The following is a 72,089-nucleotide window of genomic DNA, read 5'->3' as shown; positions in this document are numbered from 1 at the left end:
CGCTATCAAGTTTCTGGGTGACCACATTTCACAGCAGGGTGTGCAACCTGACGCTGACAAGGTGCTGGCAATCAATGCCATGAAGGCACAGAGGACAAAAAGGCGGTGCTCCGTTTCCTCGGGATGGTGAATTTTCTCGGGAAATTCTTTCCCAACATGGCATCCCACACCACAGCCCTCCGGCATCTCGTAAAAAAGTCGACAGTGTTCCAGTGGCTTCCCACACATCAAGCGGAGTGGCTTGAGCTGAAGGTGAAGCTCACTACAGCCCCAGTACTGGCATTCTTTGACCCAACCAAGGATACCAAGATATCCACAGACACAAGCCAGGACCGCATTGGGGCGGTGCTCCTCCAGCGAGACGACTCCTCGTCCTGGGCTCCAGTGGCATACGCCTCCAGGGCCATGACTCCAAACAAACAACGGTATGCCCAGATCGAAAAGGAGTACTTGGGTCTCCCGACAGGAATAGTCATCCCGCCTGTCCAGGTGCCGGCGTCCCCCCTCCACCTCTGCGGCGATCGACAAAACATTTGTTGCCCACCACAAAGAATGAATCTATAATCTTGTAAATTTTGTTCAGTTTGCTCTGTATCTGCACGATAGACACCTTCCCATGTACATATGTTCATTCATTCCCCACTTGTACATAGTTATGCATGCATATACAGCCACGTTCCAAAATTTATTTTAAAAAGGGGAGATGTCATAACATCCACTCGTGTATATCATGAGATAGAGACAGGCAGTGATTGACACACAGGATAACCAATGAACAAACACGACACAGAACAACCAATCACCAGACAGGACACCACCACTATAAAGCCCACAGGGCATTAAGACTCTCCCTCTTTCACAAGACACGGCCAGGGAGATAGTCACAGTGCACAGGCCAATGAACATCATCACCATGTGGTAGAGCTAGTCTGGTCAAGCCAGTAGGAGGTTATCAGTTAGCTTAATCGAATGTCAACCCACAGCAGCTTATGTACAGCAATAAACGGGTTCAATAAAACAGTGTTGGAACATCTCCTGTGTTGGAAGGCTGTTTCTCGTTTTACTGCATTCAGTTGCAGTCGATGTTAGACCAACACAGATAACACATCACCCACCATTTATAAGCCAGAAAAATCAAATAAGCCCCTATCAAATACAAAAAACCCTCCATAAGCAATAACACAATCCCTATCCCTCAAACCAAGTCCAAGTCCCAACTCTCATTTCAGTCCCAGTCCTTCAGTCTTCACAAACGCCTCCACCATCTCAAAATAGAAACCCCTCAAATTGTGCGTCACTCTCAATTTTGCAGGGTAGACCACTCTGAAACTCACGCCGTTGCTTTACAATGCCACCTTCACCCGTCCAAAGGCCACCCGCCTTCTCGTCAGCTCCGCCGTCAAGTCTTGGTATATTTGTATACCAATGTCTTCCCACTTCACCTCTTGCCTCCACTATGCCCAAGTCAAGACCTTCTCCTTCATGTGGAACTTATGAAAGCACATTATGATCGCCCTTGGTGGCTCATTTACTTTGGGCTTTGACCTGAGCCCTGTCCAACTCGTGGGGGGATTCTTCCCCCTCCCCCATCAACTCCACCAGCATCTTTGCGAAGTACTCGGTTGTCCTTGGGCTGTCCGCCCCTTCAGGCAGGCACACAATCCACTGATTTTGCCTCCTTGACCTGTTCTCCAGGTCCTCCACTTTAACTCTGAGCCCTGTGTTGACCTCCGCCACCTTCCGCAGCTCCTCACTCATCAAGGTGAACTAGTCACTGTGCTGCAACAGAGCCTTCTCCGCCCCCTTCAACTGCTCTACTTGCTCCTGCACCTTGACCAATGCTTTCATCACTGCCGCCTTTACTGGGCAATCGCCTCCTCCACTCACTCTTTCATCACACTCACTTGACGACGGACGTTCACTCGCTCCCTTCTGCCCAGTGCCCATCTTCTGGGTCTTCGACATCTCAAACCTTTCTTACAACTTCCCACACCAACTCGTTCACAAACTACCCCTGACACCAGGCATAAAAGTCCAAAACCCAGAAACTCCAGCAGGAGCCACTCTGTGTGCAACCTCCACCTACATGCCGCCACCGGAGGTCTTGTTTTAATTTGGCTGTAGCAGGTACAGTAATCCTGGGTGAGATTGCTGCAGAACTTGGAGTCAATATCAAAACTCCTAAGAGAAGCCTTCAGAGCATCCTTGTTGCACTTCATGTGACCACCATGTAAATGCAAGCCAGTCTCAATCTCTCCATAGAAAACTTGCTTTGGTAAGTGAGTGTCAGACATTCTGGCGACATTACCAGCCCAACTTAATTGTATTCAATATGTTGTGGATGCTTGGCATCTCAACTCAGTGTCTGGTAATTTGTTCTCCCATCTGATCTTCTGAAGCTTCCAAAGGCAGCGCAAGTGAAAGTGGTTGATGATGGTACACAGTTCAAGTCTCACATGCATAGAACAGGGTGGGCAGAACTATTACTTGAGACTTTCAGTTTGTGGGCAGACTTCTCCTGTCATTCCCAGGTTGATGTTTGAAATCTGCCAAAGGCTACACTTGCTTTGGCAATAATGGCATGTATCTCATCACCACTATAGACAGCTCCAGAGATTGGGGTACTGAGATAAACTTATTCTCTGTTGACAGGCTTTGGACATGGATCGAAACATTGGATAGGGCTTTCCTGGTACAAGCTGGTATGTTTTCTTCATGCTGATCAAGTGATTATATTACATTTGGAAGGGATAGAGCACATTCTTAAACCCAGATTTTAAAGCAAAACAAAGGAAACTATGAAGATATTAGCACTGCTGCCTCACAGCTCCAGGACCCCGGGTTCAATTCCCACCTCCGGTTATTGTCTGTGTGGGGTTTATACTTTCTCCCCATGTCTGCGTGAGTTTCCTTCGGGTGCTCCGGTTTCCTCCCAAAGTGCAGGTTAGGTGGAATGGATATGCTAAATTACACCTTAGTGTCCAAAAGGTTGGATGGGGTTGCTGGGTTACAAGGATGGGGTGGAGGCTGGGCTTAAGTGGGGTGCTCTTTCCAAGGGCTGGTGCAGACACGATGGGCTGATTAGCCTCCTTCTGCACTGTAAATTCTATTCTATCCTATTCTACTCTATTCTATTCTATTTTATTTTATTCTATCCTGTTCTATTCTAAGTGGCTTATAAGGTTGCAGAAAATGTTGGCAAGCCTGATGATCAGGAGCAATTTGGAATCCGGCATAAGAGGACCAAGAAACTGATAAATGGAGGGAAAAGACAATGTGAATGCAAGCTAGAATAAGCATAAAAGCCATACAAGCTTATTTTGGTATGTGAGAATGAACAGATTAGCAAGGACAAACATGGGTCCATTGCAGGTGGAGACAGCACAATACATAACTGAGAATAGGGAAATGGAAGGGAAACTAAACAATCAGTTTGCGTCAATCTTCATGGAGCAAGATACACAAAAACTCCCAGAAATGCAAGGGAACCAAGGAGCTCATGAAAATAAGGAATTTTTAAAAATTGTATTAATAAAGAAGTAGTGCTCAAAAATTATTTGGATTGGGGGTTGATAAATCCGCTGGAGCAGATGAGTTACACCACTGAGTGTTGAAGGAGGTGGCTATAGAGCTGGTGGATGCATTAGTCATGACGTTTCAAAATTCTATAGATTCTGAAAAGGTTCCTGTATTTTTAAGGCAGAGGTAGGCAGATTCTTCCAGCTCTGATGAAGTGTCATCCAGACTCGAAAAGTTAGCTCTGTTTTCTCTCCACAGATTCTGTCAGACCTGCTGAGATTTTCCAACATTTTCTGTCTTTGTTGCAGGTAGATTCTTGTTAGGCAAGTCAATCAAAGGTTATCAGGGTTAGATGGGATTATAAAATTCGAAACACAAACAGATCAGCCATGATCTTATTGAATGGCCGATGAGGCTCAAGGGGTCAAATGGCCTCCTTCTGCTCCTAGTTCATCAGTTTGTGTGGCTGGAACATAGCAAATGTAGCCTCAATATTTAAGAAGGGAGAGAGAGAGAGGAAACAGTGAACTAGAGACCTGTTAGTTTGATGTCAGTGGTAGGGAAAATTTAGAATCTGTTATAAAGGATGCGATAACTGGACACTTAGAAAATACTGGTAGGATTGGGCAAAGCCCGCATGAATTTATGAAAGGGAAATTATGTTTGACAAACCTGTTGGAGTGTTTGGATTATATCACTTGTAGCATAAATAAAGGAGAACCAGTGGATGTGATGTATTTGGATTTTGAGAAGACTTTAAAAAAGGTTCCACACAGGAGATTAGTAAACAAAATTAGAGAACATTGCATGAGGGATAATTTACTGTTATCAATTGAGAATTGGTTAACACAGAGGAAACAGGGAGTTGCAATAAACGGTTCATTCTCAGGATGGCAGGTTGTTTACCAGTGAGGTACCCGCAAGCTTCACTGTTGGGGCCACATCTGTTCACAATCTACATAAATGATTTGGATGGAGGGACAAAAAACAATATTTCCAAATTTGCTGATGACACAAAACGAGGTGAGAATGTAAGTCCTGAGGCTAAATGAATGGGCAAGAAAATTATGTGAATAAGAGTGAAGTAGAAAAATATTTTGCAGAAAAAACAGAAATGTACAACTCAAAGTTGGTGTAGGTTTTTCTGTCATGAACCATCATGCCAGAACGTTCACTTGTCTTCCCAAGGGTCTTAATCATCGTCTGATTGTGTTTAAACTCCCCTTGCATGTCATTAAGCAAGCAACTCTCATCATAGAATATACAGTGCAGAAGGAGGCCATTTGGCACATTGAGTCTGCACTGGCCCTTGGAAAGAGCACCCTACCTGAGCCCAAACCTCTACTCTATCCCTGTAACCCAGTACCACGACCCAAACTTTTTGGACATGAAGGGCAATTTAGCATGGCCAATCCACCTAACCTGCACGTCTTTGGACTGTGGGAGGAAACCGGAGCACTCGGAGGAAACCCACGCAAACACGGGAGAAAGTGCAAACTCCGCCCAGACAGTGACCCAGGCCGGGAATCGAACCTGGGACTTTGGAGCTGTGAAGCAACTGTGCTAACCACTGTGCTTCCATGCCACCTCATCCAAGCCTAATGAATCAAGGATAAATTCTATGATGACTTCAACTCCTGCTGTACCAAAGTCATACAAGCTAATTATCCTTGGTAATTTCAATGCAAGATTTGGTCAAAAGTGGGATGGTGTCATCAGGGAAAAAACAGTGTTGCTAGTTGTACCAATGGTCTCCTCTTGCTGAAAATGTGTGCTCAGCATGAGCTCTTCATCACCAACATAGTTTACTGTTTCTTTGATCACATCTTAGATGCATTGGAATCTTATCGACTATGTCATCAGAGGAATGGGGAGAATGGGTGTGTATCAAAAGCTTTCAGACAGCTGAATGGACTAATGTATTGTCATTTCAAAATTAATCATCAGGGTCTATCCCCCTAGATATCCCAGGACATGAGGTCCAGATGTATCTCAATGTCTCAAGCTGGTAGTTATGAAAGAACCTCTCTCAGAGGAACTCAAGAGTTGCCTGTCGACAGTGAAAAGGGTAACCCACTGAATTGAAGATGACTGGGTGACTAAGGATATAGTGTAATCCATAGGATACAGATGCCCTTTGCTCAACCTCTCATAAGCATCGAGATTGGCTTGATGAAAACAATAAAGTAATCTAGAAACTCACTGACCTACATTGGTTCCAGGTCCATGATGTCTTGATTTTACAACACTCCCTCTCATATTCAAATCCCTTCATGGTGTTTCCCCTCCCTATCTCTCCAACCTTCTCCAGTCCAGCTAATTCCAAGATCTTTCAAATATGGTCTCTTGTGCATCCTCAATTTTAATTGTTCCTCCATAAGTGATCATGCCTTCAGCTGCATCGGCAATAAGCTCTGGAATTAATTCCCTCAGACTTTTGGTCTCTCTACCTCTCTTTTGTGCCTAGAGGTCCACCTGAAAAACTACCCTTTGACAAAGCTTTTGATCACCTGTCCTCACCTCTTCTAATGAGCTTTGATTTTGTTGACAATATTCTTGTAAAGGGCCTTCATCGTCTCACTAAATTAAAAGCACCATATAAATAGCAGTTATGATTAATGTAGTTTTGATATGCATCCCATTTTCTGTTATTTGCATTGAGTTACAGAAACATGAAAATAAAATACATCCAACATTTGCTGGGCATGACCTAGAAATAAGAATATGTATGGGCAGCACGGGTGGCGCAGTGGATTAGCCCTGCTGCCTCACGGTGCCGAGGTCCCAGGTTCGATCCCGGCTCTGCGTCACTGTCCGTGTGGAGCTTGCACATTCTCCCCGTGTTGCATGGGTTTCGGTTCCACCCCAAAGATGTGCAGGCTAGGTGGATTGGCCACGTTAAATTGCTCCTTAATTGGAAAAATTAATTGGGCACTCTAAATTTAAAAAAGAATTGAGAATATGTTTAAAAGGATAATCTAATATCATTTAAGATGTTAAAAACTATTATTGTGTTTTTGTCCTTTAAAGTTTCCTCCAAATTTAAGAATGATGTTAGAATCACCAAAGAAATTCCAATTTCCCATAATATACTCCCTGTACACACACGACAGCATGGCAAAATTTGGTTCCAACTCCATCCTCAAGTTTGCTGATGATATGCCAAAGTGGGCCAGATCTCGAATAACGACAAGTCCGAGTACAGGAGGGAGATAGAGAACCCAGTGGAGTGGTGCAGCGACAACAATCTATCCCTCAATGCCAGCAAAACTAAAGAGCTGGACATTGACGTCAGGAAGCAAAGTCCCTACACGCCCCTTTCAGCATCAATGGGGCTGAGGTGGAAATGGTTAACAGCTTCAAATTCCTAGGGATACATATCACCAAAGATCTGTCCTGGTCCACCCACGTCGATGCTACCACCAATAAAGTACAACAGCGCAGGTACTAAGGAAATTCAGCATTTCCACATTAACTCGTAGCAACTTTTACAGATGCACCATAGAAAGTATCCTATCGGGCTGCATCACAGCCTGGTATGGCAACTGCTCAGCACAAGACCACAAGAAACTTCAGAGAGTCGTGAACACAGCCCAGTCCATCACACAAACCTGGCTCCCATCCATTGACTCCATCTACACCTCTCGCTGCCTGAGGAAAGCGGGCAGCATAATCAAAGACCCCCTCCCACCCGGCTTACGCACTCTTCCAACTTCTTCCATCGGGCAAGAGGTACAGAAGTCTGAGAAAACGCTGCCCGTGTCTATGTAGTTACATTGTGTATCTTGTGTTGCAAAATTAAGTATTTTCTTTTATTTTATTTTCTTTTCATGTACTTAATGATCTGTTGAGCTGCCCGCAGAAAAATACTGTTCACTGTACCATGGTGACAATAAACAAATCCAAATCCAAATCTGATTCAACCTATTTTGGTTAAGGCAAATTATAAACTGGCCTTCATTGCAAGAGGATTGAGTAGAGGAGCAAGGATGTCTTACTGCAGCTTTGTGAGACCACATCTGGTAGATTGTGAGATATCTTGCCATAGAGGGAGTGCAGTGAAAGGCCACGAGACTGTTTCCTGGGATGGAAGGATTGTTATATAAGGAGAAATGAGGTCATCTAGGCGTGAATTGACTGGAGTTCATAAGAATGAAAGGGGATGTCAGTGAAACATTTGAAACACTGACGGGTCTCGACAGATAGGGTTTAGGGTTGATGTTTCCCCTGGCTGATGTGCCTAGAACAAGGAGTCATGATCTCAGAATACGGGGTGGGCCTTTTAAGACTAAGATGAGGAGAAACGTCTTCACTCAGAGGGTGGTGAACCTGTGGAATTCTGTACCACATAATGCTGTGAAGGCCAAATCACTGAATATAGTTGAGAAAGAAGTGGATAGATTTCTGGACACTAAACATGTTAAGGAGTATGGGGAGAGAACAGGAGTACGGTGTTGAGATAGAGGATCAGCCATGATCATATTAAATGGCAGAGGAGGCTCTATGGGCTGAATAACGGACTCCTGCTCCTATTTTCTATGTTCATATGTTTCAAACATGTTGTAAACAGTTGGAAGGAAAATGTCAGCAGGAAATATAAATAAATAAAGCCTAAACAGCAACAAACGTTAATAAATCATAAAAATGCGTCTAGATTCATGTAAGTAACTTTAAGTTAAAATTTGATGCTTATTTTTCCTGCAAATGAAGAAGAAGCACTGCCCGTGACATTGTTTCCTATGTGGCCATTTATTTTCTTCTATCCCATTCTTTCATTCCAGACATAATGCTTTCGTTTTTTCTCATGTTAAAGTTTTCAGAGTTTTCTTACCCCTTAAGCAGGTTCATTTCAGCATGTTTTCTTACAATTCTGCAGTCCTGCTTTCAGAAAAATGAATCTTTTACAAAGTTAACTGGTTGGTCTGCACAAAAAGGTAGTGGATTATATTAATGTTGTACCTCAGATACCTTCGAACAGTTCATTTACTTAAAGGTTTTGCCAAGGTGTCTTTAATAACGAGCACAGTAAGAAGTCTTACAACACCAGGTTAAAGTCCAACAGGTTTGTTTCAAACACGAGCTTTCGGAGCACGGCTCCTTCTTCAGGATTCACCTGAAGAAGGAGCCGTGCTCCGAAAGCTCGTGTTTGAAACAAACCTGTTGGACTTTAACCTGGTGTTGTAAGACTTCTTACTGTGCTCACCCCAGTCCAACGCCGGCATCTCCACATCATGGCTTTAATAACGAGAACAAACCACAAACACAAACTCAACGTCAACAATATTTATTTAACACACAATTTACCTGTATACTACCCAGAAATATAACTTAGAGGTGCCCAAGATTGGTTTAAGCTACCCGTAAGGATGGCTTGGTAGGTCCTGGATCTGATCCATGAGCCCTCTGGTTCGTCATCACGAAGGTGGTTCTCATTGGCAGTCTCTTCCTTCCTTCCTTCTTGGGTCTGGTCTGGTTGGTCAAGGTCACCTCCCACATCACTCCTGAGCTGTCCGGAGTGCCTATTTTTTATCCCCCTGTGCTTCGCGCCCTTTTGCTTCTTCCCTCTGCTCTCTGCCAATGGGGTATCCGGAGGGGTCTCAGTGTCCAATGATCTGATTGATGCCCGATTGACAGGGACTCTGACCAAATAAGGTGACAGTGGGAGTCTAGTTTGCTCTGGAATTTTAACAATAGATTGGTGCATATCAATCGGACCGACTATCTCTTTTTTTTAAATTTAGATTACCCAATTATTTTTTCCAATTAAGGGGCAATTTAGTGTGGCCAATCCACCTAGTCTGCACATTTTTGGGTTGTGGGGGTGAAACCCACGCAGACACGGGGAGAATGTACAAACTCCACATGGACAGTGACCCAGAGCCAGGATCAAACCTGGGACCTCAGCGCCGTGAGGCAGCTGTGCTAACCACTAGGCCACCGTGCTGCCCTGGACCGACTATCTCTTAATAGCCGATTGACAGGACAGGTCCGGATATGTCTTGGAAGCCTGTCTAGTGTTAGTGTATTCAAACTTGGCCAGTTCAAATTCCCATGATGCTGTGTCCTGGAGTGTCAATGGCTTGATTTAAAGTGCCCAATTCTTTCATTTAAAATACCCAATTTTAATCGGGCCTAAAACTAGGCCTCGCTAGTTACTACAGTCCCTCCTCTTCATCCAGTGAGCGTCAGCGATCCGGATCACACAACCCCAACCGAACCATCCTAAGCACGTCCCGAATTCTTTTCCATGCAACTGCCCGGCCATCCATTATCCGTAAATACTGCATAGGTTGTGAGAAAGTTGCAAAGAGGCTTCAAGGGGATTTTGACAGGCTCAGTGAGCGGGCAAGGACGTGGCTGATGGAATATAACGTGAAAAAATCAGGACTTATCCACTTCAGTAGAAAAAAACAAAATGCGGAGTATTTCTTTCATGGGAAGAGATTATGAAGTGTTGATCTCCAAGGGGACCTGGATGTTCTTGTTCATAAGTTACTGAAACCTAAATGCAGGTGCAACAAGCAATTAGGAAGGCAATAGGTATGTTAGCCTTTGTTGCAAGGGGCCTTGCGTACAAGTGTAAGGAAGTCTTGCTGCAATTGTGTCGAGCCATGGTGAGACCTGTAGCCACCTGAGTTGGCCACTTCCCGACTTTAAAATGGAGATCCGCTAAGAATGCAGGGAGAAATGGCCAAACGCAGGAAAACAAGCAGGTGCAAAATCTCCTGTATATTAGAACTTGCAGAAACCCAGACAGCACTGAAACTAACAACCATCTACTTATTGATGAGCGATCCCCGGGAACAATTGGAAACATTTAAGATAATCGAGGCCAAGCCAGACTCCTCGGCGCCAGCGGGAGCCAAGACAAAGGAACGTCAACAGACACTTAGGAACCGTCCAGCGATCAGGGAACAGCCCCAATATTGGGGAAATCAAATCAATTGATTGGAACATGGTCCAATCAATTGGAAACAGGTACGGGGTCCCCCCAAAAAGGCGCAGAGCCCCTGGGGACTATAAAATAGAGTCCCCAAGTTCAATTTGTTCTTCTTGGCACTTGGCTCTCAGCGAGGAGAGACTGGCCTAACAGCTTCTCGGCAGCTCTCAAAGAACTTGACCGTGACTCTCAACTCGGAGAGACTTGCCTAGCAGCTGCACCAACCAAGTAAGTGTCCAGTTAATGCACGCTATGAGATAGGCGCTTGTAACCATTAGTCCATACCAGCTGGAAGCCTGCAGACTCAGAATCGAATGAAAGGCCATTTGTTCCCCTGACCTTGTGGGGTGGGCCAGTTTCCAAAGCTAAGTATTGGCCTTTTAGTGTTAGAGATAGTCTAGTGAGTAGTATTTTATGCATGAGTAGCGATTGACTGTGTATATAATAAATGTGTTTTGATTTGAACCTTACTAACTGGTGTATTGAGTTATTGATCAGCACTTGAACTTGAACCTCGTGGTGGTATCATAAAGATACCTGGCGACTCTTGAGCAAGGTGATTAAACAGAGCAAATTAAGTATAAAGCACACTTAGCACATTTAGCAATGTTTAGTGGCGACCTCTGATGGGACTCGACTTAGAAGTGCCCCCCCCCCCCCCCCCACTCCGACAGAACCCAAAAATTTGAAATTAGAATCCAATTTGGAACAGAGATAACCACAAGTGTTCAAGCAGTTCTGATCAATCCTCATAATTCGGAAGTGTGTTTTTGCATGCGTAACTAACAGGGATATAAGGTAAAACTGAAAGATTTTGTTGCTAAAAACTGTCGGGAGTTTGTATTCCGGAAATTAGCGAAAGCCGTACCCGTGTTCACAGCACCGCCTTAATACCCCTCGTTCCAAATTTTAAAAGAGAGCACTGATAGGAAAAATGGCAATGAAGGCAATGGAATGCCTCATGAACCCTCAAGAATTCGTGGTCGCAGCGACCAGCAGTAGAGTAGGTCAGTGTCCCGTTTGGGAAGTTGAGATTAGAAGGTACCTCAAGGGGAAGGGATGGCCCCTTTGGAGTGACTTTTGTTCAAATGAGGAAACAGGTCCCTGGAGTATAGGACAGACTTGGTGGGAGAACCTGAGCGAAATACATAAGAAGAGCTTAGGGAAAGCTCGTAATCCGATGGCAATCGTGTCCTGTCTGGCACAATTGCGAGGCACAGAGAAGGTCGTTCAGACGCTCCACAAGGAGTTAGAAGAGAGGAATCGAATGAGCAAGGTTGATGTTAGTAAGATAGAGAGAGAGAATGTAGAGTTAAGAAGGAAGTTAGCAGCAAAGGACGGAGAGGTGGATGATGCCAAGAGAGCACAACAGTCTTGTCTAGCACACCTGAGCATTTTCCAGACCCAATATGATAAGGCCTATCAGGACACACAACGTGCAGTCCTGGTAAGAGAAGAGACAGAGAAACAGGTAAAGGCATTGCAAAGGCAGTGCAGCAATCTAAAAGCAGCGTTAAGAGCACTCCATGCTGCCACCACGGAGCAGAGACAAAGCTCAGTGGATCATGCAAAATGCCGGAAGCAGATTGCAGAACAGCAGTCTTTGCTTTCAGTTCAAAATGGGTTTCAAAGCACCTTTGGATCCCAGTTAGATGAAGAAGACGGCCCTGATTGGCAAGAACTAAATTAAACCGCGCATAGATATGTACAGGGCACATGTGCGCAAGGAAAGCCCCAAAAGAGAAAAGCACCCCAAACCCCCACAGAGCAGATAGATCAGGCACCCATGAATCCAGTCACCACCCACTGCACAGCCACATCAGACGGAGAAGCGCAATTCCTGTACACGACCCCCTTAACCGTGACCCAATTACGGGACGCGTGCGACAAGATCACACCGTTCCTCCCCACCTCAGACCCCCACCAATTCTTTGCTAGAGTGAAGCAGCAGGTGACCATGTATGGCCTGGATGAGCGTGAGCAAGTGAAGCTCACCGTTTTAAGTTTAGACCCTTCTGTTGTAGCAGCCCTTCTCAAGCCACAGAATGTAGAAGGAGGCACCCGAGCAGAGATGCACACGGCGATCCTAGATGCGATCGGTTACAATAGAGGAGACCCAGTAGAAGGCCTGAATAAGTGCAGGCAGAAGAAAACTGAACACCCCACAGCGTTTGCTGGACGCCTGTGGATCCATTTCACCGCCGTTTTTGAAAACTTAGACCGCACCCATTTGACCCCAGACAACATGGCCAAATGGACCCACACCCTTATCTCCCATGCCACAGAGGCAGGACAAAGAGATGGTACTAATTATGACCCCTCAGAAGAAGCGCACAACGAAAAATGGGTTTTAAAAAGGTTGTCCCGCGCTTGGGAGCAATCTGTACACAGTAAACCCGCGTTTACAAAGCCCGAGGAAGCACAGGCAGAGGCAGATATCCAAACAGTTACAGTGCACCAGAACCCCGCATGGGTGAATGAAGGTAGAAACAGCCCCCACAGAAACCACAGGAGTGTTACAACTGTGGACAATTAAGTCACTTTGCACGAGAATGCAATGCCCCACAAAAGCCACAGAGAGCCCAGCAGACAGGCACTCTAAATAGGAACAGGACAAAGCCCATTCATAGTGTAAGCGCCCATTCAGACCAGACAGACATGAACGGAACAGACTGACGGTGTTCGGGCTCCCCCACTTGGGTCTGTGACACCCTTTGGGACAGGTCCGGCCGACCAGTCGTTGCAGCGAAAATACGGGGACAGCCCATTGAATTTCTCTGGGACACAGGAGGGTCCTACACGACAATTAATTCCTCCAACGTGTTCCAAAAAGACACGTGGCCCACTACAGCCACAATCACCCTCGGCGGCTTTACAGGCCACTCACAGCAGGGACACATCACAGCCCCTGTACCCATTCAAATTGGCAACATTACGACAAAACACCCCATCGTTTTAGTCAACCTGCCCCACACAGCAGAACACATTTTAGGCATCGATTTCATGAACTCGCACAACCTGTCATTTGACCCAGTAAATCAATGTGTCTGGAAAATGGCAAAGTCAGCAAGAGCCCCCGCAATGCTCACAGTATGCTAATAAGATTAGCACAGTCAGCGATTTTTGGTTTGACCCGACCACGATTAGCGCAGACAAACAGGTTAGGGCAGTTCTGCAGAAAAACAGGACAGCATTTGCAAGTCATAAACATGACTGTGGCAGGATGGCTGGTTCGGTTCAAGTTACAGGACCTGACCCTAGACCCCAAAAGCAATATGGATTTCCCCAAGAGGCAGAGGGAGAAATCTCAAAAGTAATTGAAAGCTTATTAGAGCAGGGTGTGCTTAGATCAGTAGCCTCTACTAATAATGCCCCGATTTGGCCAGTAAGAAAACCCGATGGATCATGGCGACTGACCATCGATTACCGGGATCTCAAAAAAATCACCCCTGCAGCAGCCCCCACGGTAGCCACAAGTGCCGAGACCATGCTCAAACAGGGACTCAACTCACGATATTTTACGGTTTTGGACATCAGTAATGGATTCTGGTCCATTCCATTGACAAAGGCGTGCCAGTACAAATTTGCCTTCACTTTTAAAGGTCAGCAGTATACATGGACATGCCTTTCACAAGGGTTCCACAACTTCCCCTCCATTTTCCACCGACAGCTAGCAAATGGTTTATCTAAATTTGCTCACCCCGAATGTCTGGTCCAGTATGTAGACAACCTATTACAGGCAGAGCACATCACGCTTCTGTCAGAACTCCTAGAACTCCTACAGCAAATTGGATGCAAAGTAAACCCCAAGAAGGCCCAAATTTTGGAAAACAAAGTGATATAATTGGGCACGATTATCACACATGGTAAACGCGAGATCGAGCACAAAAGGATTGACTCGATTGTCAAATTGCCCCTTCCCCAGAATGTATCAGCCCTCCGGTCATTTTTAGGACTGGTTGGCTACTGCCGAAACCACATTGATGGTTTTGCCACCAAAGCAGCAGCCCTCTCCGACCTCCTAAAGAAAGGAGCCCCTTGGGATTGGCTTCCACAGCATACAGATGCTGTGGATGCTTTGAAAAGATCCCTCATCGCAATCCCCGCACTACAGGTTCCAGACCCACTTTCCCCCTACGCTATAGAGGTAGCTAGCACAGATCGCACCCTATCGGCTGTGCTCCTCCAGGAACGGCACGAACAGTTAAGACCCGTGGCTTCCGCCTCCAGAGTTTTAGATCCTGTGGAGCAGGGATTTTCAGCCTGTGAAAGGCACCTGCTCGCAGTTTTCTGGGCAGTTCAATATTTTTCTTATATAACTGAACTAAACCCCATCACAATCCTCACGGAGCACACCCCCACACACCTTTTATTAGACGGACGACTTAAAGACAGCACAGTAAGCCAGATCAGAGCAGCCAGATGGACCCTTCTTTTACAGGGATGGGACATCACTGTTAAAAGGACTAAGACCCACGCTTTTTTAGCCGACAACCTACAGTACTCAGGCACCCCCCATGAATGTGAAATCATCTCACCACAACACAGGCCTCTTTATCGCGAAAACACCCCCCAGGAAGATAGGTAGTTCACCCCAGAGCCCCCAGCACACAGACACGTGCGCACCCCTAAGAGTATATGTGAATGGTTCTTCCCCTATATTAAACGGGAAACGCATTACAGGATGCAGCATTTATGTAGAGGACGTGCAGGGACGTGCCCTGGAAGAAATTTCATTAAAGCTACCAGGACACTTAGGCACGCAGGCGGCAGAACTGTCGGCCATTGAATATATCGTAGATCACCCAGATTCGTTCCTCAGCCCAGCAGACATATACTCGGACAGCCTCTATGTCTGCAACAGCCTTACAGAATTCCTACCCCTGTGGAAAGCAAGAGGATTTGTTTCCGTGGACGGGAAGCCCCTCCCATCAGCCCCATTGCTCTGCCACATTTTAGACAAAGCACAGGACAGGATATTTGGTATTATTAAAGTACGAAGTCACCACCGTTCTTCCCCACCTGGGAATGTGAAAGCCGACGCATTGGCTAAAGCAGGTTCCAGGCATGGATATTTTTGGCACCCCCCCCCCCCCCCCCCCCCCCCCCGACAGCGCCCCAGTGAATGCAGTTCAGGTCTCGCAGCCAAATATCGAAGATATAGTGCAGGCCCAGAAGCAAGATAGTAATCTCAGGGAGATTTTAGAAGGAAAATTTCCAGCCCCACACGATAAGTTTAAAAACGTACTGACCACACATGACGGTGTGGTCCTAAAAGACACCCTTTATGTGGTTCCTGAACAGGACAGGAATCAGCTTATTTGTTTGTTCCATGATAGCCATGGGCATGAGGGAATTGATCCCACTACAGCCCACCTCAGGCAGCTCTGTTGGTGGCCGAATTTAAAGGAAGACGTCACACACTATGTAGAAAATTGCCTTATCTGTGCCCAAAACAATCCGAACAATCCGGACAGATATGCGAAGAAAGCTCAGCTTAGCCACACCCGCCCCGTTAATGGCCCCTGGACTAACCTCCAGATTGATTTTATAGGATCATTGCCCCCTTGCAGGAATGGTTACAGGAATGTGTTAGTTGTTATAGACACGTTTACGAAATGGGTTGAAGCATTCCCATCCAGGACAAACACAGCAAAGACCACAGCCAAGATTTTCACCCACCACATCTTTACAAGATGGGGACTCCCCCGCAGCATTGAATCCGACCAAGGTTCCCATTTTACGGGACGTGTAATGAAAAACGTCCTCACAATATTTGGCATTACCCAAAAATTCCATATCGCGTACCACCCCCAGTCAAGTGGTATCGTGGAGCGAATGAATCAGACCCTAAAAGCAACTCTCAGGAAAATGGTCCAACAAAACAACACCACTTGGGATTCAGTCCTCCCTTTTGCATTAATGTTTTTGCGTAACACTGTTTCCACATCCACAGGTTTCACCCCACACACTCTCATGACCGGACGCCCCATGAAAGGCACAGAATTTTTATTAGGACTTGAGTTGACCAGCCCCGAAGTGACGGCCCTCACCCACGGGAACACAGTTGAACAGTTAGTAGAGAATGTAAAAACGGCTCAGATAGCAGCCACGGTAAAATTAGGCTCAAGGAAGAAACAGAGCAAGGCCTGTTTCGATAAGACAATCTGCACTAAATATAAAAATTAAACATTGTTAAACTAATTAAACATAGTTAATTAGTTACTTAATCATAATTAAGAGGGGTATTTACGCCAGAGACCAGAGAGTACTGTATTTAGCACTTACATTTATAGTATATATCTAGTACATGGAAACTTGCAGTTAACAGTAACTTTTTTAAAAAATTATTTTTTAATTTAATTTACTAATTAATTAACGCAATGTCAATTAGAGGGGTGCAGTGCTCTGACTGTGAGATGTGGCAGGTCCGGGAGGCTTCCAGCGTCCCGGATGGCTTCACCTGCAGAAAGTGCACCCAACTGGAGCTCCTCACAGACCGCATGGTTCGGTTAGAGCAGCAGTTGGATGCACTTAGGAGCATGCAGGTGGCGGAAAGCGTCATAGATAGCAGTTATATAAATATGATCACACCCAAGGTGCAGGCAGAGAGATGGGTGGCCACCAGAAGGGGCAGGCAGTCAGTGCAGGAATCCCATGTGGTTGTCCCCCTCTTGAACAGGTATACCCCTTTGGATACTGTCGGGGGGAATAGCCTATTAGGGGAAAACAGCAGCATCCAGAGCAGTGGCACCACAGCTGGTTCTGATGTTCAGCAGGGAGGGTCAAAGCGCAGAAGAGCAATAGTGACAGGGTACTCCATAGTCAGCGGCACAAATAGACGCTTCTGTGGACGTGAAAGAAACTCCAGGATGGTATGTTGCCTCCCTGATGCCAGGGTCCAGGATGTCTTAGAACAGGTAGCGAGCATCCTGAAGGGGGAGGGCAAACAGGCAGAGGTTGTGGTAGATATTGGTACTAACGACATAGGCAGGAAGGGGGATGAGGTCCTGCAGCAGGGTTTCAGGGAGCTAGGCAGAAAGTTAAAAGACAGGACCTCAAGGGTTATAATTTCGGGATTACTCCCTGTGCCATGTCCCAGTGAGGCTAGAAATAGGAAGATAAAATAGAATTATAGAATTATAGAACAGTACAGCACAGAACAGGCCCTTCGGCCCTCGATGTTGTGCCGAGCAATGATCACCCTACTCAAACCCACGTATCCACCCTATACCTGTAACCCAACAACCCCCCCTTTAACCTTACTTTTTAGGACACCACGGGCAATTTAGCATGGCCAATCCACCTAACCCGCACATCTTTGGACTGTGGGAGGAAACCGGAGCACCCGGAGGAAACCCACGCACACACGGGGAGGACGTGCAGACTCCGCACAGACAGTGACCCAGCCGGGAATCGAACCTGGGACCCTGGAGCTGTGAAGCATTTATGCTAACCATCATGCTACCGTGCTGCCCCAAGTAGCGAAACACGTGGCTAAACCGCTGGTGTAGGAAGGAGGGTTTCAGTTATCTGGACCACTGGGAGCTCTTCTGCGGCAGGTATGACCTGTATAAGAAGGATGGGTTGCATCTAAACTGGAGAGGCAAAAATATCCTGGCCGCGAGGTTTGCTAGTGTCACATGGGAGTGTTTAAACTAGTGTACCAGGGGGGTGGGTACCGGAGCAATAGGTCAGAAGGTGAAAAAAGTGAGGGAGAACTGGGTAATAGGGCCAGTATGGCTCTGAGGAAGAGCAGACAGGGAGATGTTGCTGAAAACAGCAGGACTGGTGGCCTGAAGTGCATATGTTTCAATGCAAGAAGTATAACACGTAAGGCAGGTGAACTTGGGAGCTTGGATTAGTACTTGAAACTATGATGTTGTTGCCATTACAGAGACCTGGTTGAGGGAAGGACAGGATTGGCATCTAAACATTCCAGGATTTAGATGTTTCAGGCAGGATAGAGGGGCATGTAGAAGGGGTGGAGGAGTTGCACTACCGGTTAGGGAGAATATCATAGCTGTACTGCGGGAAGACATCTCAGAGGGCCGCGAGGCTATATGAGTAAAGATCAGGAATAAGAAGGGTGCAGTCACAATGTTGGGGGTTTACTACAGGCCTCCTAACAGCCAGCGGGAGATAGAGGAGCAGTTGGTAGACAGATTTTGGAAAGGAGTAAAAGCAACAGGGTTGTTGTGATGGGAGACTTTAACTTCCCCAATATTGACTGGGACTTAGTTAGTGTTAGGGGCTTGGACGGGGCAGAGTTTGTAAGGAGCATCCAGGAGGGATTCTTAAAACAATATGTAGATAGTCCAACTAGGGAAGGGGCTGTACTGGACCTGATATTGGGGAATGAGCCCGGCCAGGTGGTAGAAGTTTCAGTAGGGGCGCATTTCGGGAACAGTGACCACAGTTCAGTAAGTTTTAAAGTGCTGGTGGACAAGGATAAAAGTGGTCCTAGGGTGAATGTGCTAAATTGGGGGAAGGCTAATTATAACAATATTAGGCGGGAACTGAAGAATATAGATTGGGGGCGGATGTTTGAGGGTAAATCAACATCTGACATGTGGGAGGCTTTCAAATGTCAGTTGAAAGGAATTCAGGGCCGGCATGTTCCTGTGAGGAAGAAGGCTAAATATGGCAAATTTCGGGATCCTTGGATAATAAGAGATATTGTAGGCCTCATCAAAAAGAAAAATAAGGCAAATGTCAGGGCTAGAAGGCTGGGAACAAACAAAGCCTGTGTGGAATATAAGGAAAGTAGGAAGGAACTTAAGCAAGGAGTCAGGAGGCTAAAAGGGGTCATGAAAAGTCATTGGCAAATAGGGTTAAGGAAAATCCCAAGGCTTTTTACATGTACATAAAAAGCAAGGAGGTAGCCAGGGAAAGGGTTGGCCCACTGAAGGACAGGGAAGGGAATCTATGTGTGGAGCCAGAGGAAATGGGCAAGGTACTAAATGAATACTTTGCATCAGTATTCACCAAAAAGAAGGAATTGGTGGATGTTGAGTCAGTCAGGAGAAGGGTGTGTGGATAGCCTGGGTCACATTGAGATCCAAAAAGACGAGGTGTTGGGCATTTTGAAAAATGTTAAGGTGGATAAGTCCCCAGGGCCTGATGGGATCTACCCCAGAATACTGAAGGAGGCAAGAGAGGAAATTGCTGAGGCCTTGACAGAAATCTTTGGATCCTCACTGTCTTCAGGTGATATCCCGGAGGACTGGAGAATAGCCAATGTTGTTCCTTTCTTTAAGAAGGGTAGCAAGGATAATCCAGGGAACTACAGGCCGGTGAGCCTTACGTCAGTGGTAGGGAAATTACTGGAGAGAATTCTTCGAGACAGGATCTACTCCCATTTGGAAGCAAGTGGTCATATTGGCGAGAGGCAGCACGGTTTTGTGAAGGGGAGGTTGTGTCTCACTAACTTGAGAGAGTTTTTTGAGGTCACAAAGATGATTGATGCAGGAAGGGCAGTGGATGTTGTCTATATGGACTTCAGTAAGGCCTTTGACAAGGTCCCTCATGGCAGTCTGGTACAAAAGGTGAAGTCACACGGGATTAGAGATGAGCTGGGAAGATGGAAACAGAACTGGATAGGTCATAGAAGGCAGAGAGTAGCAATGGAGGGGTGCTTTTCTGATTGGAGGGCTGTGACTAGAGGTGTTCCACAGGGATTAGTGCTGGGACCTTTGCTGTTCATAGTTTGTATAAATGATTTGGAGTAAAATGTAACTGGTCTGATTAATAAGTTTGCAGACGACACAAAGGCTGGTGGAATTGCGGATAGCGATGAGGACTGTCAGAGGATACAGCAGGATTTAGATTGTTTGGAGACTTGGGCGGCGAAATGGCAGATGGAGTTTAATCCAGACAAATGTGAGGTGATGCATTTTGGAAGATCTAATATAGGTCAGGAATATACAGTGAATGGTAGAACCCTCAAGAGTATTGACAGTCAGAGAGATCTAGGTGTACAGGTCCACAGGTCCACGTGGCAACACTGGTGGAGAAGGTAGTCAAGAAGGCATACGGCATGCTTGCTTTCATTGGCCGGGGTATTGAGTATAAAAATTGGCAAGTCATGTTGCAGCTGTATAGAACTTTAGTTAGGCCACACTTGGAATATGGTGTTCAATTCTGGTCGCCACACTACCAGAAGTATGTGGAGGCTTTAGAGAGGGTGCAGAAGAGATTTACCAGGATGTTGCCTGGTATGGAGGGCATTAGCTATGAGGAGAGGTTGAATAAACTCGGTTTGTTCTCATTGGAACAAAGAAGGATGAAGGGCGACATTATAGAGGTCTTCAAAATAATGAGGGGTATAGACAGAGTGGATAGTCAGAGGCTTTTTCCCAGGGTAGAGGGGTCAATTACTAAGGGGCATAGGATTAAGGTTTGAGGGGCAAGGTTTAGAAGAGATGTACGAGGCAAGTTTTTGGTAGTGGGTGCCTGGAACTCGCTGCCGGAGGAGGTGGTGGAAGCAGGAACAATAGTGATGGTTTATGGGGCAACTTGACAAATACATGAATAGAATCGGAATAGAGGGATACGGACCCCGGAAGTGTAGACGATTTTAGTTTGGACGGGCAGCATGTTCGGCGGAGGTCTGGAGGGCCGAAGGGCCTGTTCCTGTGCTGTACGTTTCTTTGTTCTTTGTTCTTTGTTCTTGCTCAACCGGAGTCTTTGACAGCATGCCCAGTCCGGCAGGTCCTCGAATGACAGGCACTACTGGCACACGCAAGGCCTCATGCGGCGCCTCCTCTGCACCCCCTCCTCCTCGGCCTATTTGCCAGCCGGCTCTCCAGCCTCAGCAGCTGTTTCCTGTGTCTCTGGGGCACACTCCACTGCTGCACGCTCCACTGCTGCTGCATCGTCCTCCTCCTTCAGCAGCTCCAGCTCCGACAACCTCAGTGCACCCCCAGGGCTGTGGCGACCAGCAGGAAGGCTACCGTTGCTGGTTGTATCCCAATGTCCATTGGCTGCAGGGGGTGAAAGGCTGATATGCTAACATGGTGCATGTCCCCATGCCCAACCAGGTCCAATGGGATACATGGTTGACACTGCGGACTCTGCCCCCGCACGTCCCCCTCCCCATCCCCACATCCATGGCCGAGTAGGTGCCATACTGCCAGGGGTACCATTGGCTGCTGCTGCCTTTGCCAGTGGTATGCTCTGCGCCTCCTTTCCGGTGCTTCCCTGTAGGGGGTATGTGGGTGTTACACTTGGGCAGGTTGCGTGATGCTCCGCCGGCCGATGTGGGGGGGGAGTTACTGCAGAGGGTGGGGTGCGGGGTGCTGGGGTGGAAGTGTGGGAGCTGGGGTGTGAGGGTGGGGGCACCCATGTGGCTGGTGTAACTCTGCAGAACCAGGGGACAAGTTGGGAATTCAGTGGGGTGCATAGCAAGATGGCTGCCTTGCAGGCTGTAGCAATGGTTGTCCATGCTGGGACACCGCCCCAGTCCTGTGGGGATCATCCCGGCCCGACGCTTGTCCCCTGCTTCCCCCCCCTTCCGCTCCCGGCCCTGCCAGGCCCTCCCACCCCCCACCCCCCACCCCCACCCCTCCACAGCCAGCCCAGCCAGTGTCAGGATCAGCAGCCCAAGCCTCTCCGTGTGTTACCTCCTCACTCTTCCTCATCAGCCACGGTGCCTGTTCCTCAATTTTCAAAAGCACAAATGAACCTCGCTGTCAGGAATTCACCCCAGTGGAGGCGGAGAATCGCAGAGGCCCCCGAGAATACTGGGTTGGACCTGCTAATGATATGCCAACAGTTTTTATTGAACGATTGACGCTACTGTTGAGGCGACAGAGAATTGTAATTTGGCATGAAACCGGCGCCCGCCACGATTTTGGTGTCAAAACCGATTCTCTGCCCAATTGCGTCTCCCGATTCCGGTGTCAGCCGAAGGAGAATACCGCACTTTACCTCTGCAAAATATGCCTCCTGCAATGATTTGTGTTGTGTTTGGTCTTTTTCCCTTAAGAAGGAATCCACCAAACACCTTGAGTTGTCCAAACCAGAATCTGTTATTGAGTCTCCTGTGGTAAGATAGTATTCTGATACAGACCATGTTAACATGGAGTGCTAACGACTCCTTTCAAACTTGCACCTAGCACTTTATGTTTTATAACTCTCAATCTTCTCCTGTCGATGGCCGATGTGTCTCCCCTTATATGGGAGTCACTATCACATGACCTTGGTCCAGAGACCTCATGGTATGCCTGCACTGCCACCTGCTGGTTGGCGGTCATACATCATCCATCTATGATATAGCCTATAGGGATATCACCATGTGGTAGTCACCACTAGTAGTATATTACATGTATTATGGCACTGCCTGGGCAGCACGGTGGCCTAGTGGTTAGCACAACCGCCTCACGGCGCTGAGGTCCCAGGTTCGATCCCGGCTCTGGGTCACTGTCCGTGTGGAGTTTGCACATTCTCCCCGTGTCTGCGTGGGTTTCGCCCCCACAACCCAAAAATGTGCAGAGTAGGTGGATTGGCCACGCTAAATTGCCCCTTAATAGAAAAAATAATTGGGTAATCTAAATTTATAAAAAAAAAATTATGGCACTGCCCGTATAGTAGAGGTACATGGGTAAATCCCTGCCTGCTGGCTCCGCCCAATAGGCGGCGTATAAATGTGTGCTCGCCGGTGCTGCAGCCATTCTGGTGGCAGCTACAGGAGGCACCACAACTTTGCTCAATAAAGCCTCGATTATTCCACTACTCTCGTCTTTCTGGTAATTGATAGTGCATCAATTTATTGAGCATAGATTTTTTTTTAAACGATGGATCTCCGCATCAAGCCTGATTGCCTGCAGCTGAGCCCTCAAGCAGCCAACGCTACATCTGCCTTTGACCACTGGCTAGCCTGCTTCGAAAGCTACCTCCAAACATCCGCTGAGGAACCCTCGGACTCGCAGAAGCTCCAAGTCCTCTATTCACGGGTGAGCCCTGACATTTTTCCCCTCATCCGGGATGCGCCCACCTACTCTGAAGCAATGGAGCTTCTGAAGGGACATTACGTTCGACCAGTCAATCAAGTATACGCCAGGCACCTCCTGGCCACAGGACAGCAACTCCCCTGGGAATCACTGGACGATTTCTGGCGTGCCTGCACATCCTTGGTAGGAACTGTGAAAGGCAGTTTCGGCAGTCCAGCACACCAAACTTTTAATTCGAGACACTTACGTTACGGGCATAAAGTCTGAGTACGTCCGCCAGCGACTACTGGAAGGGGGTACGCTTGATCTTGCGGAAACTAGGCAGCTCGCTAATTCGTTAGAAGTGGCCTCCTGTAACGTCCAGTCCTACACCCCCGACCGCACGGCACCCTCGTGGGCATCGTGAGCCCCACTAGCTGCCGACTCCAGCTCACCCCAAGCCTGCGCCGCATGGCAGCCAGCCAACTCTGGGGGATTCAAGTGCTATTTCTGCTGGCAAAACAAACATCCCAGGCAGTGCTGCCCGGTGCGGAGTGCGACCTGCAACGGCTGTGGGAAGAAAGGACACTTGCTGTTTGCCAGGCCCGGTCGGTTGCCGTTGTTTCCAGGCCCGGCGTTCCTGCACCCCCCACGTGCGACTCATGTGCTCTGCCATTTTCCCCTTCGCAAGCCATGTGCGGCCCGTGGGCACCGCCATCTTCGGCGCCATTTTTGACGACATCTCAGGACCCCTGCTCGTCTGGCCGTTCATCACCTGCCACTACCTTCACCACCACTAACCAGCCCGGCACCCCGCAGCATCTGCTGCAGCTCGCCTCTATCACCCTGGATCAGTCCCGGCCGTGCAACCTCGCGACCACGACAACGACGGTGAAGATCGATGGGCATGAGACGACCTGCCTTTTTGACTCCGGGAGCACAGAGCTTCATCCACCCCACTACAGTAAGGCGCTGTTCCCTCCCGGTACACCCCATCACCCAGAAAACCTCCCTGGTCTCCGGATCCCATTCCGTGGCAATCCGGGGTACTGCATCGCGACTAACGAGACCCCTCGTGAACGTGTGTTTGCCTTCCCCAGGAAGTCCACCTCCGGGGTCTCGCTCCCAACATGGCTGACAGTTCCTGGACCCGTCCTCCTTCGGAAGCATGTGTTGACCCATAAGTCGGACCCCTTGGTCGAAAAAGTCCACCTCCAACATGCGAACACGCAGTACACCTACATGGCACACCCCGACGGGCGCCAGGACACAGTCTCCCTCCGGGATCTGGCACCCGCTGGATCCTGACCCACGACCTGACACCGCCCCCCCTCCCCCTTCCTGGTTGCCCCATTCACCCCTGCGCCACCCACCCTCCCTCCGCAGCCTCTACCTCAGTAGGATCCATTCTCCCACTGGTTCCACTCAGGGGTGACAAAGACGAGGACAAAACGCTCCCGGAGTTGCAGGTGACCAAGTCGGCTCCCACATCACCACCAGGACTGAGGCGATCACAGAGGAGGGTCAAGGCCCCCCGACTGACTTAACTTGTAATGTTTTCCACCACAACCGCTGGACTTGTTTTTTAACAGGGGGTGAATGTGGTAGTCACCACGAGTAGTATATCACACGTATTACGGCATTGGCCGTATAGTAGAGGTACATGGGTAAATCCCTTGCCTGCTGGCTCCGCCCAGTAGGTGGCGTATAAATGTGTGTGCTTGCCGGTGCTGCAGCCATTCTGGTGGCAGCTACAGGAGGCACAATATCTTTGCTCAATAAAGCCTCGATTATCCCACTATTCTCGTCTTTGTGGTAATTGATAGTGCATCACACTACAACCCCCTTTCTCACAAAACATTAAGATCATTTTACAAGCAATATTGATCGTTAAACTTTATACAGTCATAATATTTGGCTAACAAAGTGAACAGGTTTTACTAAGGTGTCAATAAACATGCTGTGCCTGACAAGTGTTTGTTTCCTTTGCACAGATCAGGTCCCTCCCTCACAGGATCACCTCTGTGCTCATTCGAGCTGTTGGCAGCCTCTTCGAAAACTGGTTTATGTGCCAGCCTCTTGTTTCTCTTGCTCTTCACTCTGTGCCTTTGGTAGCCCTGTGTCCATGACTGCCATACTTGTGTTACTAGTCGCTTTCTCTTTCACTTCCTTGCATGATGCTGTTTGCTGCTTGCGATTGTTTTCGATGCTGGTTTGTTGGTAGGATCAGCTCGCTCTCCCAGTCTTCTTTCTCCTCTATTTCTTCTTTTCTTTGGGAACACAGTGATGGATATTGGTGTGTCTCTTGCTTTTGTTTTTCGTCGTAGCAACCTCTGGCATGGTGCTGGTTGTTGCTGTGTGCTGAGAGGCTGCAGAGGTTTAGGCCTCACGTTATCTTTGGGTGGTGTGACCACGCCCACTTTGGTCACGGACTAACCAAGATTTCAGGTTGTTGACGTTGCATGACTGGGCCTTCAGCCTCAAGTCCGTGACAAAACTGTCAAATGACTCGGCAGGTCTTCGGGTAGGTAAACGGAACACGTGGTGCTCAAACGTTTCATTCTTCTTAGGGGAACAATGTTTATCAAAGTGCTTCATTACTTCATCAAATTTGTTCTGATCCTCCTCATTATCAAACACAAACAAGTTATACAGTTTGAGCACTTGTGGACCTGCTAACATTAGCATCAAAGCGATTTGCCTTTCATCAGGCACCGACACCACAAGGATTGCAGCAGTTCAAGAAGGCAGCTCACAACCATCTTCTCATGGGCATTTCATTTTTTCCAATTAAGGGGCAATTTAGCGTGGCCAATCCACCTACTCTGCACATCTTTGGGTTGTGGGGGCGAAACCCACGCAAAAAACAGGGAGAATGTGCAAGCTCCACACGGACAGTTAACCAGAGCCGTGATCGAACTCTGGGACCTTGGCACTTTGAGGCAGCAATGCTAACCACTGCACCACTGAAAATTGTCCCGCTATCAAACAGGACTCTTGTTTTTTTTTGGCCTTGGTCCGGAATGCCCTGTCAAGGCCACACTTACCTCATTTGCTGCACTGGCAAGCTCAGTGGCAGTGGGAGTGCTGGGGTACCAGCCTGCCAAGAGCCCGACCACCCGGAGGCCTCTGAGGGCTTGGGAGATCCCCCAGGTGCCGTTATGCCTGGTCTACGTTTGTGTGGACCAGTGGTAAATGGTGCAATGATGAGGTCTCCCAGGTGCGGACCTTTATTCCCAGCCTCAGGAGAATTGGGCTCCGACTTGTTTAAATGAGGCTAGTGACTCACTGAAACATGTAAATCTAGATCTCGCCCAGCGAGGGTGAGATCAAGTTCATGGTGTCTCGCAAGGTCTTGCTAGGTCCAAGTGGGGAGTGACGAGGCCGTTCGATTGCACCGATAGCCTCTGATTGGTTCCAGACCATGCTGCTCTAAGAACATAGGGCGCGATTCTCCGCAAATGCGGCAAGTCGTAAAGGCTACCGTGAAACTGCCCGTGTTTCACGGCAGCCTCCGCGCCCCCTCCCAGGACCCGATTCTCCCCCCGGGCGGGGCTAGCAGCGGGGCCCCGTGAAGCACGCCAAGCGTCACGACGGCTGACGCGCACGATGACGTCAGCCGCGCATGCGCGGATGACATCATCACGCAGACGCGTCAAACCCGCGCATGCGCGGGCCGTCATGCCCCTCAGCCACCCCGCGGACTGATCCTGCGGGGCGGCGGAAGAACAAATAGTGCGCGGGTATCAGACCCGCTGCCCGCGATCGGTGCCCACCGATCGCAGGCCCATGCCACCCTTGGCACTGCCAATCGGTGCCATGGTTGTTTGGGACGGCACTTTGCGGCCGTTTTCACAAAAGCTGAAAGCAGGTGTGATCGCGGCCGTGAAAACGGCCGTAAACTCCGCGGTATTCGGCCCATCGGTCTGCGGAGAATCGCTGTTCGCCGTAAAAAACGGCGAGCAGCGATTCGTGTTGGAGAGCGGCCGGAGGTGGGGGGGGGGGAGAATAGCGGGAGGCCGTGAAAATTGTCGGGAAGGCCCTCCCGCTATTCTCCGACCCGTCTTGGGGAGCGGAGAATCGCGCCCCTAAACTATCTTGATAACATTCTGTGAACTAACAACTGCCACTATGCATCAGTGGATGATTAAGGTGGTGGATAGGGTACCAATCAAATGGGCTGATTTGCTCTGGATGTCGTCAAGATTCATCAGTGTTGTTGGGGCTGCATTCATCCAGGCAAGTGGAGAATATTCCATCACACACCTGGCTTGTGGCTTATAGATGGTGGACAGGCTTTGGGGAGTCACCCGCTATAGAATCCTCAGTCTCTGACCTGCTCTTGCAGCCAGAGTATTTATATGGCTAGTCCAGTTCAGTTTCTGGTCAATGGTGACTCCCAGGATGTTAAAAGTGGAATTCCCCAATATAAACACTTCCCTGCCTTATCCTTGTAACGCTGTACATTGATCATGGCCAATCCACCTAACCTGCACATCTTTGTACAATAAGGGGCAATTTAGCATGGCCAATTCACCTAACCTGTGAGAGGAAACTGGAGGACCCAGAGGAAACCCACGTAGACATGGGAGAACATGCAAACTGCATACAGACAGTCACCCAAGGTCGGAATCGAAACCAGGGGCTGGATTCTCCGCCGCTGGGATGCTCTGATTTGCCGGCAGCCCACGGCTTTCCCGATAACAGGGCTATCCCACAATGGGAAACCCCATTGACCAGCCGGCATAAGGGAGTATCCCTCCAGTGGAGTGAAACAGAAATTTGGCGCATGAGGCGGAGACCCCAGCTCCAGGTCTCTGATGCTGTGAGGCATAAGTGCTAACCACTGTGCCACCGTGCCACATTCAGTCATATTGAAAAAATGTAGTCAGGCCCCATAACCGTTGCAGCATCCAGTGCCTTCAACCATTTATTGATACCATGCGGAATGAATCAAATTGGTTGTAGGCTAGCATCTGTGATGCTGAACACCTCAGGAGGAGACTGAGATGGATCATCCACTCGGCATTTCTGGCTGAAGATTGATGCAGATACTTCAACCTTGTATTTTGCACAGATGTGTTGGGCTCCCCCATCATTTAGGAAGGGAATATTTTTGGAGCCTCCAAATTAGGACGGTTGATTCATAGTCCATCACCATTCACACCTTCTTTCTGGCTACTCCAGGGCCGACATAGAGGCCCACTGGTGGTTATGTTCATTCCCATGCCAACAGCGCCACCTCTGGCAGGTAGACCCCACCCCTGCCCCTGATTGTCTCGCCCTGGCAGTGTAAGAAACAAAACTTACGTCAGCTTCATGTGCGCTTCAGCATGGGGCTTCATCTCTTTCTTCCTGAAGCCTCTGCTGTGTCACCTCTAATTGTGGCACTGGCATTGCTGCCAAGCTGTTAGCCTCTTAACTCATTGGGAGGATTGTGTGGTGAGCCTCTTATTTGGCCACCGCCAATAAATTGCCACCCAAGGTTCTGTCGCCACCCTTGTGGACTCGTGTCTCGCTACTCATTCATCCCAACTATACATTCACCCATATATACAGATTTTTAAGGATAACACAAGCTACAATCTGATACTCTAATGTTAACAGTAAGTACACAGTCCATGTAAACCAATAGGCGAACTGTGGTCAGACAGACCACACTCTGAAATCAAGTGACGAATGCCAGCTAAAACAACGTCTCTGGATTTTTCATCAACTCCCGACAGACGATTGGCACAGGGAGGATTTCTGCACCCCTGTACACAGGGTGGGTTGCAATGGTGTGTCCAGACAGCAGACATAGGCGAGGAAGCGGAAGGTTTGCAACAGCAGACTGTACAGGAAAAGTCTCCACACAGAGTGGAATTACGTGGGGGTGGGGGGGGTTCTGAGACTGTGGCTCCGAGACTCCCATGGGAGGTTTCAGGGTCTGGCATCAATGAGGAATTCCATTTGAACAGGGGTTAGTTCAGACAGAAGTGCTGTACATACCTTAGACATCTCAACACCTTTATTGCAGTCAGAGACAGGCATTGCTTTATAAATATATTTGATGGCTTTGAGGGTGAGCTGGATCCTGCCCAAAATGCATGTCGTGCTCGCTCTTCCACTGCACCAGCCCATTCCTCCGTCATGTAGGACACCCTGACATTGGTCACGTTGGCAGCAAGAATTCTCCCTCCCCACCAGTCACACAGACCCATACTGATGGAAGTATCAAATCTTGAGCAGTGGTTCCTGGAGGATAGCCACTACTCCTGACAGGAGAATGCTCAATTTGGAACTATGACCGTTTTCCACACTCTGATTTGTTTCTGGTACAAGACAGGGAGCTCCCACAAGGAGATGTGGAGACTTATCAGGTTTATAAACAGAGGCTGGGAGTCGTAATTGAGGCCACACGGCTGGCAGAAGAAATATGTTTCTGTGCACATTATCTTGGATAATAATAATAGGCTCACCATACAAATATCTCTGCAGGGTCTAAAGGTGGAAAGTGACCAGCTGGGTAGAAAGGCACACAATGCCTCACTGTCCGGCCTAATCAGGAGACTGAGCACTGCAACAGAAACCCTGTGCATCCTTTTGTCCCAGAGGAAGTCAACTCATTTCTTCTGTATAATGTTGACAAACGCAGAAGGAGGGAGCAAATTGACCAACCAGTACCATAACACAAAGACCAACAGTTGGATTATTACCAGTGCTCAACCCTTGTAGTACATTACTCAGAGCAGCCTTGTCTAGTGCTCTAGATGAGTGGTGATCTTGGCTTCCAGCTCTTACTAGTTCACTGACCAAATGTTTTCTGCAAGTGGTGCTCTGTAGAAAAGGCCTGAGCTCCTCTGGCAGGGGGTTCACTTATCATTGACACAGCTGGTGTCTGAAACATTTCTCCCAGTTGATTTTGGGGAGGATGCTGTGAAGTAGGCCTCCATAGGTCAATGGAACCCATGACCAGAAGGAGTTGATCATACCGTAAGTAGCACTGATGGCCGGACGTATTATGGAACTGAAGCATGATCTTCAAACCGTGTCCACCTTATATGGTCATCTTTGGTTCACCCACTTCACAATTGTCCTGTGTGTTGGTCAAAAAACTACCCCATACGAGGGTGGCATGTGGCGCAGTGGTTAGCACTTGGATTGCGGCGCTGAGGATCCGGGTTCAAATCCCAGCCCTAGGTCACCGTTTGTGTGGAGTTTGCACATTATCCCCATGTCTGCGTGGGTTTCACCCCCATAACCCAAAGATGTGCAGGTTACGTGGATTGGCCATGCTAATTTTGCACCTTAATTGGAAATAAAATAATTGGGTACTCTAAATTTATTTTCAAAAAACGACCGCATACTATAACATCAGCACAATGTGCAAACCACTTCCATGAATGCTAAAGGTGCAGTTATAAAACAGTTGGAAAAAATCAGCAGCAGAGGGCGCTCGAGTAACAAGCAAGATTGCTTCAATCCATAACTGTGTAACTTATGATTAGAGCTTTTCACAAAATTCAGATTCATTCATATCTGCATGCTATTTTCTGTTGAATTTTGTTTACGAAAGTAATACATTTCTGTTTGATATAATTTAACCTAATAATTAGTCTGTGAATATTGGTAAAATATTGGGAAAGAGATTTATCGTCAGTAAAAAGAGGCTCGTCAAAATATATAAAGTTAAGTTCATCTTTTGGTGTGACATGGTCAGACTGGATTACATTTTTCAGGCTAACATTTTAAATAAGTAGTGCTGGGTGGTCCTAGTAATGGCAAAGTTTATCACTAATGTATTAGTTAGTAGATGTGGACGGGATTCTCCGTTCCTGCAGCTAAGTGCCAGCTCAAACGGAGAATTTGCGGGAGGTTTACGCAAAAAGAATCGGCGCGATCCCCTCACCGAATCCGGTACTGGTCAGGGGCTAGCACTGGCATCGGCCAAAACCCCCGCCTTGCCGCGCCGAAAGCTCCCGCCCCCCGCGCTGGAGAATGGCGGGGTCCCGGGCCAAACATGCACATGGTTGACGACCAGCAGCGGTCACGCCGTACAACATGGCGCCGGCCGTGTGCGGACATAACCCGCCACCCGCGACCCCACAGCCCAACCCCCACCAGTCTCTCCAACCCTCGCAGATGACCCCCGGCCAGCGACACGGATCCCAACCGAGTGTGGCGGCGCTGGACACAGTCCGCAGCTCCCACGCCAGGTTCACGATTTGTGTGAGCACACGTGTCCCGCACCATCGGGAACTCGGCCCATCGGGAACGGAGCACCGCGAGTGGGCTGGCCGATGAGGTGCCAATGGCATTGCAACTGCGTCCGCCATGCGTCACAATTATGCCATTTTGGAGGGGGCGGAGAGAACGCGAACTGACGTCAAAACGACGCCGGCCCCGAATCTGGCGTTGGAATCGATTCTCCGCCCGTTCGCCGATTACGATATCGGCGTTGGACAATGGAAAATTCTGCCCATAGTATGTGATTTTATTTTTCCCATACAAATTGCATAATCGTCCAGAAGAAGCCACTAAAGAAGTATATTAACTTTCAGAAATGCCACCGATAGCTTCCATTTGCTTTAAGGCGGCAGTTGCAGTTATGCTGAGTCATGTCTTGCAACGTTCACTGAGAAGACCATGAGCGGGGAGGCAAAACCAGTAACAGAAAACCGAAGTCCAAAATATTACCTTTTCAGATTACATCCAGATTATCTTATAAATTCTAGGTGCTTTCATACTTCCCCTTAAATTCCTCATAATTTGTGAAGAAATATTAATACACATTCATATATACGGTAGAAACTAGTTACTCCACTGTAGAGTTGTTCACGGGATGTTCCTGGTTTGGAATACAGCAGTGATGTTTAGCATGAGCCAGGCAAGGTTCACAGGCAAGGAGATCACAAACAGCACTGCAGGTGGAGAGCATTATAAGAAGTCTTATAACATCAGGTCAAAGTCCAACAGGTTTGTTTCGAATCACTAGCTTTCAGAGCACTGATTCTTCCTCAGGTGAATGAAGAGGTGGGTTCCAGAAACATATATATAGACAAAGTAAAAGATGCAATACGATACTTTGAATGCGAGTCTTTGCAGGCAATTAAGTCTACAGGTCCAGACGGAGCAACTGGAGAGAGGGATAATCACAGGTTAAAGAGGTGTGAATTGTCTCAATCCAGGAGTTGGTAAGATTTCACAAGCCCAGGCCAGATGGTGGGGGATGAATGTAATGCGACATGAATCCAAGGTCCCGCTTGAGGCTGTACTCATGTGTGTGGAACTTGGCTATAAGTTTCTGTTCGGCGATTCTGCGTTGTTGCGCATCCTGAAGGCCGCCTTGGAGAACGCTTACCTGGAGATCAGAGGCTGAATGCCCTTGACTGCTGAAGTGTTCCCCAACTGGAAGGGAACATTTCTGCCTGGCGATTGCTGCGCGATGACCGTTCATCCTCTGTTGCATCGGTCAAGGGCATGAGGAAGGAAAGAGCCAAACTCTTCAGCACAATGGAGGCGACATAATTGTGCGCCAGAATTTCCTCTTACTATGCTTGGATGTAAAGAATCCTTGGGACATAGCAGATAGAGCAAAATCAGATTGAAGGGCATTGCACATCCATTCAGTTATCCCTTCCTGTCTTCTAGCCCTTAATTTAAATGGTTAGAAAATCATCAGAGTTCCATTACAAATATGCACCCAACTGTTGGTTTCCACTATGCTTTGTACACACACTATATTATGTTTCTGTACAATAAGATGAAAATCTGTCCTCTAGCATTGAAATATACAGCCAGTAATGATACTTTATGCAAATACTTAGAAAATTAACATCTATGTGTACATAGGAGAGCCATTGCAAGAATGTTTCTGGTGTGCACAAGTTATGGCTTCCCTTTTCTAGTGGAATATGATTGGTGTGAGATCAATATCTTCCTCATAGATAGATGTATGTTTTTCTCAAAGAGATAAAGGCTGAAGACTAAAGTGCAGAAAGTGGTGAGGAAATGTTGATATTTTCTGAAACTTTTCTGCTATTTCTTCCTACTGTCTCTAAAATGTAAATAAAAGCAGATAATTTTTTTAAAATGTTGTTATCGGCTGTCAAATATTTGTTAATGTGTGGAATATTATGTTGAATTTTTTTGTTTGCAAACTTGGTGTCATATTTGACCCTGAGATGAGCTTCGGCAGATATACACAGCATCACTAATGCCGCCTATTCCCACTGCTAAAACATCAGACTTTGCTCTGTCTTAGTTCATCTGCTGCTGAAACCCTTATTCATGCCTTTGTTACCTCTAGACTGGACTATTCCAACAAACTCCGACTGGTTTCCTTCATTCAACTCTTTATAAACTTAGTCATCCAAAACTCTCTTACCCATGTTGTAGTAATCCACGGGAGGCAGGAGTTCCGTCACCACACCAATATTTATTTACAATAATGATATTACAGGAGCAGCTACAAACAGTGCTGCTTGCAGTCCAGTCAACTTAAGACTGGCTCACAAAGCCTACTCAGGTGCTTATATGGGCCCCCTCAATGAGCTATCATTGGCCAACCAATAAAGCCAATTGGAGTTCATTACACCTCTCCCCCCCAAGATCCGAAGAATTCCTGCCAGCTGGCATTCCTCTGAGCTTCTTCCTGCTCCTCGTGTCTGGGTCTGTCACCTCTGTGTCGTCTGCCGGGTCGTTCTCCGAAGTGGGTGGGGTGTACCTTATAGGTGCCCGTCTTTTCCTTGACGACTTCCTTGGAAGTTGTTCTTCCTCCTCCTTGGGGAGAGGTGTCGCGGCGGCCTCGTCGAAAGTGTCCATCTCCGACTGGATGACGGGGTCTGGAGAAATTGCTCGGGGCTGGGGTGTGGGTATCCTTTCCGTCTGGGCTATCCCAGCTTACTGTCTCCTCTACTTTTGGTATTTGCAGCGGGTTGTCCGGGAGGGGAAGTCTGCTCAAAGCATCTGCATTTGCTACTCGCGCTCCCGGTCTGTGCTCCAGAACGTATCTATACACCGCCCTTAGCAATGCCCAGCGTTGGATTCTAGCTGATGCAATCGGGGTATTGACTTGTCTTCATTTAATAACCCTAATAACGGCTTATGGTCCGCCACTATGGTGAATTTCCGCCCGTACAGATACTGGTGAAATTTTTTTACTGCGTATATCACCGCCAGTCCTTCCTTCTCGATTTGGGCGTACTTCCTCTCAGCCGTCGCCAAGGTCCTCGAAGCATAGACTATTGGCCGTTCTTTCCCAGTCCTTCCTCTATGGGCTAAGACGGCTCCTACCCCTAGGGGGATGCATCACAAGTGACCACCAACTCCTTCCTTGGGTCATAATGCTCTAGGACATTTTCGGATGACAGCTGTTCCTTAATGTCCCTAAATGCTCGGTTTTGGCGGGTGGACCATTTCCATTCTTGCCCCTTTTTTAGTAGCTGGTGAAGGGATTCTAGGATGGACGCCCTATTTTCAATAAATTTTCCATAATAGGTTACCAACCCTAGAAATGATCGTAACTCCTGGACCATGGTGGGAGCTGGGGCTTCTTTTATTGCCCTTACTCTGTCTTCTAATGGGTGTAAGCCTGACTCGTCTATTTTATATCCCAGGTACGTCACTTGTGGGGCCAGAAAAACACATTTTTCCCTTTTTAGCCGTACGCCTGCCTTTGCGAAACACCTGAGCACTTCCTCCAGGTTCCTTAAGTGTTCCCTGTTTGTCCTACCCGTGATTAAGACATCGTCCAAATAAATCGCAACCTGCGGTAGTCCCTGCAGAATATTTTCCATCGTAAGCTGGAATATAGCGCAGGCTGATGACACTCCGAAAGGTAGCCTGGTATAACGAAAAAGGTCCTTCAGGGTGTTGATCGTAGCGAATGTCTGGGAGCCCTTGTCCAGTTTTAACTGCAGGTAGGCGTAGCTCATGTCCAGTTTCGTGAACAAAAGCCCACCTGCCAATTTGGCATACAGGTTGTCTATTTTCGGGATTGGGTATTTGTCCAGCAGTGCGTATTTGTTTACCGTCTGTTTGAAATCTCCACAGAGACATAACGAGCCGTCTGGCTTCAAAATTGGTACCACCAGCACTGCCCATTCCGAGAACTGTACTGATCTGATAATGCCGTGCGCCGTAACCTTTCTACTTCGTCATCTGCTTTCTTCCTTAATGCAAAAGGTACCGGCCTGGCCTTACAAAATTTCGGAAGGTCTTCTGGGTCCACGTGCAAAGTTGCTTTGGCACCTATGAATACCCCCAAACCTTCCTGGAAGACCTCCGGGTATTTTTGGAGTACTCCACTCAACTGCCCGCTTCCACTCTGGAAAATTTTCATCCAATCTAATTTTAGGTCTTTTAGCCAGTTTCATCCAATTAAGCTCGGTCCGGAGCCCTCTACTATCGTCAACGGTAATCTGAGCAATTGTTTCTCATATTCCACGGGTACATGAGTCGTGCCTAGAACTTCCAGGGGTTCCCCCGTGTAGGTTTTAAGTTTCGTCGATGTTTTTGTTAGGGTTAGTGGCTGGAGTCCATCTTTGATTTTTCTAAATGCTGCCACTCCCATTACTGATACGGCCGCACCCGTGTCTATTTCCATTATTGTCAGCCGCCCGTTCACCTGTGGGGTAATCTTAATGGGTTCCGCTTTCTTCGTTGCAATATTATATAATTGTTCCCCTTCGGAGGAGGATGGGGCATCTAGGTTGTGTACTTCCCTGCGTCCCCACCTGTTATTCCTCTTTTGACACCTCCTTCTAGGGCTGTCGCTGTTACCCCACTCTGTCTGGTGCCAGAAACGGTCCTTCTCTGTTGGGGGAGCCTCAGCCGGTACTTCCCTCTGTCTCCAGTTAGTCCTAACAGACTTGGGGGCAGTTCTGGGGTTTTCCTTTGGCCCTCTATTCCTCAGGCTTTTCCTGACAGCGGCTATCTGGTAGCTGGACCCGTTGTGGTAGTCCCTCTCACAGGTACCTACCTCCATTGGCGTGCCCTGTAGTTCCTGCATCCCACTTGCTGCCTTTTCCAGGGACAGTGCGAGCTGTAACGCCTGCCTGCCGTCTAGCTCCGTTTCTGCCAACAGGCGTTTCTGTATTGTGAGGTCGTTTATACCACACTCTAACCGGTCCCGAAGCATTTCATTTAGCGTCGGGCCGAACTCACATTTTTCCACCAGCCTTCTCAGGCGGGTCAAGAAATTTGTGACTGACTCCCTGTCTTCCCGCTTCGCTGTGTAGGATCTGTACCTGCGCAAAATGAGGGGTGGTTTTGGGTCGTAGTGCTCTTTCACCAATTCCGTTAATTCTTGGAAAGTTTTCGTGTCCGGCGCATCGGGATAAGTCAGACTACGTATAATGGCGAAAGCTGAGGGTCCGCACGCCGACAGCAGGATAAGCCGTCTCCTTTTGTCCGTCAGTATATCATTTGCTCGGAAGAAGTAACACATTCTCTCCACATACTGGGACCAGTCCTCAATAGCCGGGTCGAATGCCTCTAACCTCCCATAAAACGGCATTTTTAAAATGGCAAGGCTTACCCTCCGAGTGCGGTAGCTGGTCTCCGCAAAATTCTTAGCTTACCTCGTCGCCACTGTAGTAATCCACAGGAGGCAGAAGTGCCGTCACCACACCAATATTTATTTACAATAACAATATTACAGGAGCAGCTACAAACAGTGCTGCTAGCAGTCCAATCAACTTAAGACTGGCTCACAAAGCCTACACAGGTGCTTATATGGGCCCCCTCAATGAGCTATCATTGAGGGAGCTCATACTCCAATTGGCCAACCAATAAAGCCAATTGGAGTTCATTACACTTGTGTTATCCACACCATGTCCCATTCACCTATCACCCCTGTGCTCACCGACCTATATTGGCTGCCAGTTAAACAATGGCATAGTGTTGAAATTCCCACCCTTGTTTTCCAATTCCTCCATGCCCTTGCCCTTCCCCATTTCATTAATCACCTCCTGTCCAACAACCTTCCAAGATTTTGGAGCTCATTTCATCCTGGGTTCTTGAGCATCCCTGATTTTGATCACTCCATCATTTGTGGCTGTGTCTTCAGTTCCCTCGGCCCAAAGCTCTGGAACTGTCTTCCACCCTGCCTCACGACCATTCTTTTCTCCTAGAAGAGAACCTGTACAGTCTATCTCTTTACCAAGCTTTTATTCTTTTGACCTAATATCTCCTTATGTGACTCAGTTTCATATTTTGTTTATAATACTGTTGTGAAGCACCTCAGAATTTTTAAAGATAAAGTTGCGATTACTTTGCATCTGTTTTCACAAAAGTAAAGAATGAAGATAATGTTACAGTCAAGGAGAGATATTTGACAGGATAGACATGGATAGAAAGGAGGAACTATGCGATTGGTATCACGTATAGTTAACAAGTTACCTGGTCCATAAGGGATGTACCCAGGTTTGTTGAGGGAAGCTGAGGTAGAAATTGCAGAAGCTCTGACCACAATGCTCCAATCCCCTTAGATACTTGAATGATGAAAGAGGGCTGGAGGATGACACATTTTGTACCCATGTACAAGAAAAGGAGTATGATAAACATGGTAACTATAGACCAATCAGTTTAGCATCAGGGCCAGAATCAATTCTCAGTTGTAAAAGCATAGGTTCATAGGAGAAAGCCAACACGGATTTGTCAAAGGCAAACAGTATCTCATTAACCTGACTGATTTCTTTAATCAAGTAGTAAAAAAGGTTGATAAAGTAGTTTTTGAATATATTGACTTTCAAAATTCATTTGATACCATACAACACAACGTACTCAGAAAATAGAAGCATGTGATGTCAACGCGAATATGGCAATTTGGGTATGCTATTGGCGAAAGCATTAGCAGGTAGAGAATGTTTTTTCTGACTGGAAGGAAGAATGCACTGGTGTCCCCCAGTGGTTCATGTTCAGGCCATTGCTTTTCATGTCCTATACAGTATAAATGATCTGGAGTTTGGTGCAGCAGTATAATAACTTCAAAGACTGCAATGAATGCAAACCTTGTCAAAGTCATGAAGTATCTAGGCAGAGTAGCTAGGGAGAATCTGTTCCGATTCATAGAAGGGTCGAGGACCAGAGGAAGCTGATTAAAGATATTTGGCAAAAGAATCAAAGGTGACAGGAAGAAAAGCTTTTTTATACAATGAGTGTTTACAATCTGGAATGCATTGCCTGAGAGTGTAATGAAGGCAGATACAATTATGGCTTTCAAAAGGGGATTGGATAAGCAGCCGAAGATTTAAAAAATATATTGCTGGGCTACAGGGAAAGAACAGAGGAGTGGAACTAGCAGAGTTGCTCGTGCAGGGAGATAGCAAAGACACGGCAGGCTGAATGACCTCCTTCTGCACTGAACTTTCTGTTGCCACTTTATTATCGAACTACAAGCTGCGAGTACGTTTCTTGTATTGACCAAATGACCACACAACCTGTATGTTAGTTCAAAAGACAGTTTATTATTAAACACAAGACTTATCTCTCTGTGCAATGATACACGCGGCTACGTATTAAACTACACTTATCAATTAAGATGACCTTTAGTTAACTTCTGGATGACCTGCTCTGTGCAGTTAGATAAGGCCTTTATCTGAGTCCCCACATGTGTTGGCTTGAAATCGTCAGGTTCGTCTCGATTGCAGCTCGTCTCTCTCAGGTAAAGATCGTGGTCTTGAACTTGGCTGGTCGTTATGCTGCAATTGGTGTGGGCACAGGCCGGTCCCAAAAGAGGCCGATCCCTAGTGCGCAGGGCTTCTTATCCTTCTTCTCTTTTGTGCCTTTTGGGCGGGGTTAACTCAGGATCCAATGGATCGATAGGGGCTTGATCACTTTGATCGATACCGGCCAATTAGGGGCGGGTACCTTGATAGCTGGGCGGGTCCTAGTCATTATTGTTCCAAGTGCGTAGGCCTTTCCAAATAAGGGGAGGTGGCGCTGGTGAGTCTGCTACTGTTGCTATTCCTTAATTTGAGTCTATTGTCCTGGGGAAATCGGTCATTGACCTTTAACAGGTGCAAGTTTTGATTCGGTCTGGTTTTCCTTTGCTCAGTGTACAGAAGCTGTGCCCTGTCCCTTTATCCTTTGCGGGCAGCCATTTTAGATGGCCACATTTCCATCATTAATCGTTGTAAAAACCCATGTGGTTCACGAATAGGGAAAGAAATCTGCCATCCTTATTTAGTCTGGCCTCCATGCGACTTTTAACTGTTCTCTGTTCAAGGGCAATCAGGGATGTACAACAAATGCTGGCCTTGCCAGTGATGCCCACATCCTATAAAAGAATAAAAAACACATTAATAATTATTTTCAAAAGCGCAAAACGTCACCAACAGTTATTTAAAAGTGGCTCTTTCACACATAAGTTTTATCTCACACCCATGTGCATAAACATACATATACATAACACACATGATGGTATTCCCTCTGCCTCATATACTGTGGCACACGGGCATTAATATTATCACATTCACAATATTGTACTGCAAATTGCTCCTCCCAACAAATCACAATCCAGACTCCATAACAGGGCTCTGGCTTACGTGCTCTTCTTTCAGATGTTGTATCTTGTTTGTTTTGAGACAGCAGGTGGAGGCTCCCGCAACATTTTTTAAATTTCATCTTTCATTTATAAAGTTCCCGAGAGCTGCAAAGCACCCGGAGCTTCACATTGCACTGGTCTCGCTCTCCCCCACACAGCTGTGTTTTAGGGTCAGATTGAGACTTGCCTTTGGAGTATACCATCAGTTATGAATCACCGTGAACCGGAAACTGTTTTACAATGATAGAGAAGTGGCAGTAAAACTGCATCCTAATATTATACACAGACAGCGTACACCCTGACTCACACAGGAGCTAATTAGGTCTTTGATATTTCACAATTTTTACTGCTGCCACTTTTTCCTTTTTACATCCATTTTTGGAAGCTGCTGCACTTCATTCTTAATGTGGAGACTTGGTCCAATTAAACTGGCCCACTGGCACAGTTTATCTTTACTTGTGCTGAGGAAGTATTGCCTTGTTACCCTGGGGCCAATCATATAGTGTGAAATTAGAATCATATGTGAGCCAGACCAGGCAACTTCCCATCCCTGAAGCAACCAGTGGAGGTTTAACACCTATCCCACAAGTTACCAGATTCATTAAATTCAGTTTCACAACTTGTCATAGTGAGATTTGAACTTATGACCTTTGTGGAGTTCAGTGCCTTAATTACTCGGCCAACCTATTGTTAGTCAGTGTTTTCTGGAGATGGCTGGTTCACACAATGGGGATCAGTTGATGGAGGAAAAACTCCATCTATTAGAATATCTATTCTAATGTGCACAGACATTGATAGTACCACTAAAATAAAAGCAAAATACTACGGATGCTGGAAATCAGAAACAAAAAACTGAAAATGCTGGAAAAACTCAGCTGGCCTGGCAGCATCTGTGGAGAGTGAAAGAGTTAACATTTCGAGTCCATATGACTTCTTCAAGGCAAAAGAGAAAAATAAATATGATAGGTACTATACAGAATAAGAGGGGTAGAGCAAGGTAGAAGGTGGTTGATAGGTGGGAGCTAGGAGAGATTGCAATGAAGATGTGTAGGGGACAAAGCAGAGGATGTGTTAATGGCAGTGAGAAAGACGATGGACTGTGCTGATAATAGCATAAGGGCAAGATAGCAGAATGTTTTAATAAGAAAATAAAGGTCTATGCTCAGTGAAAGGAAAAGCAGAACAAATGACTGATGACCCAGTGGGGGAGAGAGGGAGTTGCGTTGGGGAAAAGATTTTGAACAAAGAAAAAGGGGTCAATATGGAGGAGAACGGCCACGTGTAAAGTTGTTGAACTTAATGTTGAGTCCTGAGGGCTGTAATGTGCCTAATCAGAAAATGAAGAGCTGCTCATCCAGCTTGCGTTGGGCTTCACTGGAGCATTGCAGCAGGCCAAGGACTGACATGTGGGCATGAGAGCAAGATGCTGGGTTGAAATGGTGACAGGAAGGTTGGGATCATGCTTGTGGACTGAGCGAAGATGTTCCTCAAAGCAGTCACCCAGTCTGTGTTTAGTCTCCTCAATGTAGACAAAATCCCATTGGGAACAGTGATCACAATGAACCAACCTGAAGGAGCCACAAGTGAAATACTGCTTAACCTGAAAGCAGTGTTTGGTGCCTTCAATGGTGAGGATGAAGGAGGTAAAGGGGCTGGATGAGGGGTTTGGGGTGATGGGGGAGTGAACCAGCGTATCATGGAAGAACCAACCTGTGGAATGCTGACAGGAGATGAGGGGGAGATATGTTTCATGGTGACATCATGCTGCAATACAGGAGGATGATCCTTTGAATGCGGAGGCTGGTGGAGTGAAAAGTCAGGACAAGGGGAACCCTTTCATAGTTCTGGGAGGAGGGGAAGGGGTTCAGGAAACAAGTTGGACCTGGTTGAGTGACCTGTCAACCACCTCAGTTAAGGAAAAAAGCAGACATGTCAGAAGTGCGGATTTCAAAGATGCTATCATCAGAACAGATATTACGGAGGTGGAGTAACTGGAAAAATGAGATGGAGGCTTATAGGAAGTGGGGTGTGGGGCAGCACGGTGAAGCAGTTGTTAGCACTGCTGCCTCACGGCACCAAGGTCCCAGTTTTGATCCCGGCTCTGCGTCACTATCCATGTGGAGTTTGCGGATTCTCCCCGTGTTTGCATGGATTCCGCCCCCACAACCCAAAGATGTGCAGGCTAGGTGGATTGGCCATGCTAAATTGCCCCTTAATTGAAAAAATGAATAGGGTACTCTAAATTTGTTTTAAAAGGAAGTGGGGTGTGAGCCCCTGTACTCGATATGGCTGTGGGAGTTGGCGGCTTGTAATGAATATTGGTGATGTGTCTATCACCGGAAATGGAAACAGAGGTCAAGGAAGGGAAAGATAGTGTCGGAGATGGAACACGTGAGGAAGAGAAAGGGTGAAAATTGGAAGCAAAATTGCTATTCCAGGTCCAGACAAGAGTATGAAGTAGCTCTGATACAGTGTCATTGTAATGGGGAAAGAGTTGTGGGAGGAGCCCTGAGTAAGACTGGAACAAGGGCTGTTCCACATAGTCAAAAGAAAGCCAGGGATAACTGGGACCCATAGCCACAACTTTAGCTGTAGGAAGTGAGACAAGTTAAAGATGAAATTGTTGTGTGACAGAACATGTTCAGCCGGCAGAGGAGAGTGATTGTGGATGATTGTTCAGGCCTCCACTCAAAGGTGAAGTGGAGAACCCGCAGGTCATCCTGGTGGGAGAATGGAGGTGTAGAGAGATTGGATGTCCATAGTGAAGAGGAGGCAGTTAGCGCCAGGGAACTGGAAATAGTTGATTGGGCATCAAAAGAGTCATGAATGTTGGTGGGGAGAGACTGGGCAAGAGGAGAGATGATGGGTTCAAGATTGGAAGAAATGAGTTCCATGAGGCAGGAATGGGATACCAATTCAGTCCTGTTTATGGGTTTTGGGAAGGAGGTAGAAGCAGGCTGTGCGAGGTTGGGGATCTATGAGGTTGGAAGTTGTGCAGGAAAGATCTCGAGGGGAGATGAGGTGAGTGACCATTCTGGAAATAATGATTTGATGCTTGGTGGTGGGGTCATGGTCCAGGGGGAGATAGGCGAAAGTGTCAGAGTTGGAGTTCAGCCTCTGTGAGGTAGAAGTCAGTATGCCAGACAACAATGGCACCACACTTGTCAGCAGATTTAATCACAATTCAGGATTGGACCTGAGAGAATGGAGTGCAGCAAGTTCAGAAGGAGACAGTTTGGAGTGGGCGAGAGGAGCAGAGAAATTGAGATGGCCGATGTTGCACCGACAGTTCTCAATGAAAAGATCAAGAGCAAGTAGGAAGCCAGAGAGAGGGGTCCAGATAGAGGGAAAAAAACTGGAAGCGGGTGAAAGGATCCATTGAAGGGAAGGGGACTGTTCCCCCAACCTGATATTATTGATAGTACAACTACAGCCTACTTGCAGTGTTAATGTAAGCCTACTTGTGACAATAAAGATTATCATTAAAGGAAAGGTTATTACTATTATATATCAATTATAAAATTATATGAGTGTCAAATATGTATTACAGCACGATATTTGTCTGTTTATATCCATAATGATTTTGTGTCTGAGTGCATCCGTTATCAAACAGGCACTATAAAATATAGGGATTAACACATACCAGTGGGAGTATAAATTACATTGAAAGGACTAACATTACGTATGTCATGAGATGCCGGCGTTGGACTGGGGTGAGCACAGTAAGAAGTCTTACAACACCAGGTTAAAGTCCAACAGGTTTGTTTCAAACACTAGCTTTCGGAGCACTGCTCCTTCCTCAGGTGAATGGAGAGGCATGTTCCAGAAACATTTATATAAAGTCAGAGATGCCAGACAATGCTTGGAATGCAAGCATCTGCGGGTAATCAAATCATTACAGATCCAGAGCTAGGGAGTAATCCCAGGTTAAAGAGGTGTGAATTGTCTCAAACCAGGACAGTTGGTAGGATTTTGCAAGTCCAGGCCAGATGGTGGGGGGGTGAATGTAATGTGACATGAATCCAAGATCCCAGTTGAGGCCACACTCATGCGTGCGGAATTTAGCTATAAGTTTTTGCTCGGCAATTCTGCGTTGTCACATGTCCTGAAGGGAACATTCCTGCCTGGTGATTGACGCACGATGCCCGTTCATGTACCAGTCCAGTCGGGGAACACTTCAGCAGTCAAGGGCATTCAGCCTCTGATCTCCGGGTAAGCGTTCTCCAAGGCGGTCTTCAGGACATGCAACAACGTAGAATTGCCGAGCAAAAATTTATAGCTAAGTTCCGCACGCGTGAGTGTGGCCTCAACCGGGATCTTGGATTCATGTTGCATTACATTCACCCCCCACCATCTGGCCTGGACTTGCAAAATCCTACCAACTGTCCCGGTTTGAGACAATTCACACCTCTTTAACCTGGGATTACCCCCTATCTCTGGATCTGTAAGGATTTGATTACCCGCAAATGCTCGCATTCCAAGCATTGTCTGGCATCTCTGACTTTGTCTATATAAATGTTTCTGGAACATGCCTCTCCATTCACCTGAGGAAGGTGCAGCCTCCGAAAGCTCGTGTTTGAAACAAACCTGTTGGACTTTAACCTGATTACGTATGTCGGCCACACATAAATTAATGCCAATTCAGGAACTATGACCATTTACCATATCGTCACCACTTTGACAACATTTCTCCAACGTTCTTTTCCTTTCCTGCCAGGTGGTCGCCTGGTATTTCCAGGCGCTAGATGGAGACATTTGATAATTGTAATCTCGTGTCTCCCAAACCGGACCCACGTGTCTTATCTTGCAGTTAGTCCTTATGGCCAGCAGGGGACGGCAGCGTCAAGCCTGAAAAGGTTGAACAAGACACTTGCCCCGACAGTACTTGACATGGAATACTGTATGCAGCAGTTTACAGAATCGACATGGTTTCATTCTGTTGCTTCCCTCCTTGAACGGTTCCGCATGTAATCTAGCCGACATCAGCCTGGAGTCATGTGGCCAGACAGGTGCGCGCAATTGTTTCTTCACAAAATCCTTTTGCAGAAAAATGTTTTCCTGGAAAACATCTGTAGGTCTGATGCATCTTACCCTTTCTAATGAATCTGTGTTGACAAAAAGACGGATTTTATTGCTTCAAGGACTGTACATCATGATCAGTTTGCATTTATTAAAGGGTTGTTACGAGTGTTTAATTTTTCTGTAACACTCCCCGATCAGGAGGCTTTTGCTAAAGGTTTCTCGTTTCAAATTTGGATTTTGTTTGAAGCGATCCAAATGCAGGAAGATTTTGTTTATGAATCCCTGTTTAAATAAAGCATCAATTGATACTGCCCATAAAACCGTCCTTCACAAAAGAATTCTGCTCGTCACCGATCACTTACAAATACCGTTTTGTTTTATTTCCTCTTGCACATCTGCTACGTGGGAGATAATGGGACGATTTCACAAAGATATGTATTTCCTCTAAGTTTCTCCTCACGCAAACTTTTGTAAGCTTTTCATACGAGTGGACCTCACTCCTAAAACTAGGTGTTTGTATCGTTCGAGTAAAAGGTTTTCAACCTACCCTGTTGCGAAGTAAGCCTTTACATTACATATATTTCATTCATTTTCAAAAAAAATTGACGATTGAATGGTACATATTTTAAAAACTGACGCACAATATCGTTACTGTTAAAACGAAATGGAATGCCTCGTTCGCAATCACCCCAGACACCAGAGATGCAATTACTAGCCATCATTTAGATTTTAGTTGTATTCCTTTGTGTCGGGTTTGCAATCAGTTATCAGATCAATTAAAAAATTAAACCAATATCTCTGTTGCAATAGGGATCAACTTGCCGTTCAGGGTAAACTGCACACTCATCTTTACAGAGGATTTGGCGCCTTGGGACGTCCCGCCTGTCACATTGGTCACATTGATTTGCACATCCCTTTGTTTAAATGGAAAGTTACCCCCCCTCCCCCATGCCTTATCAGATTTATCTGGCAAAGGCTCTGCCCTTTTGAGAAGGTGCGTGTTTCTTTGTTGGTTCCCCCCTTGGAAAGCAGAAGACAGACATAGTGTGGTGCCTGGGTCGGGGCGATGATTTGGGCAGAGGAATGTGCACTCTGCAGCAGGGCAACAAGTCCCAACAGCACCGCCCGGCCTGGCCCGGCCGCGACGCCCCCTTCAGGGCGCAAGCCCTCCTGCAGCTTCCCGCCACCCCAGCACCTGTCGCTCGGCGCCAGCTGGGGCTCCACCAATCCCCGCCCAGCGCCCCGCCTCGCCGCCCGCCGGGGACCGCACGCCATTGGTCGGCTGAGGCGACACATGCAAATGAGCGCGCCTGCGCCCTCCCCCTCCTCCCCCCTCCCCCTGCACCTGACTATTTACAGCACACTGGTAGGAATGCGGGTCACACTCCTGCACTGCCTCCTCTGCGCACACAGCAACCACATCGGCTTCTCACTCGCCAACCCTCTCGACTGGAGGGGCTCATACTCCCTCTTACTTTTGAAAGCAAAAAAACTCTCTTGCATTTCAGGATTATTTTACAGAAAATAGTACCCCCCTTTCTCTCCCCCCCCCCCCTTCGCATCCCAGGACATTCCCCCCTTCCCCAAGATGCCGCGATCTTTCCTGATTAAGAAACATTTTAGCACCAGCAAAAAACCAAATTACGGGGAGCTGGACACGCAAACAGGTAATCAACGGTCTCTTCCTGCAATGATTTATCTGAGAACGCGGTACAGGCAAGTTTGCATTCTGAAGTTTGATGCAACTTTTGCTGTGCTACTTGTGTCTTTGGACGGAAGTTTGTAGTAAATGTCTCTGAAATACTGTACGAACCCCTGAGTTGGCAGCAAAATGGGTGTGATGAGTCTGTTGAAGTTCTCTTTGAAATGCCGCTGTTTCAGCGATTGACCTGTTCTGTAATCTTGATTATTGTGGGTGTATCAACGCGTGTTTTATTTTGCTTGCAGTCATCATTTCTCCGTTCCTGTATGAGAGTTACCCGATGCCAGTCATTCCTCAGCCGGAGATCCTCAGTTCTGGGGTTTATAATCCAGTCAGTGTGTGGAGTAGCGTTTGCTCGGGGCTCATCCCCTCTCCTGTCCCCAGCGACCCTGCACCTGCTTCGGAATACTCATCCGCTCACTCCTCGCCCCTCAGCAACGGGAGCCTGTGCCCAGCGGGACGCCTCAGCCCCCAGCTCTCCGATTCCGATCGCCTCCACAGGGATCCCCATGGCTCGGAGAGCTCCATCAGCGACGAGGAGGAGAGGATTCACCCCAAAGTGTCGGACGAGCACGGCGTGGACGCCGAGAAGTTTCAGTGCAACTTGTGCAGCAAGGCTTACTCGACTTTCTCAGGGCTGGCCAAACATAAACAGCTACATTGCGACTCTCAGACTCGCAAATCCTTCAGCTGTAAATACTGTGAGAAGGAGTATGTCAGCTTGGGAGCATTAAAGATGCACATCCGTACCCACACACTACCGTGTGTGTGCAAAATCTGTGGCAAGGCATTCTCCAGACCGTGGCTACTGCAAGGGCATATCAGAACACACACGGGTGAGTAAGACCCGAGGTGTAACGGAATGTCCCACCATGAGGGGAACCACTTAGTCTACCTGTTTTACAAGATCACAAGGAAAATATTAAACGCATTCAACCACATTATGTCATCGGTATATATCCATAGCACTTTATCAGGTCCAATCGAATGTCCCTTTAAAGTATATTAAAGTGTTACACCTCCTCGAGTTTACGAGTATTGCTCCCCTAAAACGTACTTTGAAAGTTGACGGAAAATGAACAGGTACGAAGTGGTTCAGAAATTGTGCGAATTTATTTTGAAATTGCGTTCAGCCAGTGAGTCTGGGTAAACGCTGTCAGATTTGTAAGTACGCCTATAATCACACCGCCCTTAAGACACAACAGAAGTGGTTGTTTAAATTGTAGAAGACATGTTTTGGCTGCTCGGTTTGAGATTAGTCTCCAGAATGCATTGCCAGTGCTATCTGTACGGAGTGATGTTTTCAAATATAAGAAGCACTGAGATGTTGACGGGACTCGCATCTGAATGCACCTGTTACCAGTTGGCAACCTCACCCTGCCACTTGAATCTCACGTTGAGATAACTGATTTCCCATTTTAGCGTAGCCATAAGGTTTTCACTACAACAATACAATTAAAGTACTTTATACATAGACTAATTCCACAGATTCAATGATTTACGTGAATTTAAAAACACATTAACCTCCAACGTTCAACGATTTGCCTGATAAACATGAAAAAGAAACAGAAACCCACTTTAAAATTGACTAAAGTTAAAACAATTGATTAACGATTTTCTTCTGTTTGCAGGTGAGAAACCATTCTCCTGTCCCCACTGCAGCAGAGCATTTGCTGATCGATCCAACCTGAGGGCTCATCTACAAACTCATTCGGATGTGAAAAAATACCAGTGCAAAAACTGTGCCAAAACTTTCTCCAGAATGTCTCTTCTCCACAAACACGAGGAATCAGGATGTTGTGTAGCACACTGAGAAACATGGAATTATACTAAAGGCCTAATGAAAATTCTGTTTTCACATTCACTTTCCAAGCATCCAACTGCCCTGCTCCATCAAGATCTTACAGTTTTGAAATTGTTGAAACAACTTTTATACTTTACAATTTGGTAAAAGTTTTGAAATACAAAGGTTATGATTAAGAATATTCAAACTATGTACAGCATAATGGAATGCAATATTATTTGGGAGACTCAGTGTAATATCCACTTTGTGCCTTCTGTCAATGTGGCTGCACATGTTTTTTTTATAATGTAAATATTTATTTTTGTATTTGGATGCGTTAAGTATGAAAATGAACTAAATGCAGTCGTGCACAAAGACACTTAATATGTGCAAGTTAAAAGCAAAGGTTTATTTGTGACAACCTGCACTTTTGATATCTTCAATGTATTTTCTATCCACTTCAAAAAATAAACATGTTTTTGACTTTTTATAATAAACCGTTTAAAACGTGTTACTGTCATATCCGTCTACCCAAATGTCAAGGAATGGGATGTTAGGCGTCAGACAGACCTCAATATACATCTTGTCCCTACAGGATGGGGTTTGTTTCTGTGAATTCCTGGCTGTTAATTACCATCTGTTTCACATCAAAGCCGCAAGACATTTGGACTAAATAACCGATGCGCAGACCACCTTACAGGAAATAATAATGTTCCCGTTGAGGGGAGTCTCAATCTGGAGAGTCAATGGAATTGTACCCCTTGAGAAACGTTTATCACGTAAACACGTCGTTAAATATTCGCCCATTAAAACGCAATGCACAACTTCTCCATTCACCTCCGTATTCTAGATAGCCATTAGTCTGACCTTCATCTCGGAATCCCATTTTTCCCGTTGCATTGTACCTTTCCGCTTCCTAATTGCAAAATCTGCACAATGTCCTGGTTTGTCACTGATGTTACCATATACTTTGCTAAATTGCGCCCAACTGTAGCGTAAATGGTGCATGATAGGTGTACCTATACCTCCGAGGAAAATCCAAGCAAAAACAAAAAACACTGCAATCTCAGCAGGACTGGGGACATCTGTGGTGAGAGAAGGGAGATAACATTTCGAGTTCGGATGACTTTGTCAAAGCCAACGTGAACCCAAGTAATTCAATTCACACATTTTGGTTAAATGTGCTGTAGCTGAAAATAGCTACGTGACCAGGTTAACTGGACCCATTTTGTAACTCGATTGAAGGACTCATCGAATCATAAATATCTGCCTTTGCTTGTTCCCGCGCAGTACACCCGTTTTCTTAAAGATTTCCAGTTTATATTAAAAAGTAGCGTCCGTGGGTTTGAGAGGTTAACCTTCCAGAACATCGTTCACTGTTTTCGGTACAACTTTGTGAATCAGAGACACTGGAGCAGATGGTTTGGAGAATTCCTCGTCAACAAATATAGGGAGACAATGGCTAACTTCCTCAGTGAACGTCTACTTCCGAGATAATCGAGTTACAAAATGATTTGTGAATACAGGAAACACTAACGATTGAATGTAATCTCGAACAATTTAATTATTACGTTAAGTTATCTGTTAGTTTCGCAACTGATCACGTTAAGGGTGCTTTTAAATATACTCATCCTGTGCAAATACTTGGAGAGTTGATATTTAAGTTGTCAAAATGGATATTTTGTCTGACACTGAATTGACACCTGCCATACTCTTGACTGAGAATGCTTCGTTTAATTCCTGTGCCGGCTGGCTGCTAACGCATCACACATGTCAGATCTGAGCAGTTACAGTAAAATTAACATACAAATGTAAATACCTTCAATGTGTTGCAAGGTAGGGATTTTGTTTTCTTAGATTAGTTCCTAACTAGGCAATCTAAATATCAAATTCCGATCTTTTAAATTGTGAATCAGCCACGCGTGTTTCCTTTATATCCAAATTCGAAGCTCAAACAATAAAACTTTCTATTTCGGAATCTTTTTAAAACTGAATCTTTGAGGGGAATGATAGACTCTGATAATGGAAAGGGCTTTACACAAGACTGCGCATTTTCAGCTCGTTAACTTCCCAAATCAGTTCGAAAAGTAGCATGTAGTTAATAATATTGACCCAAAGCCTCGGGGCCAAACGTGCTTTGAAGGTTTATACTGGGGTCGCTTTTGATTCGTTTCTAATCTATTCGGACTTCGAATTTGACCGTCACCTGTGCATAGCAAGCCAGTATTAATTTCAACGGGGGACTGTTAATTCACCGCAGCTAACAGTGCAAAATCAAACACTTTAATCTCCCCAGCTACTTCTCAATTGCAGGAAACAGCCCAACAACGTACTTCAATGTAACTGGCACCGATTAACTTGTTTTAACATGTAGCGTGAGCGTTGATGTCTTCACTTTATTGAAAGAGAAAAGTATAGCTTTATTATGTAGATAAAGCCAGCTCCGAACATATTGCCTCTAAATTCAGTTGCTTTGTGAACATAATTGTTCACTTTTTGGTGTTTTTTAAAAAGATTTTAAATGTTTTCAATTTAAGTTAACTTATTTGGAAAATGTAAAAATGATCAATTTCAGATAAATATGTTTAAATGGCTAAGTGTCATCGAAAATCGATTCCATTCATTAAATGTGGCCAAGTTCCGTAATATACTGCCGATGATATTATGAGTCTAAACCACTATCCTTAGTTTATTGTCTCAGTGAAGACGTCGCCACACGAATGAAATGGAACATCCTGGCCACCCTTAGCTGCCTAAAGAGCTGCCTTCCATACATCACTTTGTTTAGAAATATCACAACTATATAACGAATGGGGGCGGGGGAAACATATTTCCCCCGAATTAACAATAAGCTTGACAAATGGCGTCCTCCATAACTGGGTATCCTGCATTAACTCCTTCCCATCTCTGTTAGCTCCCTGCAGCCTTTGATAATGTTGGCCATATTCAACACCTCTCCTCCATTAGTCCAGTTTAGTGAGATGGCTGAGCTGTTCCACTCTGATCTAACCCTATCACATCCTTAGAATTTCCAGTATTGGCTTAACTTCCCATTCAGCATTATTGGCCCTGGAATCCCAAGGGTCAAAATCTGGCTCCTTCCACATTTGCCTGCTGGTAACAACTTTAATGGACATGGAATTCTCTTCTGCTCTCATACCCACATGTCCATCCTCGACCTGCTGCAATGTCCAATACAATCCCCTACCCCCCAATGGCATCATTAACACTGCCCCTTTATCTTATATCCATGACATCTTTGTCAATCTCTCCTTTGTCCGGACTTATCCCTGTTCTTCTATTTTATCCCACCTTGCCTGCCCCCTTTCCAACTATATAATTCTTTACATTTCTACCTATCTTCAGTACTGACCTGAGCTTTTGAATATGAGAACTCTGACCCATCAACCTGAAAGATGAGACAGGAACCCATTTGAAGACTGTCTCGGCAAAACTGACCAAATGTTAATTTAAAATATCGATTTTAAAAAAAATATCAACACTCTAGAAGGAGATGGAGAAGAGTGGTGACAGTTGATCCATTGGCAGAGTTCATTGAATCCACGCAGTCAGTCTTCAACGAGGTGCAAATCCTCAGCTAAGCATTGGGAACTCATCAGATTGAGCCTTCATCACAAACTCTATGCTTATGTCTCCACTTCCATCATATTTGACCATAAGGTGAACTTTCAATTGCATATTGTCTCAATCACCAAGAACATCTACTTCTACCTCCTCACTATCAAACTCCTCCAATCGTGTCTCATCCAATCTGCTGTTAAAACGTTGTCTTTGCCCCCTCCAGCTGACAGTATCTTAATGTCTCAATCACCAAGAACATCTACTTCTACCTCCTTACTATCAAACTCCTCCAATCCTGTCTCATCCAATCTGTTGTTAAAACGTTGTCTTTGCCCCCTCTAGCTGACAGTATCTTAATGCTTTTCTGGTTGGCATTCCTTCCTCCATGCTTTGTAAACTTTTACCCACCCAAAAATGCTCTCCCTATATCCTAATCCAGTCCAAATCCCACTGACCCATCATCACTGTCCTTGAGAGATCTACTTTAGATCCCTTTATCCAACACCGTTAATTGGAAATTCTCATCCATTTTTAAATCCTTTCATGACCATCCTCCTCTGTTACATCCTCCAGTTCCATAATCACCATCTACTCCAACCTCTCTTTCTTCATTTTAGGCCTCTTGTTCCTTCCCACCTCCTTGCCCCCTGTAATTCTTTCAACCACCTCGGCCCCACATAGGGAATTACTTCCCAATACTCCACATAGAAAGAATCTTAACTCTCCCTATTCATCAGGGGGAAAACAGTAGTGTAGTTAAACTGGAATGACTCAATTTCCTACTCTAATCCTGCTAATTCCTCATTTTAACACTTTTTGTTTAGTGGTTGATAATGCAATCTTGTGGGAGCTGTATACACAATATAAATCAGGAGTCCTCTGATGGAATTCTCAGCTGGATGCAGACAGCAGTTATCAAATGATGGCATTTTATTGAACTCTTTGGACACCCATCACAGGCAGCTGCCAGGTAAAGCTGTCACAAAGCTGCAGAATAAAATAAGATCAACAGGCTGTGTTTAGGAGGACCAGAAGGGATTGAACAACCTCTGGGCTTCTACTATCCCAGTTACCCGCTTCCTGAGCAACAAGGTCCTCACACCATTCCCAATTCCAAACTTAACTTACTACCAGCAGACTTCACTGGTGTTGGCAGCTGGAATCTAAGTCACCCCATCTCAATCCCCATATTGCTCTGACTTTCCTCCCAGCCAGCCACCCCTTGCCACTTGAAATCAATGAGCACCTGATGAGTGGCATTCAAATAAGCAGTAGTTAGAATCAATCTATTGAAGACTCCCATATCTAACTTCTGTCTGCATCCAGCTGAAATTATTCCCCACCCCTGTCACCTTCTTTCAGGTTATCTTTAGATCAACCCTCTGAATATCTTTTCTTTAGCTCAACATCAAATTTTATTCCGCCAAGTGCTGTGGGATGTTTTTAAAGGGGTTATAAACATGCAAGTTGTTTGAAGTTTACTGAACTTCAAGTTGATTCTTGTTTGAACTACTTCTTATAGTTTATTGGACCAAGCTTTTAATAATGAGCTTGTTATGATCTAGGCTTAATGTCAATTTGATGTGATAACTGCACCGAACTGACGGAATATGCAGCATGGTTCCAGCAGTTCAACATGATTCTAAAGTATGACCACTTTTGTAGAGATAGGCTCACATCACTTTGGTTTTACGCCTAGTGTGATGCATACATTAAAAACTTCCAGATGGCTCCAAATATTCTTTTTACACATCCCTTTTTAAAATCGTTGTTCTGTTGATTCTTTGGTTAACACAAATTTTTTTAATGCACTTTGGACACTGATGAGTGGAACTTTGATTATGTATGTCAACATTTATCCAGAATTCCATTTTTTTAGCATCAGAGGACATTGCAGACCATCAGTATAATGTTATTGGCTCTGGCTCACACAGTTCTATACTACATCAAAACTGTGATAATTGGTGCAGAAGATTATTTTCTTATAATCACTTCTAATCATTACTCCCTATAAAATAAAAATCATATTACCCTGCTGGAGCATGCACTTGTGACTTTCTTTCCAATAGTCACTGTCTAGACTTGCAAATGAAAATTGCGACTTGGAATGTACCCCAATGTGAGTCACAACCTTCTGAAGAGGAGGGGAGAATTTTGAAAGTGGGGGAAGGAGTTCTTATGTGTTTGTGAATCATGGAGGTTACTTTGCTTCTAAGGTTAAGAACTCCAACCGTAATAGACTTAGTATTAAATGAATTACATTAACCATTTCATAAGATTTGTTAAGACTTCTACGCACATCCCCAACCCCCACCCCCTTGCATATCATACTGGCTACGTAGAAGATGTACTGTGTGGTCTGTCACCAAGCCAGACAGACCAGAAGGGTTACATTATCTTTAGATGATCTCAACCACCCTGGCATTGGACCAACAGACCACAATCAGTAAGAATGAACAATGACACCTCCTCCACAATAGTCCTCAATACCGGGGCCCCGCAAGGCTGCGTACTTAGCCCCCTACTCTACTCCCTGTACACACACGACTGCGTGGCAAAATTTGGTTCCAACTCCATCTACAAGTTTGCTGACGATACGACCATAATGGGCCAGATCTCAAATAACGATGAGTCAGAATACAGGAGGGAGATTGAGAACCTAATGGAGTGGTGCAGCGACACCAATCTCTCCCTCAATGCCAGCAAAACTAAAGAGCTGGTCATTGACTTCAGGAAGCAAAGTATTGTACACACCCCTGTCAGCATCAACCGGGCCGAGGTGGAGATGGTTAGCAGTTTCAAATTTCTAGGAGTGCACATTTCCAAAAATCTGTCCTGGTCCACCCACGTTGACACTACTACCAAGAAAGCACAACAGCGCCAATACTTCCTCTGGAAACTACGGAAATTTGGCATGTCCACATTAACCCTTACCAACTTTTACAGATGCACAATAGAAAGCATCCTATCGGGTTGCATCACAGCCTGGTATGGCAACTGCTCGGCCCAGGACCGCAAGAAACTTCAGAGAGTCGTGAACACTGCCCAGTCCATCACACAAACCTGCCTCCCATCCATTGACTCCATCTACACCTCCCACTGCCTGGGGAAAGCAACAGCATAATCAAAGATCCCTCCCACCCAGCTTACTCACTCTTCCAACTTCTTCCATCGGGCAGGAGATACAGAAGTCTGAGAATACGCACGTACAGACTCAAAAACAGCTTCTTCCCCGCTGTTACCAGATTCCTAAATGACCCTCTTATGGACTGACATCATTAACACTACACCCTGTATGCTTCATCCAATGCCAGTGCTTATGTAGTTACATTGTATACCTTGTGTTGCCCTATTATGTATTTTCTTTTATTCCCTTTTCTTCCCATGTACTTAATGATCTGTTGAGCTGCTCGCAGAAAAATACTTTTCATTGTACCTCGGTACACATGACAATAAACAAATCTAATCTATTCCAATCCAATCCAATCCATTGGGGGTTTTACAATTGGTCTCAGAGTTCCCAGGCAATGAAAATCTGTCAATTGCACTTTGAAGTCTGGGATATCCTGGTAGCCACAACATTCTCTTGCCTTCCCTTTTCCAAGGTCATACCCAGGGCGGAATTTTCCATTTTTGAAGCTAAGTGCCAGGATGGCACAGTGGTTAGCACTGCTGCCTCACAACGGCAGGAGCCTGGGTTCAGTTCCGGCCTTGGGTGATTGTCAGTGTGAAGTTTGAACATTTTCCCCTTGCCTGCATGGGTTTCCTCCAGGTTCTCAGGTTACCTCTCACAGTCCAACGGTGTGCACATTAGGTGGATTGGTCATGCTAAATTGCTCCTTAGTGTCTAAAGGTTAGGTGGGGTTGTATGGATAAGGTAGAAGCATGGGCCATTTAGGGTGCTCTTTTGGAGGGTTGGTGCAGACTTGATGGGCCAAATGGCCTTCTCTGCACTGTAGGGATTCTATAACGATTCTAGGATGGCAGGCGGTTCCATATTGTGTTGTCAACTGGTTGGCATGGTGGGTATTCATGCCCGATTCCACGCTTGAAAGCTCATTAAGTATGCACAGCCTGGCAAATATCTTTCCGCATCACATGGCAAGTTGAGGGCTGATTTATCCACCTTGCCTTTACCTGGCAGGGTCAAAGGTCCGAGTGCCATACTGAAACACCACCTGAGCTCACACATCTCATTCCCTCCAACCCAGCTCTCTCCAGGAAGCCCACAGATATGTCAGCAACTGGACGAAGAAAGCTGCAAGCCAATAGAAGAAGGCTGGACCCCGTTTCAATCTCAATGCCCTCAAGACTTTAATCTGAAGAGTGTGGCAGCATATGGGATACCATAGCAAAGAAGGACAGTGTGGCTGGCCACACCGCAGTGCCATCCAGGGCACATCTACTCCACTAGACTAAGTCGTCCTTTGACTGCCTCCAATATCAACCTCTCATCATGGCATCATGATCTCAAAGGGCTACTGTCTTCAGAGATCTCACACAATCATTAGCAGGGGACACATAACACCACTGGTTGAATCATGGAATATTTCACATCACCACCACTTCATCTAGCATGTTGCTGATAATATAGCCCTTCTGGTCTGTCTGGATTGGTGACAGACCACACAGTACATCTTCTACGTAGCCAGTCAGACATGCAAGGGGGTGGGGGGGTGGAGAGATGGGTAAAAGTCTTAACAAATCTTATGAAATTGTTCATGTGATTCATTTAATGCTATGTATTTTATGGTTGAAGTTCTTAACCTTAGAAGCAAAGTAACCTCCATGATTCACAGCCCCTTCTGGGGAGGGCTCAGCACACACATGCATGCATTTCAAACTCTGCTGCATCACTTCTCATCACATTCCTTTCTCTTCTCATCATCAAGGGCAAGCTGGTCCACAACGGACGGGAAAGATCCCAGAACAGGTATGGGACAGCCGGCATTGTACCCCTCCCTCAGTTAGAGGAATATGGCGCTGAGCTGGCTGGAGTACAGAGATCACTCAAGTGGGGAAGGGGTGGATCGATTTGTCCCACCAACTTGGTACAGATGACACCTTATGAGTTTGTCAGACATTCATAATGAGTGACATGCAATCTTGTAATCTGCCTGCTCATGAATTAAAACTCTCTTCTTTCTCTTATAGGCACCAACAGGTCCAGGCACATGTGGAGGGCTAATATAAGCCCTGACCACCGACCACCGCTATGAGGCAGCGATCGAGGAAGTACTCAATCGAGGAAGAACAGCACTCACCCGTATCCTCCACCAATGCAGAGACACACACCTCAGTGGATCCTAGCTCTAGCTAGGCTCCAGCATCCACTGGAGAACACTTCACTGACACATCCTCACAGCAGGGTCAGCCCAGGTCTCCAGTAGCCTGGAGTTAGATGGTGAACCACTATAAGTGGCAACCAACACAATACTGGTGATGCAACAACAGGTGGCGGAACATCAGCCAGAGATCTGATCGTCACTCGGCTGACTGGAGCAAAGGACGAAGGAGTCCTGCTACGTTCTGTCTAATGTCATGGCTTCAACATGAAAATACCTTCATGTTAACATGGAAGGTTGATGACCACCATGAAGATCTTGGTTCAGCTGTTTCCAGCAGATTTGTGCTCAGCCCTAGATTCAAAGACTATACACAGTGGTGGACACCATCAGTGTCTAGGCAAGAGAGGGACGAGGCACCTTGACCTCGCTCCTGTCATACCTTCTCCTCAAGGAGGGGTTCTCAAGCACCCACAAGAAGAATGGGCATCAACTGGACACCCTTGAGACATCCACGCATGACAATCCATGGATGCCTCGCTGCTCTGGATCCCCTTCACCTATGATCCCATCCACCCTAAGCTGCTCAGGCAGAGCAGGAAACCATTATCAGGCCTGGAGGGCCCCAGCCACCAGCAGATGTCCACCAAGGTCATCACAGATCACAACTTAACAATCACAGTTTGAGGGGCAGCACGGTGGTGGAATGGTGGAATGGTGAGCACTGCGGCGCTGAGGACCCAGGTTCAAATCCCGGCCCTGAGTCACTGTCCATGTGGAGTTTGCACATTCTCCCCATGTCTGCTTGGGTTTCACCCCCCACACACTAAATTGTCCCTTAATTGGAAAAAAAATTATTGGGTACTTTAAATTAAAAAAAAAATAATAACAATCACAGTTTCTGCACCCTTATGTGATGTCATGGAAATCATCGAATCCCGACAGTGCAAAAAGAACGCATTAAGCCTGCAGCGACACTACAAAAGAACCCCCCCCCACCCAGACCCAATCCCCCTGCCCTACCCCCAAACCCCATAACCCCAATTAACCTTTGGACACTAAGGGGCAATTTAGCATGACTAATCCACCTAACCTGCACACCTTTGGACTGTGGGAGGAAACTAGAGCACCTGGAGGAAACCCACCTAGATGTGTCGAAATCTTTATTAATAATGTGTGCCTGCAAGCATTTTTCCTCACAATCCCTCACCATTGTGTGAGGGCAGCTCCGCAGCCTTGAGGGATTAGCGGTAGTTGTGTCTCCTCAGTGGTAGTGCCAAAGGACAAGACCTGGGTGGGTAGATGATATCCTCACCCATATCCTCATTCCACTGACCGATGTACGTTTTCACGAATGTTTTCAGTTTCCCTGGTTGAACTCCAGCTTCCCAGCCCTTGACCTTAGAAATATAGAAAATAGGAGCAAGAGTAAGCCCTTCAGCCCTACGAACCTGCTCTGCCATTTTTTATGATCATGGCTGATTATTTAATTCAATGGCCTGTTCCCGCCTTCCCCCATATCCTTTGACCACTTTCGCTCCAAGTGCTATATCTAACTCCTTCTTGGTCTTCTGTGGTTATGCATTTCACAAGCCAACCATTCTCTGGGTGAAGAAATGTATCATAATTTCAGTCCCAAATCCTTGTATCCTCAGACTGTGACCCCTGGTTCTGGACACCCCCATCATCAGGAACATCTTACCTGCATAATACCCTGACTAGTCCTGTTAGAAGTTTCGACATTTCTGTGAGACCCCCCTCATTCTTCTGAACTCCAGCAAATATGATCCAAACCAACTCAATCTCTCCTCATACATGCCTTCCCAGGAATCAGTCTGGTAAACCCCCGCTGCACTCCCTTCAGAGCAAGAACATCCTTCCTCAGATAAGGAGAATAAAATGTACACAATACTCATAGTGTGACCTCACCAAGGCCTGTATAATTGCAGCAAGACATCCCTGTCCTGTACTCAAATCCTCTCACTATGAAGGCCAACATACCATTTGCCGTCTTTACCATTTGCTACACCTGCATGATTACCTTCAGCGACTGGTGCACAAGGCCACCCAGGTCTCATTGCACACTCTCTTCTTTCAATTTATTGCCATTCAGATAATAATCTGCTTTCCTGTTTTTGCTATCAAAGTGAGTAACCTCACATTTACCCATATTATACTGCATCTGCCGTGCATTTGCCCACTCACTCAGCTCAAATCACACTGAAGCATCTCTGTATCCTCATAGTTCACCCTCCCACCCAGTTTTTGAGACATTACATTTAGTTCCCTCATCTAAATCATTAATATATGTTGTGAATAACTGGAGTCCAAGTACCGATCCCTGCAGTCCCCCATTAGTCACTGCCTGTCATTTGGAAAAAGATCCATTTATTCCTACTCTTTGTTTCTTGTCTACCAACCAGCTTTCTATTCATCTCAATACATACTACCCCAATCCCCTGTGCTTGAATTTTATACCCTAATCTCTTATGTGGGACTTTGTCAAAAGCCTTCTGAAAGTCCAAATAAACTATATCGACTGGCTTCCCCTCATCAACTCAACAAGTTACATCCTCGAAGAATTCCAATAGATTTGTCAAGGATTTTGTAAATCCATGCTGACTCTGTCTGATTCTGCCACTGCTTTCCAAGTGCTGGACTCTAGAATATTCCCTACTACTGACATCAGGCTGACTGATCTATAATTCCCTTTTTTCTCTCTACCTCCCTTTTTAAATAGCAGTGTTACATTAGTTACCCTCCAATCTGGAGGAACTGCTCTAAAGTCTATAAAATCTTGGAAGATGACCACCGATGCATCCATTATTTCTAGGGATACTTCCTTAATATCTCTGGGATGTAGATTATCAGATCCTGGGGATTTATCAGCCTTCAATCTCATAAATCTCCCCAAGGCCATTTCCCTATTAATAATGATTTCTTTCAGTTCTTCCCTCACTCTTCCCTTGTTTGCCTACCACCATTCCCCCTACTCCACAATCACTTGCGATGTCTTCCTACACATTTTCCTCCCCGAGTGTTCCTTATCCTTTCTCCCTGGTTAAAATCCTGGTCTTGGTCTGAATGTTCAACCCTGCCTAAGTACCATTGCACAGTGGTGTCCTTCAAGACTACGGAGGCACCCTCTGGAAGCAGACCAACCATGTACCCCATCCCAGTCACAGCACTGGTCTCTGTCTGAATGTTCAGACTGGCCTGCGTGCTGCAGGCAGGATGGGAGAATTCCGACCTCAGATACAGATACGAGGCAATGTTCCTAGAGCTTAAGATAGGATAACACTGATTCCCGAATGATTGCAGAATTTTTGACAGATGTTCATTCTGGGGATTAATATTTGCAAGGTAAAGCCAAAGGCAATGTTTGTGTTAAACAGTTTTTGGAACAATTTTTTTATATTACTTGCTTACCCAATATAGTGACATCTCATTCACCCACTATCAAGGCAAAAAGTCGGTATTTTTCTAACCTTTCTGCAAAACTCCAGGGTAGCATGGAGGCACATTGGTTAGCACTATTGCCTCACAGGGGCACGGTTTCAATTCCGGCCTTGGGTGACTGTCTGTGTGGAGTTTGTACATTCTCCCTGTGCCTGCGTGGGATTCCTCCAGGTGCTCTGATTTTCTCCCACAATCCAATGTGCAGGTTAGGCGGGATTACGGGGATAGGGTGGGGAGTGGGCCTGTGTAGAGCGCTCTTTCAGAGGGTCAGTGCTGACCCGATGGGCCGAATTACCTCCTTCTGCACCATGTCTCAGGACACAAAGCTCCGTCTGCATTGTGCTCTCACTTGAGCGCAGCGCGGCCGGTGAATGCCGGGAAAGCTCTCCAGCGAGCCTCCCGACAGCCTCCACGCCTCCCGGGATTCTCCAATGCCCTGCGAGGCTTCAGAGTCGGAAACCCGCCCCAATGGTCTGGACCGACTGACGTGCGGAGTTTCTCACAGGTTTAGACCACGTTTTGTTTAGCACTGGGGAGCTGAACTCAGAGATCAGGCCGACATTTTGAAAGGGTGCCCCGATCTCTAAGTGAGCTTGTGGGTCCCCCACACCCCTACCCATGGGTAATGTCACCCCCCACATCTACCTGCGTACAATGCAGTGGCCTCCCTCGATTCTTCAGCCTCCCCAGTGAGGCTGCAGCCGGGCACCGATCAGTGATGGTCCGCACAAACGTAGACGAGGCAGAACGGCACCCGTGGAGTCTCCCGGGCCATCGGAGACCCCAGGGTGGTCAGAATAAGTGCAGGGTTACTCACTGGCCTTCCCCCTGGAACGTGGGCACCGTGGCACTGCCAAGATGCCCAGATGGCACTGCCAGTGCAAAGGTGCCTGAGTGCCAAGGTGGCAATGCCAAGGGCCAGGGGGCAAGGGGGCCTTGCCCAGAAAATGAGAGTGGAGGAGGGGGTTGAAGGGTGGGAGACTGCAGGGCAGTAAGTAGTGGCCTCCAGGAAGTTGAGCAACAAAAGAAAACACTGGAGAAAACAGAAAATGGGAACTTGTCGAATCCCGACAATAACGGATGTAATTTCCAATCTACAGCGGTGTATTTGGGGATACCCCGAAGCTGGCGGGCGAACCAACCCTCCTTTCACCATTTCCCACCCCCAAACTCCACCTCCGGAAGTTCCTGGGGCCAGAATTTACATTCAGGGGTAATGCACACGATTGACCTGGCAGAATGTAAAATTTCATTGAATTAAGTCAGGCATGCTTCCCGACATCATCGAGAATGCACGTCATTTTGAGGTTGGTGGTCATGCACTCAAATCGGGTGCGTTCGTGCATGCTGTACTTGTGATTATCAGCTCCTCAGACAAGCAAAACCTGTGGGTGGTAATTACGGGTCTTCCATTTCTTCATCCAAGGGCGGGATGAGAGGCCCCCAGAGCAGCAGCCCTTTGTCATTGAGAGTTCATCACTGTGTGAGTACAGAGCTGTCCTGAGTTCCTTAACAATTCTTTAGCTCTTCAAGCAATTCAGGACCTCATCTTCCCTGAAAGGATTCCCTGAGGATTGCTCGGCACTGGTCCGCTGCATCAGACCGGCTCTGGCCCTCTGCACTGTAGAGATTCTTTGGTTTTCTCATTTTCAACTCCTCTGGTTCTTTTCAGGGCTCAGTGGGAGATCTGTGTGGCATTTCTCAATCAGCCACATACAGTTGTATCAAGCTGGTGACTAATGCCAATTTCAGACACGTCCACATATTAATTAACTACCAGACAGGTGAGGGTAACCAGGTGTTGAGACTCATGGGCTTTGTGGTGATGACTAGGTTCCCAGGTTCTCAGGGTTCTCAGGGTGGTGTAGATGGTATTCGTAGCTATCAAGATGCCAGCAGGAGAGTGGCAGCTTTCAGAAACGGAAAGGGGTTCCACTCAATGAACGTTCAGGTTGTCTGTGGCCTCCGGACACAAATGATCCAAGTTTGTACCCCTTACCCTGAGAGCATACACAAAGCTTACGTCACAGCTCCCAAGGCTGTTTGTAGTTCCTGCACAATTGGATGATGGCTCCTGCTATCCATTGAAGTTGGCTAATGAATAGAGGCCAGGGAGAGATACACAAGGAGCTTCACGGGAGTTAGAGTGGAGAGGACCATTGGGCTGCTGAAGAGGTGGTTGAGATGCTGGGACTGATCCAGTAGAGCATTGCAGTATCCTCCAGAGTGTGTCTCCCTCATAGTTGCTGCACAACCTGGCTCTGGTAATGAAGGAAAGTGAGCAGCTCCAGAGGCCAGGGATGGTGACTCCAGTGATGGGTCAGAGGAAGATCCTGGGTGAGGCCAACGAGGTGGGAGACACAGGACATTTGAGATGTGACAGTTTGCAGGGACCCAGGGATGCTTTGATCCTGTGAACCTTTAGCTAGGCATCCAAGGCATTGATGCTTCCGCAAGCCAATGACACTGCCTCCTTAGCAAACAATCATTAAATGAAAGCCCTCCCAGAATGCCTGCACCAGATAACTCCCTACAGTTAAAAGCCTGTGCAGCATCTGGCATCTATTCAAAGCATTTAGCCCATTACCGTAAAGTAGATGTTTATGTTACTTGACATGAACGGAAAAAGAACATACAAATTTTCCAACCCTAACACAAACTTCAAAATTCTACATGTAACTAATATCACCAGTTCTATTTTCCTGATGTGGTCAAGGTGCCTTCAACTTACGTCTGTGGCCGCTGTATCTTGGTGTCCCTCCATCCTAGCAGCAGCATTGGAGGCAGCTTGTTCACTTTGCTGTCCTGGTGGCCTAGATGATGTTGGCAGTCGTCCTCTGGCCAGCAGAGCCTAAATTAGATCCGACTGGGCGGATGGGTCCAGCCCCATAGCTGGGCACTCCTCAGTTGTTGTGGCATCATCAGATGCAGCGGCCACTGGCAGAGGGGCAGAAGAACTGGTGGCCTCATTTGGAGCCCCCTGAGAGGTGCTCACAAAGACAATAGGCAGCTGGCCCACCAGAGAGGTACGTTTGAATTTCCCTGTCCACTCGTAATGGGGATGGGACGTTTCGGTGTGGCCCTTTCGGCGTGGCCCATTCGGCGTGGCCCATTCGGCGTGGCCCTTTCGGTGTGGCCCATTCGGCGTGGCCCTTTCGGCGTGGCCCATTCGGCGTGGCCCTTTCGGCGTGGCCCATTCGGCGTGGCCCTTTCGGCGTGGCCCATTCGGCGTGGCCCATTCGGCGTGGCCCATTCGGCGTGGCCCTTTCGGCGTGGCCCATTCGGCGTGGCCCATTCGGCGTGGCCCATTCGGCGTGGCCCTTTCGGTGTGGCCCATTCGGCGTGGCCCATTCGGCGTGGCCCTTTCGGCGTGGCCCATTCGGCGTGGCCCTTTCGGCGTGGCCCTTTCGGCGTGGCCCTTTTGGCGTGGCCCATTCGGCGTGGCCCATTCGGCGTGGCCCTTTCGGTGTGGCCCATTCGGCGTAGCCCTTTTGGCGGAGGAATTTTTCAGCGGAGGAATTTTTCGGCAGGCGGGACAGGCTTCAGAAAGACAGGTTAGTGCAATGAGCAGACATTTAATATCGGTCTTGCTCTTGCTCTTAGTTCTAGGATGCGCAGCATTTCTCTCCCGCTTTAGAGGCTGTCCCTGGTTTGCACATGAGCAGTGGGTGACTCCGGAAGGAGCCGGCGAGGTGAAGCGGACAGGCGGCCCAGTTCAGGGGGACAGCAGCCGGCGAGGTGAAGCGGACAGGCGGCCCAGTTCAGGGGGACAGCAGCCGGCGAGGTGAAGCGGACAGGCGGCCCAGTTCAGGGGGACAGCAGCCGGCGAGGTGAAGCGGACAGGCGGCCCAGTTCAGGGGGACAGCAGCCGGCGAGGTGAAGCGGACAGGCGGCCTGGTTCAGGGGGACAGCAGCCGGCGAGGTGAAGCGGACAGGCGGCCTGGTTCAGGGGGACAGCAGCCGGCGAGGTGAAGCGGACAGGCGGCCTGGTTCAGGGGAACAGCAGCCGGCGAGGTGAGGCGGACAGGCGGCCTGGTTCAGGGGAACAGCAGCCGGCGAGGTGAAGCGGACAGGCGGCCCAGTTCAGGGGAATAGCAGCCGGCGAGGTGAGGCGGACAGGCGGCCTGGTTCAGGGGAACAGCACCCCCCCACCCCCAAGGTTTAAAAGGTTTATTCAAAACCTTGGAACCATTTCACATTTGCTCCTGAGAGGGGAATGGGACGTTTCGGCGTGGCCAATTCGGCGTTTTAATGAAGGTTTTTTAACTAGGTTTTTAAAATATTTTTAAAAGTGACGCCAAAATGCCCTGACGCCTAAACGGCCACGCCGAATCAGCCAATTATTTCCCTGACGCCGAATCGGCCACGCCGAATGGGCTATGCCGAAACGTACCAAACCCCTCGTAATGGACGGACATCGCAGAGAGACTGGATGCCTCATCCACCTTTCACATTTCTGAGCTCACAATAGGTATTTTGATTGCAGGTCGGAGGTCCATCCTTGGAACCCCTGATTCTGGTCCTGGAATTGCCTCTCCTTTGAGTGCCTCTCAATGGAAGAGGCTGTGGACTTGGTATTAGGGGTCAGCGCAGTGCTCGTGCTCCACATGGACTCCTCTATGACAGAGACCGTGGCATGAAGAACCCTCGGGTCTCTCCGCCAGATCTCCCACGCATCCCATTGGACATGCAGCATCTGCTGTCTGATTGATGACACCAGAGGCTCATCATCTGCCTCGGACTCAGGATAGTCGTGGTCTCCAGCAGTGCTCCTACTGCTGGCACACTGAGACCTCTCTCTGCCTCCGCCAGCTCTTCACGCAGGAGTGAAGTGCCCTCAACACTGGGCATTACCTGCAGAGATGATGACCTAATGCCAGCCGATGTGTGAATATCTGCGCTGGTGTCTGGTTCTGAGGGACGGTGTGCCACTGGTGCAGGATTAATGTCTTCCTGAGAGTTAGCAGGAGGTCGTCAGGGTCACCTACCCCCTCGCCGTCTGGTAATTTATGGGTCGTTCTGTAACAAATGGGGTGTGTGCTCCGACGCTGCTGCCTGGACAGAATAGCACACTGCACTACACAGATCTCACCCGCCTGAGGCGGAAGATTTGGCAATGTAGGAGCGGCTGGATTTCCAGGTAAGGAACTAGCAGCGTAGCAGCAATTGACTCAATTGCCTCTCCACCAGAATTTGCTGCCTCATATTTTACACCGCAGGGATGCCACCTGGGAAATTTGAAAGGTGCGCTCACCCATGCTGATTCCAAAAGTGATATGCACTCAGCATGCTCACAGGTTTGCCCTATTTATCAAAGCAGAGGAGTACCTCTGCTGTGAATGGAATCATACTGGAACAGAGGAATTGTTTGATTAAAAAAAAGACCAAGATCTATTCAACTTGCTTTCTACTATCCTGCCTGTCACAAGGTATACTTGGGGGGTGGAAGGTTGTTGAGCTTGCAGTAAGGACACTTCAAAAGGTCATGGTGGGTGGTGGGGAGGGCAGTGAAGGGTGCGGAGGGCAGTTGGAGGAGTGGGCGTACAGTGGTGAGTAGTTCAGAAGGCTGGGCTGTAGACTGCAGCATCTCAATATGGGTCAGGGCAGACTGGCCTTGTTGGCAGTGTAGTATTAATAAGTGCACTGGCAGCAAGTTGGCAGAGTTGATTATGGAATTATTGATTAAACATAGTAATGTAGGAGAGACTGTGCTAAGTGGTGATGCCATTGGACCAGTAATTCACAGTTCCAGGCAAGTGTTCTGGGGCCTTGAGTTAAAATCCCACCAGGGAAGCTGGTGGAATTTCAATTCAGTGAATAAAAACATCCAGAATTGAAAACTTGTCTCCATCAGAATTGTAGATTCATCTGTCCATGACAGTATCGGGAGAAGCGACCACCACACAATCCTTGTGGAGACAAAGTCCCATCTTCACATTGAGGATATCCTCCAAAGTGTTGTGTGGCGCTACCACCGTGCTAAATGGAATAGACTTCGAACAGATCTAGCAACTCAAGACTGGCCACCCATGAGATGCTTTGGGCCATCAACAGCAGCAGAATTGTTACCAACCACAATCTGCAACCTCATTCCACCATTTCTACCAAGCCAAGGGTTCAACCCTGGTTTAATGATGAGTGCAAGAGAGCATGCAAGGAGCAACATCAGGCATACCGAAAAATGAGGTGTCAACCTGATGACTATTTGTGTGCCAAACAGCATAAAAGCAAGTAGTAGACAGACCTAAGCGATTCTACAATGAGCGCATCAGGTCTAAGCTCTGTAGCCCTGCCACATCCAACCGTGTCTGGTGGCGAACAATTAAAAAAAAAATTTAGAGTACCCAATTCATTTTTTTCGATTAAGGGGCAATTTATCGTGGCCAATCCACCTATCCTGCACATAATTTTTGGGTTGTGGGGGCGAAACCCACACAAACACGGAGAGAATGTGCAAACTCCACAAGGACAGTGACCCAAAGCCGGGATCGAACCTGGGACCTCAGCACCGTGAGGCCGCAGTGCTAGCCCCATTCTCAATGATGGAGGAGCCCAGCACATCTGTGCAAAAGATGAGGCATTCGCTACAATCTTCAGCCAGAAGGGCCTAGTGGATGATTCATCTCGGTCTCCTCCAGACGTCCCCAGCATCACAGATGTCAGTCCACAGCCAATACGATTCACTCCACGTGATATCAAGAAACAGCTGAAGGCACTGGATACTGCAAAGGCTATGGGCCCTGACAATATCCCAGCAATAGTACTGAAAACTTGTGCTCCAGAACTTACCACAACCCTAGCCAAGCTGTTTGAGTACAGCAACAGCACTAACATCTACCTGGCAATGTGGAAAATTTCCCAGGTGTATCTTGGAAACAGAATAAATCCAACCCAACCAATTACTTCATTGTCAGTCTACTCTCCGTAATCTGCAAAGTTATGGAAGGAGCCATTAAAGCTGCTATCAAGTGGCACTTACTCAGCAATAACGTGCTCATGGACGCTCAGTTTAAGTTCCGCCAGGGTCACTCAGCTCCTGACATTATTAAAGCCTTGGTTCAAACATGGACAAAAGAGCTGAATGCCAGAAGTGAGGTGAGAGTGATATTAAAGCAGCATTTGACTGAGTATGGCATCAAGGAGTCCAAGCAAAACTGGAGTCAATGGGAATCAAGGGTAAAACTCTCCACTGGTTGTAATCATACCTGACACAAAGGAAGATGATTGTGGTGGTTGAATATCAATCATCTCGATTCCAGGGTAGTGTCCTAGGCTCAACCATCTCCAGCTGCTTGCTTCATCAATGATTTCCTGTCCATCATAAGCTTAGAAGTGGGGACGTTCGCAGATGACTGCACAATGTTCAGCACCATTTGCGACCCCTCAGATAGTGAAGCAATCCATGTCCAAATGCAACAAAACCTGGACAATATCCAGGCTTGGGCTGACAAGTGCAAGTTACACTCATGCCACACAAATGGCAGGCAATGACCATCTCCTTCAAGAGAGGATCTAACCACCACCCCTTGATATTCAATGGCATTACCATTGCTGAATCCTCTACAATCAACATCCTGGGAGTTACCATTGATGAGAAACTGAACTGGACGAGCCATATTAATACTTTGATTCAGTCTGGGCCCCCTGTGTAACAAATTCATGTGGCACACAGCCTCAGTAACCTTCCTGATGCAGCAGTGAACTACAAACTGAGAGTCATAGAACTATAGGCACAGAATCCCTGCAGTGCTGAAATAAGCCATTCAACCCATTGACCCTCTACCGATCCTCTGAAGGAGCTCCCTACCAAGGCCCACCCCCTTATAACCCCGTAACCCAACCTAACTTTTGGACACAAAGAGACAATTTAGTATGGCCAATCCACCAAACCAGCATATCTTTGGACTGTGGGAAGAAAACAGAGCACCCAGAGGAAACCTACACAGACATGGGGCAAACATGCAAATTCCACAGATGCTCAAGGCCGGAATTGAACCCGGGTCCCTGGGTCTGTGAGGCAGCAGTGTTAACCGCTGTGCCACTGTGCTGTCCTGATGGCGGTCCTGTGCCGCCGAGATGCCACTGATGGCATTGATTGCAGAATGGGTTAAAGTTAAGAGCCACTGTGGTCTTGATGATCATAGGCAGTGTTGTCTGTGCCCTTGTTTGGACTGACGTTGTGGCTTCAGCAGTTGACATTGTTCAGTGATAGCCTCTTTGGTGAAACAAAAATGCATAACTCATTGCTCCACAGTGAATCACGAATGAGAAATGTTCCTTGACGGTCCACTGTGCATATGGACTCCTGCTTGTGTGCCCTCCTCCTCCCCTTCTCCCAGGAGCCTCTGTCTTCTTTACTGCTTTCTCTATTTTTCCAGTGCCAAAAAAGCTGACCGAACAGACCATCCAGGGTTGCAACAATAACTGTTTTTAAGGGAGACAGAAACAGCCGAACGCCAATAAAAAACTGTTAACAGGAGACAGATTCCCATTAGTGAATATAGAAAATAACTGATAAAATATCCAGAGATTAATCAGCAGCCTCAGAAAACCAGTCAATAAATCCTTTAAATCAGTGTTCTCAAACTTTTTTTCCGGGGAACCATTTTTACCAACCGGCAAACCTTGGGGACCCAACCCGGCTGACCTTTGCGACCCATGCCGGCCGACCTTCGCGACCCATGCCGGCCGACCTTCGCGACTCACGCTGGCCGACCTTCGCGACCCATGCCGGCCGACCTTCGCGACCCAAGCCGGCTGACCTTCGCGACCCATGCCGGCCGACCTTCGCGACTCAAGCCGGCTGACCTTCGCAACCCATGCCGGCCGACCTGCGCGACCCACCATTTTCTCTTACCTTATTTGTTGCTGACAAAAATGGAGGAAACGGTTTTGGGTCCCTTTGGCCATAATGAACCCTTTGGCCTTCCGAACTTAAAAAGGAAAGGCTGTCACCATCTAAAAAAATTCCGGCTGCACTGCACTTGCGTGCCCGATCATCGAGGCGCCTGTGCATAGTTTTGCGCATGTGCACCGATGATCGGGCACGCATGCGCAGTGCGGGCAAATATTTATATCTGTTCTTGGCCATTTTGAAGGCCGTTTGCAGCCGGCATTATTAAAAGCCAGCTGCTGTGGCTGTTGCGCGCGATCGGGAGCACCGCGACCGATGGCTCCATGACTCTCCCAGCACCCGCCCACGACCCACCCGCAGGTAGGCCCCCGAGTTTGTCAATGCCTGCTTTAAATACGTCTGCCAGGTCCTTGGTAATGTAATGATATGCTGATGAGCTTGTCACTAAAAAGAAGAAAGTAGTTTCACTGGCAGGAGGATCAACATCCAAAGGACACAGATAACTGGCAAGAGTCAGAAGGGAGAGGAATTATTTTTTAACGCAGTGAGTTTTTATAATCTGGAATGCATTGCCTGAAAGGATGGTGGAAACAAAGTTAATGGAAACTTTCAAAAGGTAATTATATATATATATATGTATACTTGAAAAGGAAAACCATATAAGACTATAAGGTCAACACAAGCGCTGGGGAAGAACTATTTCATAAAAGGATCCTACAACAAATGTAGGGTTTCTATTTAAATATTTCTGAAACTTTTAAATGCCTATGACTGTGCTGAATCTAACATGGAGGGCCACACACTCCTGAGGCAGTAATTACTGCTGACGTGTTACTCACCATATTGGACGCTTAGGTGCCTGTATTATGCCATTGAAGCTGGTGCAGTGTGATCCATTTTCTATAGAAGCCAAAGAGTCCAAACAATAACCAGGTCCATTCATTTTACCTCTCCTTGACTATATTGTTTTGTCTTTTCTTATTTTTTTCCATTCACTAAGATGGTGGCTATTTTCAGCAGCATTTCAAAAAGTGAATTGGATTCTTTGTGATTCTTTTGGAAAGTTTTAAATAACTGAATATCTTGCCTCTACACAGTGTTGGACTTGGCACAAGACTCGTTGGTATCCAATCTTTCTTCTCCTTGTTGACTTTTTATATACTACAGTATAACTTTAGTAAATGGAGTACTTTACAGTGATAGCTGGGCAATTGCCAGGTTCTGACAGTTTGTAGTAAAGTTTATTTTTATTTAAGGTATTTATTTATGACATATGTTCAGTCTTAATATCTGAGTGCTCTTAAACTGATAACATAGTTTGAACTTTTATATTAAAAAAACTCAAACAAATCTTATTAGCCATACTGCAGCCAAATCCTCTAAACGTAGTCAGATAGTAGTGTGGCATGTGAGAAGGTGGGTATTTGCAGTTATTGTTTAAGTTTCTCTGATTCTAATCAGCTTTGCTGCCTTTATGGAAGAGAATTTTTTGATCTGATTTATGACCAGAACAATAGCTTCTTAGTTTTCACACTTCAGTTGGTGAAACAGCTTCAAATTTAAACATTTACAGTTCCAAAACATACATGTTGTTGCTTTGATGACTGTAGAATTCAGACAATAATTTCTAGAAAATTAGATTCCAGCTAAGACAAACACTTGCATAAATACAGGCTGAAAATAAAAGGAAGAAATCCCAGAAATGCATGCTTAATTCTGACTTTCGTGTATCCGAGACCATATTTAAAATATGTATATATATTCATGCGTGGAATGGTGATTTCCCTACTTAGTCCAGCATTTATTGGTCAACCCTAATTGCCCTTGAGAACATAGTAGTGAGCCACATGCTTGAATTGCTGAACTCAATATGGTGTAGGTACACCCACAGTGCTGTTACCAAGGGAGTTCCAGGATTTTGACCCAGCGACAGTGAAGGAATGGAGATATGGTCCCAAGTCAGGAAGGTGAATGACATGGAGGAGTACATACAGGTGGTGCTGTTCAAATGCATCTGCTGCCCTTATCCTTCGAGGTTGTAGAGGTTACAGGTTTGGAAGGTTTTGTTGAAGAAGCCTTAGTGAGTTGCTGCAGTGCATCTTGTAGATGATACTCACTGCTGCCACTGTGCATCATTGGTGGAAGGAATGAATGTTTAAAGTGGGAGACTGGGTGTTTGTCCTGTCTGGTGTAAAGCTTCTTGAGTGTTGATGGAGCTCCACTCATCAAGGCAAGTGAAGAGTATTCCAGCACATTCTTGACTTGTGCCTTATAGATGGTCAACAGGCTTCGGGGAGTTACTCATCATAGAATCCACAGCCTCTGCCTATGACACTATCCTGAGTAACTCCTGCAGCAATGCCCTTGACTGAGATGATTGATCTCCAACAACAACAACCAACCTGCTTTGTGCTCGGTATGACTCCAACCAGTGGAAAGAGTTCTGCCTGATTCTCATAGTCCAGTTTTGCTCGGACTCC

The 72,089-nt window shown here is 46.9% G+C and overlaps 1 protein-coding gene and 1 long non-coding RNA gene across 2 annotated transcripts; one reads left to right on the top strand and one right to left on the bottom strand.

Moving 5' to 3' along the window:
• Positions 1–38,816: 38,816 nt before the first annotated feature.
• LOC119972503 lies at positions 38,817–40,080 on the bottom strand. The gene is made up of 2 exons (XR_005462060.1): positions 39,924–40,080; positions 38,817–39,655 (listed from the first exon to the last, which is right to left on the bottom strand). It is a non-coding gene; the product is annotated as an uncharacterized LOC119972503 (long non-coding RNA).
• Positions 40,081–46,328: 6,248 nt separating this feature from the next.
• Positions 46,329–48,926, top strand: snai2 (snail family zinc finger 2). The gene is made up of 3 exons (XM_038809314.1): positions 46,329–46,611; positions 46,892–47,482; positions 48,278–48,926. Exons 1-3 carry the CDS (start codon positions 46,533–46,535, stop codon positions 48,457–48,459), a joined length of 852 nt encoding a protein of 283 aa, XP_038665242.1. The 5' UTR covers positions 46,329–46,532; the 3' UTR covers positions 48,460–48,926.
• Positions 48,927–72,089: the final 23,163 nt, after the last annotated feature.

This window comes from Scyliorhinus canicula, chromosome 10, assembly GCF_902713615.1.
Source record: "Scyliorhinus canicula chromosome 10, sScyCan1.1, whole genome shotgun sequence".
Classification (NCBI taxonomy): domain Eukaryota; kingdom Metazoa; phylum Chordata; class Chondrichthyes; order Carcharhiniformes; family Scyliorhinidae; genus Scyliorhinus; species Scyliorhinus canicula.
The sequence above is the reverse complement of the archived record's forward strand: the minus strand, read 5'-3'. Positions and strand labels throughout refer to the sequence as shown.

What these genes read in the sequence shown, in the direction of transcription:
- snai2 (XM_038809314.1), top strand. Translation starts at nt 46,533, where the DNA reads ATGCCGCGATCTTTCCTGATTAAGAAACATTTTAGCACCAGCAAAAAA. An exon ending in GGAGCTGGACACGCAAACAG is followed by an intron (nt 46,612 to 46,891) that starts GTAATCAACGGT and finishes TTTTGCTTGCAG; the next exon opens with TCATCATTTCTCCGTTCCTG. An exon ending in GCATATCAGAACACACACGG is followed by an intron (nt 47,483 to 48,277) that starts GTGAGTAAGACC and finishes TTCTGTTTGCAG; the next exon opens with GTGAGAAACCATTCTCCTGT.